The sequence below is a fragment of the Primulina tabacum genome, chromosome 18 (genome assembly GCF_025594145.1).
Source record: "Primulina tabacum isolate GXHZ01 chromosome 18, ASM2559414v2, whole genome shotgun sequence".
Taxonomy (NCBI): domain Eukaryota; kingdom Viridiplantae; phylum Streptophyta; class Magnoliopsida; order Lamiales; family Gesneriaceae; genus Primulina; species Primulina tabacum.
Genome location: NC_134567.1, coordinates 9900099 through 9972187, shown reverse-complemented (window position 1 = coordinate 9972187; position 72089 = coordinate 9900099).

Below are 72089 nucleotides of genomic sequence, written 5' to 3'. Positions count from 1 at the left end.
TAAAATTCATAACAATAGGTTTCATAGTCTATGAAACCAAATCAAAATAAGCATGCAGTAACAATGGATTCCATAATCTCTGAAATCACAATAAAATAAGCATGCAACTCAATTCAACTTATAACTTGACTCGACTCGACTCTAACTCTAGGGATCCCAGTGTGAATAAGACGTCACTGTCTGTCACCTACCCTCCCAATCGGGGTAACTGTACGTCTTATTCCTAGACTTCGGTCATGTCTGTATCGAATGTCTACAATCGGAGTGAATCTGATCCGAAGCGTCGATACCACCGAACATCTAGTTTGGCAAGTCTGCCAATGACTCTCCTTTTTCAATGCTTGAATATAAATCTATAAACAAGACATAATCATAATCAAAGATAAACAACAATTCTAGTATGTGATTTTGTTGGGAAACTCAAATTGAATCTCATTTGAGTTGTGTCTTCCCAAAACAAAACATGAATTATACCTTTGTCTTCCCGGTCTGACGAAGACGAAGTCTTGTATTCCAATCTGTCCATAACCAGTCTGGCAATGACAATTGCATAAATACAATATCAGTATATAATTCGATTCAAAACCTGTTCTGATCAATACTCAATTCAGTATATAATCTGATCCATATCTGAACAAGGTACAATCTAATTCATATAAGCGATATCACGATACACTCGAGATCATTGCTGAATCTGATCAATCTAAATCAACTGATATTTCAACGGCATAACAATGAAATCTCGATAATCCCGTCAATCCCAACATCACAAATATAGTACCAGAATTCATAATCAATACCAGTACAACTCATAATTTCAATATCGGTATATTCAAAATCAGTAACAACACTACTCTGATTTCAAATCTCAATCAATATCTTTCGAAAATCATAACAATTGCATAACCAATCTATTCTTTAATCTGACTTCAGTTATACCATGTCTACTGTAGCAGAAACATCATATCTGATTCATATTCAATTCTGACAATATCATAAATTCGAATCATGTCTAAACGTAACGAAACTTACGTCCAGTTGTTGCCTGCGTCGATAGGAACACCGTACTGAAATCGGATTACAATTCTAACGGGCTGATCTTTCACAATCACAAATCTACGAAGGCGTAAGGATTTTTCTCTAAAAGCTTCGACCCTTTTCTGAATTTTGTGAAGGAAAGGCGTGCAATTCTTATATATATACTGCATGCAACACCAGGAAACGTGGCTTATTTTTCATGTTGCACGTCGCACCGCGGGTGCGCTCATTCCATAACCGCGGGTGCGCTCAGTGTAATGATATACATCAACTTTTCCGAAAGCTTCGACCGCGGGTGCGCTCAGTCCTGTAACGCGAGTGCGCTGACCTCACTGTAGCAGCACCGCGGGTGCGCTGCCTCTGGAACCGCGGGTGCGGTGACCCTACTGTAAAATTGGCCAACTTTCTGTCCATGCACCGCGGGTGCGGTATCAAAAGGGGCGCGGGTGCGGTCTCTTTCTTCAAGCAACACTTCATCATTTCATTTAGCGCTTCTCATTACATGTCATGCATACTCATATCTTCCGAATATCACATCAATGAAGACTAATAAATCTCGAGTCTTACACATTCTATTGGGGCGAGGAGCAAGAGAAGTCTGTTAATATTATTAATCAAAAATTAATTAATGCTCCTTTACTGGTTTTGCCTGACTTTGCTAATAACTTTGAAATTGAATGTGATGCTTTAGGTGTAGGTGTTGGTGGAGTTCTGATGCAATGAGGATGTCTGATGGCATACTTTAGTTAGAAGCTTAATGGAGCAGCGCTGAATTACCCGACATATAACAAGGAGCTCTATGCACTTGTGAGGACTCTAGAGACGTGGCAGCACTACTTGAGGCCTAGGGAGTTTGTGATTCATATGGATCATGAGTCTCTAAAGCACCTTAAGGGGCAACAAAAGTTGAACAAGAGGCATGTCAAGTGGGTGGCATTTATAGAGACATTCTCCTACATAATCAAGTACAAACAAGGTAAGGAAAATGTAGTGGCCGACGCACTATCACGAAGGTAAACACTATTCTCTACTCTGGAATATAAGATTTTGGGGTTTGAGCAAGTCAAGGAGTTATATGTGCTAGATGAAGATTTTGAGGATGTGTTTGAAACATATATGCATGGTCCACATGAAAAATTCTATTTTCATAATAGTTCTTGTATAAAGAAGATATGTTGTGCATCCCTAAATCATCCATTCGTGAGTTACTTGTTAGGGAGGCACATGGGGGTGGTTTGATGGAACACTTTGGTGTGGCGAAAACTTTGAATGCTTTGCATGAACATTTTTATTGGCTACATATGAAGCGTGATGTTGAGCGTGTGTGTGATAAGTGCATGACTTGTAGACAAGCTAACTCTAGGACACGACCCCATGGATTGTATACCCCGCTTCCTGTTCCTAGTGCGCCTTGGATTGACATATCTATGGATTTGGTTTTGGGATTACCTTGGACTAAGAAAGGGAGGGATTCAATATTTGTTGTTGTTGATAGGTTTTCTAAAATGGCACATTGCATTGCTTGTCATAAAACTGATGATGCATCAAACATTGCAGATTTGTTCTTTAGAGAATTACTTGGTTGCATGGTATGCCTAGGACTATTGTGTCTGATCTTAATGTTAAGTTTTTAAGTTACTTTTGGAAAACTTTGTGGGCTAAACTTGGCAAAAAATTGTTGTTTTCTACTACGTGTCATCCTCAAACAGATGGACAAACTGAATTTGTTAATAGAACTTGCAAGGTCCAATGAATCCCTCAACTCTTTGTAAGTATGTTCGTCGTGCAAAAGAAAATATTTATGTTTTTGAGGTATGCTAATTATCTTGTTGCCAATTATGAACGGGTTTAGAAGCAGTGAACATGGCCGGGAACCTCTCTACCCCGGTAAAGCATGGCCGGGTTTAGGTCAGGATTGGAAAGCGGTAAAGCATTACAGGGAAAAATCTACCCGGTAAAGCATGACTATCGGGGATCTCATGTATGTGGTAGTGGACATTCTTGCTAGCCCAGTACTGTTGTTTAGTCTGATCAGATGCATTTATGTATGGGTCACTTGCTTTGAACATATCTTTACGCAAAAATGATGTTGATTATGTATGTTCATGTATGTATGTTGCAAGTACGTTTATGAAAATTTTTATGAAAAGTTTTACGATATGATGGCACGTCTATGTTTATGTAAGTACGTTCAAGTTTAAGTATGTATGCTCTACATTAAAATGTATGTGGTTTTATTAAGTATTATTTGTTATTCTCAGTTTATACAGGTTGAGTTTTTAGACTCATTAGACTTGATCGATTCAGGTGAGGATGAGTACGAGGAGATGAGAGGTGAGGATCGGTGAGTTGGCTCGGACTGCGCTAAGGCTAAACCCGAGGACCGCTTACGTTCTAAGAAACTTTTATAAATGTATCAAATACTCTGATTTTCACGGGATTTTTTACGATGTTTAAACAAGTGCTTTTGCAAACCTTGGTTGTAGTTGTTTTATTTCAAATATTTTAGACGATCAGATTATTTTTATCGCAATTTGAAAGTCTATTATTTATTTAAGAAAAATTATATTTTTTCAAAATACGATACGTTACAGTTGGTATCAGAGCGGTGTTCTTATAAAGGATTATGCCTACTGCCGGTTGCGAGAAGCTGAGGCATTTTATTGATGGGTTACGGCTAATCTTGCGCCGTGATGTGAGAGTTGTTGGTCCTACTACATATGTTGTTGCCGTGTCGAGAGCCCTAGCGGCAGAGCAGGACCAGAGGGATATTGAGAACGACAGGCAGGGCAAGAGTCCCTATCAGGCACCTCAGAAGCAGCGGCAGTAGCCTTAGTTTAAGAGGCCTTTCCAAGGACAGTAGGGGAAGAGGCCGTTTCAGGCACCATCAAAAGGCAAAGGTCCTATTCCTTAGCAGAAGGCTCCTCAGAGGCCTCGTGAGTACCCGGTGTGCCCGAAGTGCCACCGCTAGCATGTGGGACAGTGTTTATGGGGATCGGGCAAATGCTTCAAGTTTGGAGCCCGCGATCATTTGCTGAAGGACTGCCCGCAGTGGAGGCAGCCGACCCAGGGGAGAGTGTTCGCCATGCAGACAGAAGAGGTGAACCCAGACACGACGCTGTTGACTGGAAATATTTTCATAATGAGAGTAGCCACGAAGGCCTTGATATATTATGGGGCTACTCACTCTTTTATCTCGGAGACGTTCGCTAATCATCTGGATGTCAAGTACATTGGACTCGACGTGAACTACTCAGTGACAGTCCCATTAGGGGAGGAAGAGACATCAACCTTGAACTGCAGGGCCACTTAGTGTATATCGATCTGATTGTGTTGCCGATGCCAAAGTTTAATATTATTTTGGGAATGGACAGGCTAACGAAGAATAGAGTTATTATTGACTTTCAGAAAAGGTCAGTGTTGGTAAGACCGTTGGGCATGGAGCAGTTTCTTTTTGAGCCAGACCGATGGAAGAGTTTCCCTTGCATGATCTCTTGCATGCAGGCACAGAGACTTATTCACAAGGGGTGTCAGGCTTTCTTGGCCAGTATTATTTCCGCACTTGACGTACCTATTGCGTCGGTATCTGATGTACCAGTAGTTAGAGATTTTCTTGACGATGTCACAGGCTTTCCACCAGAGAGAGAGGTGGAGTTTTCCACTGACCTTGTGCCAGACACCGTACCAATCTCTAAGGCACCATACCGTTTAGCTCCAGCTGAGATGATTGAGCTCAAACATCAAATCCAGGAGCTCGTAGACAAAGAATTTATCCACTCTAGTTTCTTACCATGGGACGTACCAGTGCTCTTTGTAAAGAAGAAAGATGGGAGCATGAGGTTGTGCATGGATTACCGAGAACTAAACAAGGTAACGATCAAGATTAAATACCCACTACAAAGGATAGAGGACTTGTTCGATCATTTGCAAGGAGCTACAGTGTTCTCTACGATCTGGTATCGTCAATTGAAGGTCAAAGATGCAGATGTTCATAAGATAGTCTTCAAAACCAGATATGGGCACTACGAGTTCCTAGTGATGTCGATTGGACTGACAAATGCTCCAGCGATTTTTATGGACCTCATGAATCGGGTACTTCAGCCCTACCTAGATCGGTTCATCATAGTGCTTATTGACGATATTATTATCCACTCGAAGAGCCATGACGAGCACAGTCAGCATTTGGATACCGTTTTGCAGGTCTTACAGAGTCGCAACTTGTTTGCAAAATTCAGTAAGTGTGAATTATGGTTAGAGAAAGTAGCATTTTTGGGTCATATTATATCTAGCAGTTGCATTGAGGTAGATCCAGCTAAGATGGAAGTAGTAAAGGAACGAGTTGAGCCGAAGAATGCGTCAGAGATCCGCAATTTCTTAGGCTTGGCAGGATACTACAGGTAATTTATTCAGGGGTTTTCTTTGATTGCAGTTCCACTCACTTCATTGACTAAGAAGAATGCCAAATTTGTATAGAGTGATGATTTCCAGAAGAGCTTCGATACTTTGAAGCAAGCTCTTATCACAACGCCAATTTTAGCTATGCCATCAAGGCAAGGAATTTTATGTTATACACCGATGCTTCTAAGCTCGGTTTAGGCGCAGTATTGATGCAGCATGGTCGGGTTATAACTTATACCTCCAGAGAGTTGAAGGTGCATGAGAAGAACTACCCGACTCATGATCTCGAGTTAGCTGCCATTATCTTTCTGTTGAAGATATGGAGACATTATTTGTACGACGAGAAATACCAGATATATTCACTGATCACAAGATTCTCAAATATTTTTTCACGCAGAAAGAATTGAATATGAGAAAAAGACGGTGGTTGGAGTTAGTAAAAGACTATGATTGTGAAATTAGCTACTATCCAGGGAAAGCTAATGTTGTAGCAGATTCTTTGCACAGGAAAATAGCAGTCATAGCATAGCTATCAGTGCAGAGATATCTTCAGTCAGAGATTCAGAGGTTTGGCTTAGAAGTTTAACCTAAGGACAGAGCTCCCATGCTGTCTAATCTGATAATTCAGTCTTCTTTGCTAGACCGAATCCGTCGAGGTCAGCCTTCGGATGAGCAGTTACAGAAATGGAGACTGAAGGATGAGGCCAAGAGCACTGTACTCTACACCGTGTCCTATGGTATTGTGAAGTACAGAGGAAGGATGTGGGTGCCTAGTGTTGATTCGATCAGAGAGGATATTCTGACAGAGGCACATAAATTTCCGTATTCCATCCATCCAGGAGGTGCCAAGATGTACAAGGATTTGAAAATGCTGTATTGGTGGCCAGGTTTGAAGCAGGACATCCGTCGATGTTTATCTGAATGTGTAACTTGTCAGCAAGTGAAAGCAGAGCATCAGAGGCCAGCATGAATGCTTAAGCCACTTACTATTCCCGAGTGGAAATGGGAGAATATCACTATTGATTTCGTTGTTGGTTTGCCGAGGTCAATCAAAGGATCTAATGTCATTTGGGTTTAATGGATCTACTTACTAAATGGCTCACTTCTTACCGATGAAGACGATTTTCTCCATGACTCAGTATGCAGAGCTCTATATCCGAGATATAGTCCGATTGCACAAGATCTCAGTTTCTATTGTGTCTGACAGGGACCCGAGATTAGCATCGTTCTTTTGAAAAAGTTTGCATTCACCTATGAGGATGAAGCTACTATTCAGTACGACATTTCACCCTCAAATAGATGGCAAGTCTGAGAGATTGATTAAGATATTTGAAGATTTGTTGCGAGCTTGGGCGATCTATTTCCATGGGAATTGGGAATCGAAGCTACCTCTAGTGGAGTTTACCTATAACAACAGTTTCCAATCATCAATAGGTATGACTCCCTACGAAGCACTGTATGGGAGGAAGTGCAGATCACCGATTCATTAGGATGAAGTCGGTGAGAGATCAGAACTTGGTCCAGAGATTGTTCTGCAGACTGCAGATGTGGTGGTCAAGATTCTGAAAGGAGATCGATTTTGTTGCCCGGAAGTGCAACAAAATTTCAAAAACATATTTTAAACAAGAAAACCGAGCACCCCTTTAGTGTGTATCAAATACCAAAATAAACACAAACATAGGGTGTTTAGAAATTTACCTATCAATCACAAAGATTGATTATTTTTTCCAACTAAGTTGTAAACAACTTAGCTCTTGAAGGAAGACAATCTACAAGCCTCCCTTGAGCACTCCTTGCTCAAAATCAAGCCCACCATAAACTAGGAAGATACCCCTTAATTTTGCACTTGAAAAATGAGAGGATTTTTCTTTGAGAAGTGAATGCTCTCAACAAAAATAAAGAAGAAAAATTGGGATTGTATTGACGTTGAAATTTCGGCCACACTAGGTATTGAAGAGAGAAGGATGAGTTTTCTTGGTTTATGAAAAAGTAAAAAGTGCTTTTCAAAGGCATGCTTGCCTTTAACTCAAAAGTTGTCTTTCAACCCTTCACCTCCCCATGCATGCATTTTGTTTAGGCTTGTAACAATTACAAAGCCCATGGACTTTTATTTAAATTTCTCACACACATTTGAGACCAATTAACCTTACTTGATTTTACTCAATCCCACTAGTTGAATAATTATTTCCAATTAGGCTCTACAAAATCCAATGTTATTTAATTAATTCAACACTTGAATTAATTTAATTATTTGGACTGTACTAGGTCCACTAGTGTTTAATTAATTCAACACTTGAATTAATTTAATTTAGTCCATAATAATTTTTATGAAAATCATAATTTTTCAAATACATTATTTATTTGAGCCATCTTTTGATTTAGAAACATTTTCATAAACTAAAAGTTACATTCCCCATAGTTCTCTTATAGAAGTCATAATTCTATTTTTCTTTGCACTTATAAACTCCTTTATAATCCATTCAACACAATGAAGCTATTTTACTTCTCAACGGGATCTAGAAAGTTAGCACTTGTGTGGCCCTCAATAGTTCATTGATACAACTAGCAATGAGTTTACATCTCAATGTGATTCGGGACTAAACAGGTTCTTATATGAGCATACCCCAAATGCTCCATTCTTACTTATCGACTTCTTGATAATAAGAACGTCAAAACTCAAGTTGATAGTAACACAACCAATCATGTTAAACGCCTAGCAACATCGCTTACATTATTCCCTAGGTATCAAATGATAGTGCCTGCAAGAACCATTCTATTATGGTTAGCGTACAGTACGGTCCCTTCATCTCATATATCCTGACAGATTTGACAACTATTGTTATATTGAGAGCTGTCAAAGAATCGATAATATGTGTCATTTCGTAGTTGCATCGATGGTGTAATCTAAAAAACCCCTTTCTTATTTACCACCAACACTCTGATCAGAGATTTCAAACTAAATATACATGAGATCACAAAGGATATCTATACCTGAAGGTAAGCTGTGAATCACAAGCTACAATGCATTGACTCCTATATGTTTCGACAGAACACCCAACCTTGCCTCTTGATGACCCTATTAGAGTAGGTAAACAAGTCAAAGTGCAATGCTAGCATATAGAGTCTCAATGTTGTCCTGGGTCATAAGGACTAATGATGTACAACCATAAACTAGGAAGTTTCCACTCGATAAGTGAGAACCACTTGAGAAGTCTTTATGGAGAATTTTTCAGTGCACTCTACGAGGAGCACATATCTGCATGCTCGGACATCACAATGTCCCCTACCAATTAAACATGGTACTCACATCGCAGATACTAGTCTCAAACTCGAGCGGCTTTTATCCTTCTTAACGACGACTGAATCGACTAGGAACTGTTTAGAATATTTAGTATTTCAAATATGAGTTTCATGATACTCATCATATGAGCATCTCATATTCTTTCTACTATTTGTATATTCAAGGACTTTATCTCTGCAACTAGCATGGGTATACAGATAAAGTTGTTCCAAAACAATAATTTCAAATATAATTAAGATAAATATTGTTTATACATAGAGTTTCAACATGAACCATCGGCCAACACTTGTTTCGACGGGAACCTACTATAAAAATCTCCCACTTTCACTAGAGCCAACCACCCATATGCTGCAAACCCATCGATTCGCGATGATTCTCGAATAATGGTCCAGGAAAAGAATTAGTTAGTGGATCAGCAACATTATCTGCGGAGCCGACTTTGTCAATCGACACTTCTCCTCTTTCCAGAATATCAGAGGATGTGGTACTTTCTCAATACATGTTTGGATTTCTGATGAGACCTTGGCTCCTTCGCCTGAGCAATGGCTCCCATGTTGTCAAAAAACACCGGGACTAGAGCAACTCCATTAGGAATGACGCCCAACTCTTGGACGAAATTCCTTAACCAAACAGCCTCATTTGCTGCAGCTGATGCAGCAATGTATTCGGCCTCATCGGTGGAATCCGCAGTACTGTCTTGCTTGGAGCTCTTCCAACAGACAGCAGCACCATTGAGCATGTATACGAACCCAGAGGTTGACTTTGAGTCATCGATATCGCTTTGGAAGCTAGAGTCGGTATAGCCTTCCAATTTCATTTCTCCACCCCCATAGATCAAGAACAACTTATTGGTCCTTCTCAAATACTTGAGGATGTCTTTCACAGCTTTCCAGTGTGGAAGATCAGGGTTCGATTGATATCTACTCACTACACTTAGTGCAAAGCCACGTCAGGACGTGTAGATATCATCCCATACATGATAATACCAATTGCGGATGCATACGGAATGCGTGTCATTGTTCTATCTCTGCATCAGTCTTGGGAGACATAGACTTGGATAGGGACACGCAATGACACATTGGTAGATGTCCTCTCTTGGACTCATCCATCGAGAACCTCTTAACGATGGTATCAATGTATGTGGACTGGGTGAGACCAAGCAATCTTCTCGATCTATCTTTATAGATTTATATTCCCAATCAGAAAGATGCTTCACCCAAGTCCTACATTGAGAACTTACTCGCTAACCATATTTTAATTGATTGCAACATCCTTACATCATTCCCAATGAGTAGAATGTTATCAACATAAAGCATCAGGAATGTCACATCACTCCCACTGACCTTCTTATACACACAGGGTCCATCAGGATTCTTAGTAAAACCAAAATCTTTGATTGTACTATCGAATCTGAGGTTCCAACTCCTAGATGCCTGCTTTAGACCATAAATAGATCTCTGAAATTTGCATACCATATGCTCACTTCCGATAGATTAAATCCTTCAGGTTGAGACATTTAAATATCTTCCTTAATATCCCCATTAAGAAAGGCTGTCTTTACATACATATGACATATCTCATAGTCATACAATGCAGCTATGGCTAGCAATATCCTTATAGGCTTTAACATTGCAACTGGAGAAAAAGTTTCCTCAAAGTCAACTCCTTGTCTATGAGTATATCTTTTTGCTACCAATCACGCCTTGAAGGTCAATACATTCCCATCCGCCCTAAATTTTCTCTTGTAAATCCATTTACACCCTATGGAAACAGTTCCCTCATGTGGATCCACAAAGTTCCACACTTGGTTCGAATACATGGAATTCTTCTCATATTCCATTGCTTCAAGCCACTTGGATGAATCGAAATCATATAACGCTTCCTTGAAGGTTGTTGGATAACATCCATGGTTAGGCTCATCATGGCCCTCTTCAGGAAGAAGTTCATACCTCATAGGTGGTCTCCCGACTCTCTCAGATCTTCTAGGAGCTTGTATCTCCTCTCTTGGCTCTTCGGGTGTGGGTTATACTATTATGGGTGTCTCTCGAACTTCTTCGAGTTCTATCATCCCCACTTTTCTATCTATAGAAATTTCATTTTCAAAAAGGTTGCATTCCTAAAACAAATACCTTTGTTTCTTGAGGATGATAGAAATAATATCCAATTGAATTCCTTGAATATCCCACAAAGTAACATAAAATGGATTGACTATCAAATTTATCTCTCACTGCCTGCTTCACATAAGCAGGGCATCCTCATATTTTAAGATAAGAATATTTGGGAGGCTTATCCATCAATATCTCATATGGTGTCTTATCAACTGACTTTGAATGGACATTGTTCAACAACAGTGCCACTGTCTCAAGTGCATATCCCCAAAAAGATGGCGGCAACTCCGTGAACCCCATCATGGACCGAACAATGTCCATCAAAGTCGGGTTATGATGCTCCAAAACATCATTCAACTGCAGTGTAGCAGGCGGAGTCCACTGCAAGAGAATCACATTCTCCTTAAGATACTCTTGGAACTCGGCACTAAAGTATTCACCACCTCGATCCGATCGAAGTGACTTGATGCTTCGTCCCAACTGTTTCTCGACTTCATTTCTGAATTCTTTGAACCTTTCAAAGGTTTCAGATTTGTATTCATCAAATACACATACACATACCTCGAAAAGTAATCGGTAAAGGTGAAGAAGTAGGCATGTCCATGCTTAGTGGTGATGCTAAGCGGACCGCACACATCAGTATAGATCAAATCCAATAACCCTTTGCTCCACGTGGCCCTTAAAGGGAATTTTTGTCATCTTTTCTTTAAGACCGGATTCACAAGTCGTGAGATAATTAATATCAGACATATCAAACATGCCTACTCACACAAGCTTGTTCATCCTTCTTAGGAAAATATGTCCTAATCGAGCATGCCATAATTGTGTCAAATTTAGAGTATCTTGTTTTCTTTTGTTTGTTGTTGTTATTGCTTGGACATTGTCTAATGGAATATCTTTAAATTTTAAGTTATATAGATCGTTTTCAAGTTCTCCCGTACCAATCAAACATTCATTCTTGTAAATTTTGCAAACACCTTTGTTAAATAAACAAGAATATCCATATTTATCAAGCATAGAAATGGAAACAATTTTTTTAACCAAATCAGGTACAACCAAACATCTCTTAAAATTAACTTAAAATAATTATTCAAAAGCAAGTAAACATCTCCAATAGTCTTGGCAGCAACTCTTGCCCCATTTCCCATCCTCAAGAAGGTCTCACCTTTCTTAAGTCTCCTACTTCTTCCCATCACCTGCAAATCATTATAGAGATGTGAGCCATAACCAGTATCCAATACCCAAGAAGTAGAGTTAATTGAAATGTTTACTTCAATATCGAACATACCATTTCCAGAACCTTTTTGTGCAAGATATTCTCTGTAGTTACGCCTCCAATGTCCAGGATTCTTGTAGTGATTATAGATATCAGCAGTCTTGTCAGCCTTAACTAGTGTGGCTGCCACAACGGGATTCATAGCTTGAATCTTCAAGGGCACATTCTTCTTGGGACATTGGAAAGAACGCTTCTTCCCTTCCCATGTGGACCAGTCTTCGATACCAGATGAAGAACCCACATAAAGAACAGACTTCTCTTTCTTGATGGAGGACTCAAACGTAACAAGCATATTCACCAACTCCTCAAGGGTAGGCTCCAGCTTGTTTATGTTGAAATTCACCACAAAAGGATCAAATGAGCTCAACAGTGAGAAGAGAAACACGTCAATGGTCAACTCCGATGGCAACATGAGATCCATGCCAACAAGCTTATCCAAAAGAACAATCAACTTTAGGCCATGCTCATGGACTGAAGCCCCATCTCGCATTCGTAAAGTGATTACCTCCTTGACGGTATCATGCCTAAGAGACCGTGTTTGCTCACCAAAGAGCTCCTTGAGATGCAAATGAATGTCAGCAGCACTCTTTGCATCCTCAAAAAGCCTCTGCAGCTCATCATTCATAGAAGCCTGCATATAACACTTGGACTTCAAGTCATGGTCACACCATTCCTTGTAAGTTTACAATTCCTCAGGAGTGCAGCCAGTCGGAGCCTCAACAGGGGGCGACTCAGTTAGTGTATATGCTATCCTTTTCGAATTCAAGACGATTTTTAGGTCTCTTATCCAATTGAGGTAATTAGGTCCGATTAATATGTGTTTGTCGAGTATTGCAGATAGCGGATTGCGAATCGAAGACGTTGTCAAATTTGTACGGAAAAGTAAAACAGATAAATGTTAATGACTATTTTAAAATATTTAGTAAGATATAAAGTATGAACTTTTACTCATAAATGTTCGCTCTAACTGTTTTTGACATTTTTCACTACCCTATAGTGAAAACGGGAAACTCCTTTCCTCAGTAGGTACGTAAGGTCCAATTAGCAAATTACGATCCCGAATAATATCAGCGAATCATAATTTCTAAAAGGTAGTTTCCAATTGTATGTCCATGCAACTCTTTACGTAAACTTTTGTCTCACATTTGATTATGACTCAATAATATGACGTCTTTCATCTTTACATGTCAAGCCTTACCCATCGATATTGAACCTTAATGGATGGTTGCCATGAGTCCCTCAATAATATGAGCCGAAATCATTGGAGTTCCACGTAGTTCACATCACCATGTCAATGGATATCACAACTTTCTAGTGTCTAGGGCTCCCTCAAAAATATGAGCCGAGCCCCGAGCACGGGTAGCATCAAGTACCCATTGTCGATGGAAGACATGGAAATTACAAACACCTTTATAATTCTCCTTTTCGGGCTTGATATTAATTTTGAATCTTATTGAAAATGAGGGTTTTTAATTTTGAAAGGTTTCATCATTAATTTTATTTAAAAGCTCGCCATGTTTGATCGTATGTTTGCCGGATTCATGCAACTTTGTTATTATTATAATAATAACGCACATACTCATTATTTAAAATATATAATGGATATATTATAAACAGTAAACTAAACAAGGATGATCAATCGCCCCAATCACTAATGGCTCGTGTGAGCCAAACACGGTCCTAGGTCCAATACTAGGGAATGCATGGGATGCAAATGCATAATTACATAAGCCTCCAATATTTACATGTCTTCGATCTTCATAATCATCAAGGCCACCATCTTCAAATCTTAATTTTCCACTAAAATAATATTTACAAATAAATATCCATGGCAAATAGGGATATATCTCATGGGGTGGGAACGGGCCATAAACCAAGCATACTTAGAAATTGATAATTATTACAATCATTCAACACAAAATATCCTAGCATACACCTAGCAAATTGGGCTTGGGATTTTGATAATCCTTCATGCATAATATCACATATCGTACACCATCAATTAATTATCACAATAATCAATTGATTCAAAATTATATATCTTGATCCAATCATAACTGTCACGATTATAAACTAAATCAACAATGAAAACAAACTCCTTTGTTTTCTTTCTGATTAATTTATTTATAACCGAATTTCTTGTAAATTACAATTTACTATAAATAATTAAAGTCCAACTTCAATTATTTATTTTATGAGAAGATATATACAAATTTTGTAGATTTAAACTTAAGGGCCAAATAAGACATTTTTCACCAAAAACATTTTGGCCCATTTAAATTTCACAAATTATGTTGACCATCTAATGGCCCAAAAACTCAAGGCCCATGACACTTTGATATTCCAAAATAGTTTTGGAAACCCTAGTCGTCATCGTCGTTGCCCGAGCTCCGTCGCCGAATTCCGGCCAACATGCACCATTTTTTTTTAAATGGGGGGGTGGGGGGGCATTTCGGGGGCTGCCCGAAATTGGCAGCAACATGGGGCCGAAAAATAGCCCCCATTTGACCTTCGATTTGTTGCGACGATTATCTCATGCGGTTAGAAATTGACCTCAATATAATATCATATATTTGCTACACAAAAAAGTAACCATAACTCATGATACCACTTGAAAGGAGATCGATTATGGCGCCCGAAAGCGCAACGTAATTTCAAAAACATATTTTAAACAAGAAAACCGAGCACCCCTTTAGTGTGTAGCAAATACTAAAATAAACAGAAACATAAAGTGTTTATAAATTTACCTATCAATCACAATGATTGATTATTGGCTCTGAATATGCAATATCCCAACCTTTTAGCATTTTATTGTTTATAATATTATTTTTGGTTGGGTGTTTAGGAAATATTTTTATTGAAATGGTTATTATATAGTCATTGTTTATGGTTATTGTTTTGGTATTATGTTCATAGTTGGTGATGATTATGAAAATGAATGGATAGAATAGAAAGTTGATCTTGAGCCAAATAGGAAATGAAAGTGCAGAAACGATATGAAATATGTGGCAGTAGTTGTGATTTTTAGTATAATGTTTTTTATATTGATCCAATTGATATGAGGCTACTTCCATTAGAAAGAAAAGATATAAGACTATAACTTTCATGTTTTGAGTTTTGTTCAAATCATTAGGAAAGACGAGCCAAAAGTGGCCCGAAGTGTGTCGTGTGTTTCATTGTTCTTGCACTGACACATGTTGGGAGAATGAGCATAACTTTTTACTCAAATCTTCAAATGACATGAGGCCAATTGGAGATGCAAGAAAAGACATAGAGCTATAACTTTCATGTTTACACTTTGGCTAATTCGGAAGAAAAAGTATAGTTTTGGCCCTTGGACAGTGGGTACATGGACCCATACATGGGGTCCGGGTCTTGCCAAGCAAAATGTGTGATTTCCAGTGTGTACACGGAACCATACACGGAGGGGGGCGTGGGGTCCGTGTCTATGGCTTAGAAAACAAGTTTTTGGTGCATTGGAAGGCTTATAAGCATGTTTCTAGACTCTTATAACCATTCATCCTTCTTTCCTTCTCCTTGGATCGTTCCTAGCCTTCTCCCTCAAAGATTTTCTCTCCTTCAATTCTCCACTTCAAGGTCAAGGATTTAGTGAATTCCTTAGCTTTTCCTGCTAAGTTTTCTAAGCTCCAAGGTAAGGCTTCTTTATTTTTAGGAGTTGGAAGGGTTTGAAATATTAAGGGTTAAGTTGGGTTCATTGATTCATTGGATTATTGGTGATGATTTATGGTTATTATTGTGATTATTGTTGTAGGATTCATTCAAGATCATCATAGTGCTTGTGGGTTGTAAGTAGAAGCTTTCCATTTCAAATGCTCACATGATATATATGTATATAAGCAATGTTTATTGATGTCTAGCTCCTTCCATTGTTATATTATTGATGTATGTATTGTTATTTGTTCATTGATCCAAGAATATCATTGAATTCATTGATAAGGAGCTAGTACTCTATTGTTGCCTACCAAGTATTTGTTAAATTGCCTCAATGAAATTTCCTATAATTGAAGCCAAGAAATGATAGTTATTACATGCATTTCATTGGCCAATTTCATGATTATAAGTATCTCTCACAGTTTTGATATATTTATATATCAAATAAATACTATCCACAATTCACAAGTCACTGGTTACAGAACGATCATTTCCTTTCTTTTAATTCATGCCATGAAATACCATCTATATTGCTTTGTTATCTATTGTTCATTGAAGATTGTATTATTCATTGTTCATTGTCATTGCTTTAGCCATGTTTCAAGCCAAGCCATGTATATGTACTTGTTATGTATAGTTTTCTACTTACTGAGTTTTATCTAATTCCAGTTAATGTCATGTGATGCAGGTAATAAAAAAGAATGAAAATTGATTGTCCCGGAGGAAGAAGTCATATAGCAAGGAAAGAAAACTTTTGAACTTTTGTCATGAAACTTTTATTTTGTGATGCATTGAATTGTATGTTGGAAATGTTGATAATTTTGTATTTTGTAAATGAATGATGGGAAAAAAATTTATGTCGGTTTTTGGCTTTGTTTTGCTCGATTCATAGGTGAATGTTTATGTATACTAGTTTTGAAAATGTTTATGATGTTAAATGGTATATCGTTCGTTCCTTTTTAAATGATAAGGCTTCTACATATGTTATTAGTTTTAAAATGTTATTGCCATGGGATTGGGTTGTTTCAATTTGTATCAGAGCAAAAGTTCTTCGGACCATATATGACTTCTTCTACCTAGGACAATCCGGTATGTTTTCGATCCTGCATCTATTGATTTTAACATTGAGAATTGCTTCTATTTCATTGCCATTGATGTATCATTTCTTCCTATCTATGTTAAAGTGAGCATTTGTGTAGGATATGCCTCCCAAGAGAAAGGATATTGAAGGGGATGATAGGACCCCTCCTACTGATAAGACTGCCAAGATTGTTATCGAATTCAGTAAGTTATTGCAAGAACAAGCGAAGGTTCATAGTGAACAGATTCAACAGCTATTGAGCATGCACACCTTGACTCAGGGTCGTGGTCGTGGAAGAGGCCAAGGCACAACTGAAAGTTCTGATGATGGTGCATATGATCGTTTCAGACGTATGAACCCTCCTGATTTTATTGGTGGCCCTGATCCATTAGTGGCTCTTGAATGGATCAAATCGTTGGAGGCCATATTCGATTACTTGAAGTTTACCGACCAAGAAAAGGTAAGTTGTGTTGTGTTTATGTTGGTCAAAGCGGCTCGTATTTAGTTGGAAGCCACCAAGGTTACAGTTAATGTTCGAGAATTAAAGTGGGATGAGTTCAAGGAATTATTCTTCACCAAATATTTTTCAAGAGAGGTCAAGGCCAAGAAGGTGAAGGAATTTCTTGAATTGAAGCAGGATGCTATGTCTGTTGCTGAGTATATTTTGAAGTTCGAAGAAGGATGTGTTTTTGTTCCTTTTATTGCTGAAAACGACAAAGATAAGGGAGAACAATTCCTTCGTGGTTTGAAGTCAGAGATTCGAAGAGATTTTCATATGTCAAAGTGGATCACCTACCAAGACATTTTTGAGAGAGCCTTACTTGCCGAGCATGATGAACAAGAGATTGAGAAGGAACGGCAGTTGAGGAGGCAAGGTTTTCAAGATAGAGGGCAAGGGACAAGTACTATTGTGCGAGGTGGCCACAAAGGCAAAGGCAAAATGGTGCAACGCAATAAGCCTTTTTACCTTCTTCAGATACGGAGCGACCAGTGTGTCCTAAGTGTGGCAAGCCACACAAAGGTGAATGTTTGGTTTGTAGCGGTCGATGTTTTAGATGCAAGAAAATGGGGCACACCGCACAGAAGTGTCCTCTTTCTTCGAATCAAGGAAGACTTCAGGGAAGAATTTTTGCAATGACCAAAGAAATTGCTAATCCTGATTCTTCAGTTATATCAGGTTATATTGTAATTTTTGACAAGAAAGCACTTACATTAATTGATACTGGTGCGACACACTCTTTTGTGTCTGAAGTGTTCATGCATTCTTTATCTGTTGAACCTACTGTTATGCCATTACACTTCAATATTTTGTTGCCCTCTGGAGATGAAATTTGTCCTACTAGTATCCTTATGGCTTGTCCTGTTCAAATGAGGATGAGATTATTGTTTGCTGATCTTATTGTTATTCCGATGGTAGCATTTGATGTTATATTGGGTATGTATTGGTTATCTACTTATCATGCGGTGATTGACTGTGTGGGCAAGACAGTGAAATTTTTAGCCGATGACCATGATAATGATGTATTTGTTGGTCTTCGATGAGTATTCCTATTTTTTCTTGTCTACAAGCTACTAAATTGTTGCACAAAGTTTGTATTGGTTTTCTTGCTTCAATGTTGGATGTGCGAAAGGAAAGTAATATGCAATTGCAGGATATTGATGTAGTTCAAGATTATCCTGACGTATTTGCAGATGATGTGCCTGGATTACCACCTGATCGAGAGGTGGAGTTTGTTATTGATTTAATTCCAGGTACAGCTCCAATCTCTAAAGCTCCGTACAGAATAGCTCCGACTGAGATGAAAGAATCAAAGAATCAATTACAGGAGCTATTAGATAACGGCCTAGTTCATCGCCATGGGAAGCTCAGGTGTTATTTGTGAAAAATAAAGATGGATCTTTGAGGTTATGCATTGATTATCGAGAACTTAACAAGGTAACTATTAAGAATAAATATCCTTTGCCACGTATTGATGATCTTTTTGATCAATTGCAAGGAGCAGCAGTGTTTTCGAAAATCGATCTTCGATCCGCATATCATCAATTGAAGGTAAAAACGGAGGACATACCAAAGACTGCTTTTAGAACGAGGTATGACCATTATGAATTTATGTTGATGTCGTTTGGATTAACCAATGCTCCTTCAGTTTTCATGGAATTAATGAATCGTGTCTTTAAGCCGTATTTGGATAGTTTTGTCATTGTTTTTATTGATGACATCTTGATCTACTCAAAGACACGAGAACTTCATCGTGAGCATTTGAGGATTGTGTTGCAGCTGTTGAGGGATAAGCAATTGTATGTCAAGTTAAAGAAATGTGAGTTCTGGTTGGAGCAGGTGACATTTTTGGGCCATATTGTTTCGAAAGAAGGAAATCGGTGGATCCTTCTAAGATTGAAGCCATTAAGCAATGGTCCATTCCAAAGACAGTGTCAGAGGTAAGAAGTTTTCTTTGTTTGGCATGATATTACAGAAGATTCATAGCGGATGTTTCGAAGATCGCATTGCCATTGACGAGTTTGACACGAAAGGCTACAAAGTTTGAATCGACCATAGAATGCCAACAAGCATTTCAAACATTGAAAGATAAGTTGACTTCTGCCCCTGCATTAGTACTTCCTTGTGGTACTGAAGATTTTGCTGTATATACAGATGCTTCAAAGCAGGGGTTAGGTGCCGTATTGATGCAGCGTGGGAAGGTGATAGCATATGTTTCTCGTCAGTTGAAGGAATACGAGAAGAATTATCCTACTCATGACTTGGAGCTGGCCGCTGTGGTGTTTGCCTTAAATATTTGGCGGCATTATCTCTACGGTGAGAAATGTGAAATTTTTACATATCACAAATGTTTGAGTTATTTGTTTTCGTAGAAAAAATTGAATATGCGGCAGCGGAGATGGTTGGAACTTGTGAAGGACTATGATTGCACCATTAGCTGTCATCCTGGTAAAGCTAATGTGGTTGCGGATGCTTCGAGTCGCAAGTCGAGTTCTTTATTGGGATCTATGATTTCTAAACCTTTGTTGCTGGATTTGCAAAGGAATTAGATCACTTTGGTATCTCCAGGTACAGTGGCTCGATTATCTGCACTGGTTCTCCACTCAACCTTATTTGATCGAATTTTTAAGGAACAACAGCTGGACACTCAGTTATTAGAAATGAAGAGGAAAAGTGATCTAACAGGAGTTTCTGAATTTTGGTTGAATCGTGATGGTTTATTGGTCTTTCGAGGTAAGATATGTGTTCTTATGGGTGATGACATTCAAAAAGATGTACTTCTTGAAGCTTATACAGCGCCATATTCTGTACATCCCGGTAGTACAAAGATGTATATCAAGATCTTCGACGTCTTTACTAGTGGCCAGGTATGAAGAAAGATATCATGTTATTTGTTTATTAATGTCTAACCTGTCAGCAGGTTAAGATTGAGCACCAGAGACCGGCGGGATTGTTGCAATCCTTGCCTATACTACAATGGAAGTGGGAGCACATAACTATGGATTTTGTTGTTGGGTTGCCAAGGACGCAGAAGGGCTTCAATTCTATTTGGGTGATCGTGGATCGATTGACCAACTCATCTCATTTTCTTCCTGTCAAGACGACATATTCTATGAATCAATATGCTGAGGCGTATATCCAAGAGATTGTGAGACTTCATGGAATACCGGTATCGATAGTTTCAGATTGTGATCCAAGGTTTACATCTTAGTTCTGGAAGAGTTTACATCGAACCTTGGGAATGAAATTAGCTTTTAGTATCGCCTACCATCCTCAAAGTGAAGGTCAATCAGAACGGGTTATCCAAATTCTTGAAGATATGCTAAGGGCTTGTGCGATTGATTTCCCGGGAAGTTTGGATTCCAAGTTGCCTTTGGTGGAGTTCACGTATAATAACAGCTACCAGTCTTCTATAGGCATGGCACCTTTTGAAGCTTTATATGGAAGAAAGTGCCGATCTCCTTTGTTTTGGGAAGAGGTAGGTGAAAGGAAGTGAAAGGAAGATGTTGGGCCCGGAGTTGGTTAAACAAACAGCAGATGTTGTGGCATTGATCCAAGAAAGAATGAGGACTGCTCAGTCTCAACAGAAGAGTTATGCCGATGTTCAACGACGACCTTTAGCATTCGAGGTTGGTGATCATGTATTTATTAAGATAGCTCCTCTCAAGGGAGTTATGCGATTTGGCAAGAAAGGTAAGTTAAGTCCTTGATACATTGGGCCGGTTGAGATTCTTGATAAAATTGGAGACCGAACTTATCGTTTGCATTGCCACCGAACTTGGATCGAGTTCATAATGTCTTCCATATTTCTATGCTACGTAAGTACCATTCTAATCCATCTCATGTTCTTCAGTACGAGTCATTGGATCTTTTACCTAACCTAAGCTACGAGAAAATGCCGGTTCAATTCTTGATCGCAAAGTTAAAGTGTTGAGAAATAAGGAAATTGGACTTGTGAAAGTCCTATGGAGGAATCACATGATTGAAAAGGCCACGTGGGAATCGGAAGAGTAGATGAAACATCGTTATCCAAGTTTATTCGATGGTACGCAAATTTTGGGGACAAAATTTTTATAAGGAGGGGAGATTGTAATATCCCAACCTTTTAGCATTTTATTGTTTATTATATTATTTTTGGTTGGGTGTTTAGGAAATATTTTTATTGAAATGATTATTATATGGTCATTTTTTATGGTTATTGTTTTGGTATTATGTTCATAGTTGGTGATGATTATGAAAATGAATGGGTAGAATAGAAAGTTGATCTTGAGCCAAATAGGAAATGAAAGTTCAGAAACGGTATGAAAAATGTGGCAGTAGTTGTGGTTTTTAGTATAATGTTTTGTATATTGATCTAATTGATGTGATGCTACTTTCATTATAAAGATAAGATATAAAGCTAACTTTCATGTTTTGAGTTTTGTTAAAATCATTAGGAAAGACGAGCCGAAAGTGGCCCGAAGTGTGTCGTGTGTTTCGTTGTTTTTGCACTGACACATGTTGGGAGAATGAGCATAACGTTTTACTCAGACCTTCAAATGACATAAATCTAATTGGAGATGCAAGAAAAGACATAGAACTATAACTTTCATGTTTACCACTTTGGCTAATTCGGAAGAAACATTATAGTTTTGGCCTTTGGACAATGGGTACATGGACCCATACACGGGGTCTAGGTCTTGCCAAGAAAAATGTGTGATTTCCAGTGTGTACACAGACCCATACACGGAGGGGGCACGAGGTCCGTGTCTATGGCTTATAAAACACGTTTTTGGTGCATTGGAAGGCTTATAAGCATGTTTCTAGACTCTGCAAACCACTCCTCCTTCTTTCCTTTTCCTTGGATCGTTCCTAGCCTTCTCCCTCAAAGATTTTCTCTCCATCAATTCTCCACTACAAGGTCAAGGATTTAGTGAATTCCTTAGCTTTTCTTGCTAAGTTTTCTAAGCTCCAAGGTAAGGCTTCTTTATTTTTAGGAGTTGGAAGGGTTTGAAATATTAAGAGTTAAGTTGGGTTCATTGATTCATTGGATTATTGGTGATGATTTATGGTTATTATTGTGATTATTTTTGTAGGATTCATTCAAAATCATCATAACTATCATAGTGCTTGTGGGTTGTAAGTAGAAGCTTTCCCTTTCAAATGCTCACATGATATATATGTATATAGAACCGGTCGACCATTATTTTGAATATTTTTAAAAAAATGGTTCAGTCGACCAAGCAGTCCAAAAGGTATGTTGTGCAGATCAGCTACCTCCTCAAGCACAAAGGTTTGATGGATGATTCAGTTGAGAAATCATCCAAGTTCAAAGTCCTCACTGCGAAGAATGTACAGCCACCCAATACAAAGCTAGACATATCACCTGAGCAGTTCTTAAAAGTCAAGAAGGAGATTGGGACGCAGACAGCTCCCAAACAAATCAAGATGCCAAAGGGTTCGGCTAAGTAAAAAAGGGAAATCAAGAGGAAATTGATTGTAAGTGAATCTGAAATTGAATCGGAGAAAAATCCTTCTCCGAAAATCATGAAAAAGCCAAGGACCCAAAAAACCAAACAAGCTGCCGAAAGACTGAAGCCAACTGGAGTTCAACAGCTCATCAAAGCCATACCAATCAAGGCTTTTTCCAGTTGCTTCATCAACTGAATCTCCGCAACCTCCTCCAACTGTCCCCACCAATAAAATTATCACTGAATCTAGTGACAAACCAAAACAAGCAGGAGTAAGTGCACTACTTATCACTATCACCGGTTATACTGCACTACCTGCTCCAAGACCAAAACGTATAGTGATACGTGATAATGTGGATTCAACAGAATCAGGGTTGAGCCTTACTCATGCCCTCACTGACCCAAAAAGAAAGGGCAAGATGATTGAAGATCCCCGAACAACCAATGAGATTCAGACTTGACTTGATATGGGAACAAATAAATGAGTTTTCTGAATCTAAGCTGAAAGCCTACAATGAATGGGTCAGATTCAAGACTGAAGTGTTTTGCCAAGCGGTTGCAGAAGGCCAAAGTTTTGGATAAATTCACCGCTTTCGAAACAATAGTACTGAAGGTAGTTAAAGCTGCCACTATTGCTCAGGAGATGGAGAGGAAAACATATTTCTTTTATCAGACGCATGCCAAAAAGCTAGCTCAAGTCATTGCTCAGCTACGCACAAAATTTGATCCTACCAGTCCAACAGCCTTCAATGACAAAGCATTTTATGACCAGTTGGACTCGGATCTTCTCACATTTCAGATGAAGATTAAAGACTGCAAAATGGACCAACAATTAATTATTTCATCAAATTCCAGAGCTCATCCTCAGAAGAGCAGGCTGAACCTTCAACTCATCAGCCAGAGTCATCCAAGGAAACAGTTGCTGAAAAATCTGAGCAATCAACTGATCCTTCTTCCAAGGATGCTCAACCATCCTCTTCTGTTCCTCCATCTCCTCCAGCAGGTCTTCAACTCTATACAGATGCTGAGTTGTCCTTAGCAAATATCGATGAAGTTATACAATCAGTTGCAGCTAAAATTCAGCTGAATGTCTTAACTGCACAAGCAGTTGAAGACTAGAACAATAGCGAGCAAATAACATCTGAGGCTATGTTAGAAGAAATTGAAGAACCAGTTCAGTTTCTTGCCATGACTGAACAAATGGTCCAAACTGAAGCTGACATGGAACAGTTGCACTATGAACCAACTGAAGAAGTGCAAACTGAAAAGACAATTGAAGTGTCAGCAGATGAACCAGCTGAAGAGCCTACCAGCCCAACTACTGATCAGATTTCCGCTCCTCCTCAAGAACCTCAACATGAGGTAGCTGAAGAAATTGTTACACAAATGGTTGCGGCTGAGACTGAATCAAATAGGACCTTGGTTATTTTTAATCAAAAATACAAGGAGCAAGCACCAGAATCATCTGAAGCCATGTCTCCTCAGATACCAACGCTACAAAAACTATTATAGAAGACATTCAGTCCAACCTCAGCCATTTAGTGTCATCTATTTCTGACGTGAAGTCAACCCAATTGCTGCACACTTTGAAGATTGATTTTATAAAGGAAAATACAATGAAGAACCTACAACAGGTTATAAAGGATATCACGTCCTTATTTTTCCAAATAGATCAATTAAGGAAAGACCAAGTGACAGTTCAAGCACATTTCCAGACTCAAGACATTTCAAATATCGCATTGAGTTTTTAGATACAGTAGTGCCAAAGAAAATGGATCTGATGCAAGAAAAAATTATGGACGTGTTATCTAATGTCACCTCGGAAGTTCGTGCCTTATCCAGCAAAGTTGATGGGTTTGACAAAAATGGAAAATGAAAAAGAAAAACAGCAGGAGTTATCATCTAAGAAAAGGCCAAGTCATCCAACTGATCAAAGACCAGCTGATAAAATAGCAAAGAAATGAAGAAGTCCAGATCAATTAGAAGACAGTCTTAATATTCAGTTGAAAATCTTGGCAAATTTTCAATCGATTAAAATATTTTTTGATTCAGAAATTCTTTTGTTCTTTGTACGAACCTGTACATTGTACGAATTTGTACATCGAAAGAGTCATCAATAAATTATCTACAAGATTTTATTTTTATCAGTTCATATATTCCAGGTTTTGTCAAACACCTAAAAGGGAGAAATTGTTGGAAACCTAATTTCAGAGTTTGACAAACTGGACGTGAAAATATTAAACAACTTATCAAGGAAACTAAAGGTAACTGAACTAAAAGTTCATAATTGATAGTTGCTCGAACTGAAGATCAATATATAATCAAGGTCAACTGAACTGATATAAGCAAACCGAAGCTGTGTAGTCAACTAAAGGATCAGTTGGGAACTGATCAGTCACAAATTTATAAATTTATCATGTCGGCTAAAAAGAGTAAACTAAGTCATCAGCTTTACACGTCATCATGTGAAAAGGACGTAGCCCAACAATCGACAGATTGTACAAAGAGCAGCAGGAACGTCGCATTTTAGAAATGCTACAGTGTATGACTGTCAAAAGAATTTTGATGTGGCAAACAACGGATATAAAGATTCAAAATGCATTCATTGTTACCATTGGAAGCAAAGCCTATAAATAGTCAATCAGATCAGCTGAAAAAAAAAAACCGAATCAGTCACCAAGTTATCCATCTACTGGCTTAAAGAAACTCTACACAAATTCTTTCAAGCTCACTCTCAAAAAGCTCACGCATATTATATACATCAATAGCTTTCAAGCTATACATTTGAGCTAAAAGCACAAAACACTTACAGTTGTATTATTCGATCTTATCAAGATCAGTTTTGTGCAAAAAAATTACACATCAGTTGAATACTGATAAATTATATTGATACTAATAGTTTCAATCTTGGCAGTGCTAAGTCCAAAATGAAGTGAGTTTGTACAAATCTTGTGATACTCTTGTCCCACATCTTAAAAATGAAAGATTTAAAATGAGTTTATAATGGCTTACAATGGACTTCTATAGCAACTTGGATTAATCATTTTCGTAAAGCGAGGACGAATACGAAATAGTTGCTATAGGGCCTCATTGTGCAGTCACGCAGCCGCAAGCCTGAGCTCGGAGCATGACAGAATGGTATCAGAGCCGGTCACCGGCATGGAACACCGAGAAATAAGTGCTATGCGGGGCAAAGTGCTACGTGCATGGGAGCCACCTCTTGAACCTGCGGGGCAAAAATGCTACATGACGGGAGCCACCTCTTGAACCTGTAGGAGCCACCTCTAGATTCTCGGTCCTGGTGGATCGAGGGGTCAGGCCGCGACAAGGACGTCGCGTTCTGAAGGAGGGGTGATTGTGATACTCTTGTCCCACATCTTAAAAATGAAAGATTTAAAATGATTTTATAATGGCTTACAATGGACTTCTATAGCAACTTGGATTAATCATTTTCGTAAAGCGAGGATGAATATGAAATAGTTGCTATATGGGCTCATTGTGCAGTCACGCAGCCGCAAGCCTGAGCTCGGAGCATGACAAATCTTTGTATAGATCAAAGTCTTTTAGGGAATATCCAATCTTCGAGATAGAAGGGGTCACGTAAGAGCATTTGAAATCTTAGAACATCCACTAAATCATGTGTTCTTTCTTACCTATTATATTATATCTGTCTTTTGGTTATTTCCACACTTTTATTAAGTTAACTGATTGACATTGACAACAAGATTCGTGAACTCTTTTTTTCACTAAACTGATTCAAACTTAGAAGAAGTTGTGAAAATTTTAGAGTGTTTATTAAACCGCCCCCCCCCCCCCCCCCCCCCACACCACCACACACACACACACACCACCTTCTAAACACCCTTTTCTCACCTAACCGATCCTAACAGCTATAATCCATGATATGATCGAAACTTTTCTAGAAATATTTATGGATGACTTCTTATTTTTGGTGCAACATTTGATGATAGTTTGCAGAATCTTAACTTGGTGTTGATGAGGTGCGAGGAGACAAATTTGGTGCTGAATTGGGGAAGTGTCATTTCTTGGTACAAGAAAGGATTGTGCTAGGACATAAGATTTCGAACAAGGGATTGAGGTGGATAAGGAAAAATTGGAAGTCATCAAGAATCTACCACCACCGGCATCAATAAAGAGAGTTGGGAGTTTTCGAGGGCATGCCAGTTTTTACCGGCATTTCATTAGAGACTTTTCTAAAATTTCTAAACCCCTATCTTCTCCACTTATGAAAGATGTGCCATTTTATTTCAAGTCTGACTGTCTGTAGACGTATGAGAACTTAAAGGAGCATTTGTTGATAGCTCTTGTTTTGGTGGCACCTGATTGGGACTTGCCCTTTGAGGTAATGTGCGATGCTAGTGATATTGCAGTTGGTGATGTTCTATGCCAAAGGAGGAACAATGTATTTCACACCATATACTATGCAAGTAAAACTTTAGATGAAGCTCAATTGAATTATGCAACAACTGAAAAATAATTATTTGGTGGTATTTTCTTTTGATAAGTTTCATTAAAACCTTGTTTTGTCAAAAGTCATTGTTTTTACTGATAACTCTGCACTTAAGTACTTGCTTGCTAGGAAAGAGGTCAAACCACGATTGCTTAGGTAGATTTTACTTCTTCAAGAGTTTGACCTTGAGAAAAAAGATGAAAAGGGTGTAGAAAATGTGGTAGCTGATCATCTTTCTAGGCTTGAGCATATTAGCAAAGAATGTGCAAATGACGAGATAGATGATTGGTTTCCAGATGAACAGTTGTTAGTGATGCAAAATTGTCTATGGTATGCAGATTTCGCTAATTTTCTTCTTACAGGCTCACACCCCCAAATCTAACATTTAACCAAAGAAATAAATTTTTTTCGGACATGAAATATTATTTTTGAGAGGAACCATTCTTGTTCAAAATTTGTGCAGATGATATGATAAGGAGATGTGTGGCGGAGGAAGAGATGAGTCAGATTCTTAGTCACTGTCATGACCGCGAGGTGGGTGGTCATTTTGGACCGATACTAGCGACATCCAAGGTATTTGAATGTGGCTTTTATTGGCCAACTCTTTTCAAATATGCATCTTCATTTGTCCTTGCTTGTAATAGATGCCTAGCGCACATGTAACATTTCTAAATGCCAAGAGATACCTTTGAGTAATATTATTGAGTGCGAAGTTTTTGATGTTTAAGTGATAGATTTCATAGGACCATTTCCAACATCTTTCACAAAAAAATACATTTTGGTTGCAGTTGACTATGTCTCCAAATAGGTGGAAGCAGAATCATATGACACTAATGATGCTCAAGTGGTACTGATATTTTTGAAGAAAAATATTTTTAATAGATTTGGAATACCACGAGCAATCATTAGTGATGGTGGCACCCATTTTTGCATAAGCTTTTTGAAAAACATTTGGGTAAATCTGGTGTCAAATTGCAAGATCAAGAGAATTTTGGAGAAGGTTGTGGGAGTGAATCGAAAAGACTAGTCTTTGAGGTTAGACGACGTGCTTTAAGCATATATAACTGCATTTAAAACACCTATAGGCACTATGCCTTATAAGCTGCTTTTTGGTAAAACTTTTCATTTGCTTGTAGAGTTAGAGCATATGGCATATTGAGTAACTAAAGTGCTGAACTTTGATTTTTCTCTTGTAGGTGAACACAGGTTGCTGCAATTGGACCAATTAAACTAATTCAGAGGTCAAGCCTATGACCGGTCATTGACCTATAAAGAGCGTACAAAGCAAGCACAGGACAAGCGCATCATGCCGAGAGAATTCAAAGAGGGTGAAACGATATTGTTGTACAACTCCAAGTTGCATCTGTTTCCTAGAAAACTCCAATCAAGGTGGACTAGGACCATACATGATTACCAAGGCGTTCCTCTCGGGAGCCATAACTTTGAAAGATGGGAAGAATTGAACCTTTCACTGTCAATGCCCAAAGATTTAAACACTACTTGGGTGGCACACTGGAGCCACTAAATTGAAGTCACTAGATTCCAAGAAAATCATAACTGAAAGGGGCCTACAGGCTAGCTCTAGACAATAACTAGAGAACTAATTTATTTCCCTTCCTAATCGTATTTTTTATTTAATTAAAATTTTTTAAGAGAGAATTCTTTATTTTTTTATTACAATATATATATTATTTTCGTGTTCACGATCGAGCGGTGTAACTTTACCGCTCGAGCACCAACACCCATTCACGAACACAGTAACAGTTGCACCCGGATGGTATAATCTTACCGCTCGGGTGCGACTGCCTGTAAATAAGGTTCTTCCCCTTCCTTCTTCTCATTCTGCGCAAAATCCTTCCTCCAAACCCTCTTCTAATCTCGCCTCCCTCCCATTTTACAGGTGAAATCACTGCAATTCGGGCTGCAATCAATGTTGCCCTCACTACTTGGTAGGTTTGTCTTAGATTATACTCGGAAGTACACCATACTCCGGCGGGTAAATCATTCTCAGTCACTGTTGCGCCATCTCCGGTCAATTCTCGTGAATTTTTTGCAAGAATTAAGAATTCTCCACTCTCCGGTCACCATCTACATCAGCATTCGCCATGCCTCCAAATAAATTGAAAGGTACTCTCTGTTTTTCCCATCTTCGTCATTTGATTGAAATTGTTTTGTGAATGAGGCTACAAGAATTAGATATGATCATGCTAAACTCCATCGAAATCCGATAGCTAATAGGGGTTTTAGTTGTCCGATAGAGGATAAACATATAGGAACTTATTGTGGATTTGATTTGGAGGGCATGGGAGAACTTTGGAAAGCAACAAAATGCGGCTATTGTGTCTGTTGTGAGAGAATTTTATGCAAATGCGGCAGAAAGGACATATGGTAAAGCTTTCGTTCGGAGTAAACTCGTATCATTCGACTCTGTCACTATTAATACATTGTTAGAAACGCCTGAGATAGATGATTTCCCATTTGAGGCATTGGTAGCTACTCCCGATTATACTTTTATTCTCGAGACACTGTATCATCCGAGAGCGATATGGAAACCATTAGGGGGGCCATCGAGTTGCTTCGATAAAAAATATTTGAAGACCAACAATGCCTATGGTATCAATTTTTGTCAAGACGGATGATGTCAGTCTCGCATAAAAGCGAGGTACAAAAAGAGAGTGTAGGGACCCGAACCTAAATCGTCTTCTTAATCATTATTAGGATCATGTAATTAATCTAGGTCTAATTTTTTTTTTAAATACATGAGTGCGGAACATAATGAAATCATTCTGATAGAAATATCAACAGTAAAGTACAAGTCCTGTACAAGTAAATTTATTTCAAACTAATGTTCAGTCACCACATCAAGTACTGAAAACCCATCTACTCTAAGTCCGGATCTCCACGCTAATCTTGAATCTCTCATCCTCTTCGTGACCCTGATCCCGTCCCACCTGTTGTCATGCACACATACAAACACAACAACCGCCGGATAACTCTGGTGAGAATATAATCCCAGTATAAACAATGTAACATGCAATCATATAAAGAGATATAAAAGTATGAAACATATATCAATAACATGTATCAAATCTGAAAAACATGAATCGATATAAAGCAGTAAATAAACTCTGGACTCGTCATCTCATACTCGACTCATCTCTAATCTAGGGATCCCAGTTCCTGGATATTGGCACATATATCGAATCTCAGCGATAGGAATGAATCAACTCCTAAGCAACATCGATATAAATCACACATCCAGTGTCTTGGTGAGTCAGCCGAAGACTTGGCACATCAGCCAAAGACTAGGGACATCAGCCCATGATTCTTTCTCAATATCTATCATCTATTCTCTGCTTTTCTATAAATCAATAAAATAAGCATACTCAATCAATGAATTCAAAGGTATCAAAACAATACAATTAAGTATGTGGTTTAGGGAAACTCCAGATAAATCTAACTCGAGTCATATCTCCCGTTTCAACATTGATTTATACCTTTCTTTTGTTGGGGTTCGGCTCTGATCTATCTTTCAAATCTTCAATATCAATCTGGCATAACATAATCGAGGAGCACAATATCAACATATACCCCAATCAATACCAGATATAATCAGAACTCAATCAAATTCTGTTTCAACGGCATAACGGCACAACTCAATATACCCAGCAATACAATATAAATCAGATATAAATCCCAACATCTCATAATCAATAACAACACTATTATGATATCAAATCTGTATAATCTCAATCAAATTCAATCTAAAAATGATAACAAATTCATACGGTATCTAGTTCTTCGATCTGATTTCAATTATACGATGTCTAATATCTCAAGAACACCATATATTAGTCATATCAAGATTTCTTCCATATCATAATTTCAAATCATATCGAAACATAAGAAAACTTACATCTAGTTGAAGCTCTCGTCGATAGAAATCCGGGTACTGAAGTCGGATTGAAAATCAAACGGACGGATTGTTCACAAAATCAAAATGCTAATATCAAAAGACTTGAAGCTTTTCCTGGGAGCTTCCTCGGTTCTTTTCTTGTTTCCAGCTGAAGGAATGACAAATTCAATACATATACAATGCATGTTTAAGCTATGTGGTTCATCCTTCACGCTGCACGTCTCGCGCATATGTGCGACCTTCATCGGCGCATATGCGCGAGGCATACTGGTCTCGGCATTTTTTCCTTCCACAGCTCGCGCATATGCGCACCCTCTCCCGGCGCATATGCGTGAGGTTCTCTGCCATACCCGAGCATATGCGCGTGTCCTGGTCGCGCATATGCACGAGGTTCTCTGCCTACTCCATGCATATACGCCCGACTTGGTCGCGCATATGCGCGAGGCTCATTCCTCGCACATAATTCAAATCTTCTTTTCATCTTTCCCGGTCTGATCCGTTCCGTCTATAGTCACATCAATCTATCAATAAATCATTTCAAATTATAATAATCAAAATCTCGGGCATTACATTTCTCTACCCTCTAAGATCTGATTTCGTCCTCGAAATCGCAAGCAATCAAATCAGATAGTAAATCAGATACAATAAGTAATGTACAACAGAAGCTAAATAGGAAACTCACATCAGTGAAATAACTCTGGGAATCTCTGTCTCATATCTAATTCTGTCTCCCAGGTAGCTTCTTCGATGCCATGACGACTCCACTGAACTTTCACAAGCGGAATAGTCTTCGTTCTAAGCTGCTTTTCTTTACGATCGAAAATCTGAATCGGCTTCTCGATGTAACTCAGTGTCTCATCAAGTTCTGCCTCGTCTGGCTGAATAATATGAGATGCATCAGGGAGATACTTCCGCAATAAAGATACATGAAAAACATCATGTATTCCAGATAGAGAAGGCGGTAAGGCGAGTCGATATGCACGATCTCCTATCTTCTCGAGAATCTCATAAGGACCGATATATCGGGAAGACAACTTCCCTTTCTTGCCAAATCTGACAACGCCTCTGAAAGGAGAAATCTTCAGAAATACTCGGTCTCCTGCTTCAAATACCAATGGTCGACGACGAACATTGGCATATTTGGCCTGTCTGTCTTGAGCTGTTCTCATTCTCTCACGAATCAGCTTCACTTTCTCAGTCATATCTCTAATCATGTCAGGCCCAGTCTCAGGTACCTCAGAGATATCATGCCAATAAAGAGGGAATCTGCACTTCTTACCATACAACGCTTCAAACGGTGCCATCTCAATACTCGTCTGATAGCTGTTGTTGTACGAATTCTCATGAAGTGGCAAAGAATCTTGCCAACTAGTGGCAAGATATAGCACTACAGCTCTCAGCATATTTTCCAATGTCTGGATAGTCCGCTCTGACTGTCCGTCGATCTGTGGATGATATTCGGTACTCAGATGTAACTTCGTACCTAGATCCTGCTGCAAACTGTGCCAAAAGTGTGAAGTAAACCGAGCATCACGGTCTGATACAATCGACTTCGGCACTCCGTGCAATCTGACCACTTCTCTGACATAGATCTCTGCCATCTGGTCATGTCGGTACGTCATTTTGTACGGAATAAACATGCTGATTTGGTCCATCTGTCAATCACCACCCAAATCGCATCACAACCTCGGGAGGAACGCGGTAGCTTCGTCACGAAATCAATGGAAATGTGATCCCATTTCCATTTAGGAATGGACAAACTCTGTAATAGACCTCTTGATTTCTTTCTTTCAGCTTTTACCTGTTGGCAATTTAGACACTTGTATACAAATTCAGCAATATCAGCTTTCATCTGTTTCCACAAAACTGTCTTTTCAAATCAGTTATACATTTTTCTGCCACCAGGATGAATACTGAATCGACTGCTATGTGCTTCTGGCAATATCTGTCGTTTCAAATCTGAAACATCTGGCACAACAAGACGATTATTCACATACAGTACACTGTCACGTACCTGATATTCTGATCGATGCCCTGCTCTGAATATCGAAACCGAGTTCTGAACATTCTGATCAACTTTTTGAGCTGCTTTAATCCTCAAAATCAGCTCTGGTTCGACTTGAACAACATATAATCTCAGAGGTTTATAGTCTATCTCAAATACTAATCCAGACAAACTAGAAATCTTCGATCAAATTTGAAACACCAATCGTCGATAAGGATAAAGAACATACCTTTCGACTTAGTGCATCAGCTGCTGCATTAGATTTCCCCGGATAGTATTTGATTTCACAATCAAAATCTTTCAGTAAATCAAGCCATCTTCGTTGCCTCATATTCAATTCGAACTCTGAAAACAAATATTTCAGACTCTTGTGATCAGAATAAATCTCAAACTTCTCACCGTAGAGGTAATGTCGCCATATCTTCAATGCAAAAACAATGGCTGCCAATTCAAGATCATGAATTTGATAGCGAGTCACATGTGGCTTCAACTGTCTTGAGGCATAAGCAATCACATGTCCCTGCATCATCAAAACGCAACCCAATCCTCTGTGGGAAGCATCGCAATAAACTACAAAATCACCAGTACCTGACGAAATAGTCAACACCGAGCACTGGTCAATCTCTTCTTCAATTCGAGAAAACTGGACTCACATTCTTCTGACCGTACAAACGGAGCGTTCTTTTGAGTCACTTGAGTAATCGGTTTAGCAATACTCGAGAAATCTTTAATAAATCGACGATAATACCTTGCTAAACCCATTAACTGCGTATCTCTTGCACAGATGTCGGTCTAGGCCAACTGATCACTACCTCAACCTTGCTAGGATCAACAGAAATACCATCTCCAGATATAATATGACCCAAAAACACAACCTGTCTCAGCCAGAATTCACATTTCGACAGTTTAGCATACAATTTCTCAGCTCTCAGAATTATCAATACGGTTCTCAAATTCTTAGCATGATCAATCATATTCTTTGAATAAATCAAGATATCATCGATAAAAATAATCACAAAATCATCCAGATATCTCTGGAATACACGGTTCATCAATCCCATAAACACAGCTGAAGCATTTGTCAAACCAAACGGCATGACTATAAACTCATAATGGCCGTACCTGGTTCTGAACGCTGTCTTCGAGATATCAGAATCTCTGACTCTCATCTGATGATATCCAGATCTCAGATCGATCTTGAAATAAACAGAAGAACCCTGCAACTAATCAAATAAATCATCTATACGAGGCAAAGGATATTTGTTCTTTATCGTAGCCTTGTTCAGTTGTCGGTAGTCAATGCAGAGTCTCATTGAACCGTTCTTCTTCCTCACAAACAGTACTGGAGCACCCCAAGGAGAAACACTCGGTCTGATGTAACCCTTGGCCAGTAGATCTTCCAACTGCTCTTTCAATTCTTTCAATTCAATCGGTGCCATTCTGTACGGAGCTCTAGAAATCAGAACTGTACCTGGTACCAATTCAATGCTGAAGTCTATCTTTCGAATCGGAGGCAAACCCGGAATCTCATCTGGGAAGACATCAGCAAACTCACAAACCACTGGCAAATCAACCAATGATGGGCTCGATTTCAGTAAATCAACTGAATACAAAAGGAATCCCTCCTCTCCTTTCTGTAATAATCGAGTCATAGACATAGCACATATCAAAAGAATTCTAGCTTTAGAACCCTTACCGTAAAATTTCCATTCATCAGCCATATAAGGTTTGAATCTTACAATCTTCTGAAAACAATCTACGGTAGCTCTGTACTTGGTCAGCATATCAATACCTATATTACAGTCAAAATCAGAAAACCCAAGTACGATACAATCTAACTCAATCTCGTGCTCGTCATAGTGTAGCATACAATGTCTAATAGAATTCACTGATATCAAACCTTTCCCCAAAGGAGAAGAGACAGATACTACAGATGATAATGACTCAACAGGCAAGGCATGAATCAATGCAAATCGCTCAGAAATAAATGTATGAGAAGCACATGTATCAATCAATACATAGGCAGGATAACCACATAAAGAACAGTTACCTGCAACAACATCATCTGGTGCTTCCTGGGCCTGTTCTTCAGTCAAAGCAAATACTCTGGCCTGCTATCTCGGAGGCTGGCTAACAGATTGGCTTCCTCCTGGCCTCTGCTGTGACTGAGGAGTAGACAGGTGGTGGCTGGAAGGAGTGAAGAGCTGATGATCGTCTATCAGTCTGAGCCACTGATCCAGATGATTCTGCTCCCTGGGATTTTTGAGAACTTCTCTGTGGACATACTCTCGCAAAATGTCCCTGCTGTCTGCAGATGTGGCAACTACCAAATACTCCTTGGCATTGCTCTGTGGGATGTCTCCCTCCGCAAGTTCTGCAATAAGCTCTTGTATAACTCTGGCTCTGTCGTGAACCACTGGAGCTAGATGAACTACTACCAGGCCTCTTAAACTGTTTTCCTCGGGCTTTCAAGAAATCTTTCTTTCCACTGCTGCTACTGCCACTCTCAAATCTGGGAGGTGGTTGTTGGAACTGAGTGGAAGGTTTCTGTTTCTGTACTAGAGGAACATACGAAGCTCCTTTCTGCCTAATTAGGCCAGCTTCAGCTCCTTTTGCTCTGTTCAAAGCATCATCAAAGTTATTCAGTCGTCCGATGTTCACCAATGTAAAGATATCAGGATTCAATCCATTAATGCACTGATTAGCAACAGCTTCGTCATTCTCAGTAACATGTGGAGCAAAACATAGCAATGTAGAGAACTTGGTCACATACTCTTCAATGTTCAACTGACCCTATCTCAGATTGGCAAACTCTGCCCCTTTGTCTTTCCTGTACAATACTGAGAAAAATCTTTGATAGAATTCAGTCTTAAAGATTTTCCAAGTAATAACTGTACCTCGATGCTCTAAAGCCCTCTTCGTCGTGATCCACCAATTTTTCGCAACATCATACAACTGGTGCCCAATCAGTCGGACTCTACACTCATCGGTGTAATCCAAGGAATCAAACAGCATCTCTATATCATCTAACCAACTCTCGCACTCAACAGAATTCTCTGTACCATTCAAAGTCGGCGGTTTGAACGACTGAAATCTCTTCAGTAATGTTTCCATCGGTGTTGCTGTAACATCCATCGGATTGATCGAGGTACTACCCTGTTCTGGGACTCTTCGAGGAGGCATATCTAATTATCAAAAGGGTTAATAACCAAATACAACAAATCTGTTTCAGTCCTCTTCTGATCATCTTACTGCTGATCAAGAATCGGTTCTAATTCATTCTCAATAACACATATTTCCCATCAACTCAGATATTCAGGTAAACATGTATTTCAAAGAAGTAAAACATGATAGCAATCAAAAGCAAGAAAGAAAACTCATTCTACTCCGCTCACTAGCTTCTATCAATCTAAGGAACCTACTGCTCTGATACCACCTGCTGTGGGGACCCGAACTTAAATCGTCTTCTTAATCATTATTAGTATCATGTAATTAATCTGGGTCTAAATTTTTTTTTTAAAATACATGAATGCGGAACATAATGAAATCAGTCTGATAGAAATATCAACAGTAAAGTACAAGTCCTGTACAAGTACATTTATTTCAAACTAATGTTCAGTCACTACATCAAATACTGAAAACCCATCTACTCTAAGTCTGATCTCCACGCTAATCTTGAATCTCTCATCCTCTTCGTGACCCTGATCCTGTCCCACCTGTTGTCATGCACACATACAAACACAACAACAGCCAGATAACTCCGGTGAAAATATAATCCAAGTATGAACAACGTAACATGCAATCATATAAACAGATATAAAAGCATGAAAAAGATATCAATAACATGTATCAAATCTGAAAAACATGAATCGATATAAAGCAGTAAATAAACTCGGGACTCGTCATCTCAGACTCGACTCATCTCTAATCTAGGGATCCCGGTTCCTGGACAATGGCACATATATCGAATCTCAGCGATAGGAATGAATCAACTCCTAAGCAACATCGATATAAATCACACATCCAGTGTCTTGGCGACTCAGCCGAAGACTTGGCACATCAGCCAAAGACTAGGCACATCAGCCCATGATTCTTTCTCAATATCTATCATCTATTCTCTCCTTTTCTATAAATCAATAGAATAAACATACTCAATCAATGAATTCAAAGGTATCAAAACAATACAATTAAGTATGTGGTTTAGGGAAACTCCAGTTAAATCTAACTCGAGTAATATCTCCCGGTTCAACATTGATTTATACATTTCTTTTGTTGGGGTTCGGCTCTGATCTATCTTTCAAATCTTCAAAATCAATCTGGCATAACATAATCGAGGAGAACAATATCAACATATACCCCAATCAATACCAAATATAATCAGAACTCAATCTAATTCTGTTTCAACGGCATAACGGCACGAATCAATATACCCAGCAATACAATATAAATCAAATATCAATACCAACATCTCATAATCAATAACTGTAACGCCCCGAAAATTTAAAGGTCCACGCGAACCACATGCATACGATTTATTAAATTCTCTTGTATTTTAATTAATTGTTTTAATTGCATTAAATTAATTATGTGGTGCATATTGATATGTTTAAATTATATTTTTCTACATGGTTGCATTAAAATGTATTTTTAAAGGATATTCGAGTTGCGATCGAAGAACAGAGACCGATGGCTAAAAAAATAGAAAATATTTTTATGGAATAATTGTTTTAAAATTATTTAAAATATGGGTGATGTTTTTTCTTATTTTTTTAAAATAAGGGGTTTTGAGATGGATTTATACGCCGGGACGTAATTTTTATCGGTGTTGTTTTTTCAACAAAAATACGAACGTTTTGGCAATCCGGCTAATAAATTCACAAAGTTTATTAATCAAAATTATTTTTAATAATTTAATTAAGCACTAATGGGCCTAAATTACCTATTTAGTGGGCTTAAGCCCTAAACCCATAAAATCCCACGCCCCACACCCCACAAATCTTCAAACTCTTTTCTATCCCTTCAAGTCACGGCATACACCTCCAGTTCAAGAAAAAGTTTGGGAAAACAACAAAGAAAGCATCGATAATTGCTAGGAAAATTCAAGCCGTCGTTTCCTCGTCGTCGTTCCTCAATCGTCAATGAAAAATCGTGCGTTTAAAACGCAGAGGCACGCCATATTCTCCTTTTACTCATCTTTCACACCATATTATGTGTTTGATACATGATTGCATGAAAAACATGGTACAACTTTTATATTTTCGTTTCTATGGTTAACATGCACAAAACAAGAGTTTTTCTTTTTTAAAACTCTTCATAATGATGCACAAAGAGGCTGCCATGGTAGGGGTACTTGAAGGGATGTTTTTCCATATGTTTAAGGGTCCCTAGATGTATGTTTAAAGGCTGAAAAAAATAGGGAATGAATAAAAACGAAAATAGACTCCTTAAGGGAAAGGACTCTTCGACTAGGAGTCTTTGAGGGTCACGGCTGCTATATGCGGTTAGAGAGGGTCCACTAGACTTAATTGGGCTGCATAGGAGGGATGGGTAGAGGCTGGACATGGTGGTTAAGGGCTAGAGGCGAAGCTAGCCTAGGTTCGAATCATATTAGGACTAGGACTCTTGTGCAGAAAAATTCAGTAGCTTTCTAAGCATATTCAAGGGACTTAATGGGCTGGAATTTGGTCGGATATGGGTTAGTTAGGTGTTATTAAGCTTTGGTTCAAGTTTGGTAAAGTTTGGTTAAGTTTCGAGTTCATACGAGTCAAAACTATGAAGTACGTCTAAGTTTAAAAACGAATAGGAAAATACCTAGATTTAAGCTTAATAAAATTATGAAAAATTATATTTGAGTTTAATAATTATTAGAAGTCTAAGTTTTTAATTTGAGTATTTTATATTAAGGTTTGGTTTAATTCGGGATTAAAACGCATTAATACGTCACATTTAAAGATTAAATTAAAAGTCATCGATTTATGCCAAATAAAAATATGAGAAAATTAATTTAGGCTTAAATAATTATTTGGGACATGTTAGAGTCAATGAATTCAAGAAAATATCAAAAACTAGAAATTATACGTTCAGGGGTAAAACGGTCTTTTTACACCTAGGAATTAGTAAACGTCATGGCAGTGTCCTGAATGCTGTTTTATGTGATAATATGATTATTTTCAATGGTTATGTATGTTTATGAATTTTTATATGTGTAAATATGATTTTGAAATGTTCATGAATTATAAAGATTAAATTGGACATGTAAAAGATATGTTGCATGCTTGGTTTCAAAATAAAATGATATTATATGCATGTTTTTATTAAGTGATGATAACATGTTGAAGGACGTGAAGGGATTGTGACTACTACATGTTGGAAATATCGTGAGGGTTATGGTCCCAGTGGGAGCCCGACGATCGTGTTTCCTTGGATACAGATACGAATACGAATATGTGATACGAATACGAATATGTTAATACGTAGGCCAAGGCCCAGTTGACCGGTGAGAGTGTTGTTGGTGTCCCCGCCGCCCAGTACTGTGGTTTTCTTTAGATGGATCCATCGCCCAATACGTTTAAGAATACGAGTCACAATCACGATCTGAATTCAACAAACACGAATATGAATATGATGATATGAATATGTTGATATGAATATGGATACGAATATGAATATGTTTATGTTTATATGAAAATGTTTATGCATAAGATTATGAAAATGTTTTTATTTAAAGGATTTATGCATCATGAAAATGTTTACGAAAATATTTATGTTTATGTATCTTCATGAAAACGATATTTTAAGTATAAGTATTTTTCACTGTTATATGTTAACTGTATTACGTATTACTCGTTATCAAGAATATGACGTGTTGAGTCTTTAGACTCACTAGGTGTGATTGATGCAGGTTATATTGATTATGAATATGATAATGGAGGTCTTGATGGTTGACTTTGCTGGACTGAAGGTGCATATAACCCGAGGACCGACGCTAGTTTTTCGCACTAGTTATGATTTATGATTTTAAGTAATGTTAAAGATATTTTATGACTTTTTTTTATTTATGTTTTCAGAGGTTTTTGAGAGATTATAGTATGGGCTGTATTTCTCAAGTATATAGTTGGTTGTTTTATTTTAAAATGATGTCCAAAATATTTTATGTAATTTTTGGTGGTTCAGCCAATGCTAGGGAGGTTTTAAAAAAAAAATTTCTAGCACGTTTTAAGAAAACGAATAGCTGACATTTCAATAACAACACCATTCTGATATCAAATCTGTATAATCTCAATCAAATTCAATCCAAAAATGATAACAAATTCATACGGTATCCGTTCTTCGATCTGATTTCAATTATAGGATGTCTAATATCTCAAGAACACCATATATCAGTCATATCAAGATTTCTTCCATATCATAATTTCAAATCATATCGAAACATAAGAAAACTTACGTCCAGTTGAAGTTCTCGTCGATAGAAACCCGGTACTGAAGTCGGATTGAAAATCAGACGGACGGATCGTTCACAAAATCAAAATGCTAATATCAAAAGACTTGAAGCTTTTCCTGGGAGCTTCCTCGGTTCTTTTCTTGTTTCCAGCTGAAGGAATGACAAATTCAATATATATACAATGCTTGTTTAAGCCATGTGGCTCATCCTTAACGCTGCACGTCTCGCGCATATGCGCGACCTTCATCGGCGCATATGCGCGAGGCATACTGGTCTCGGCATTTTTTCTTTCCACAGCTCGCGCATATGCGCACCCTCTCCCAGCGCATATGCGCGAGGTTCTCTGACATACTCGCGCATATGCGCGGGTCCTAGTCGCGCATATACCCGCGCATATGCGCGAGGTTCTCTGCCTACTCCGCGCATATGCGCGAGGCTCATTCCTCGCACATAATTCAAATCTTCTTTTCGTCTTTCCCGGTCTGATCCGTTCCGTCTATAGTCACATCAATTTATCAATAAAGCATTTCAGATTACAATAATCAAAATCTCGGGCATTACAGAGAAGGTGGTGGTGATATTCCTTTAACCGAGGGTTGCGGCATAAATGTGTTGAAACTTATCAACTCTCAAATTCAAGTGAGTATTCACAACAGTCACATTGATTTATTTTTTCCACTAATACCTCTGAATTTTGTGCAAGATCGGGAGTTGTCTTCCGAGATGATGAGAAATGGATACAGTCGATGAAAGCCATTTGTGTGGAGGACTTACAATTGAAGAATGCAAAGTGGCAATTCTCCCACTCGGGAGGGGGATGAAGGTGGATCGAGCACCGCTGCACAGCGACGACTGCAGCCACAACCCCGAATGTGGTCTCAAAATGATAAGATGGATGAATCTCATGCTTTCATGGCACATCAGGACCGCGTCAATGCGAACTTCAATGACCATTTTGCCTTTGTGGAGTCTCTGATTCGCACCATGCTCATCCAAGGGGGTGCAGACCCAGTGGCCACACCACCAACACCATCGTTCATTCACCCGTTCTAGTTCCAATATGACTATCAGCAGCACAGGAATGAATCTGGGGTACCACCGCCAGAAAATGAGGAGGATGAGCTTTGATCAGAGGAGTTTACTGTTTCCCCTTATTTTTTGTTCTTTTTTGTTTCATTATGTTTTTTTCATCCTTGTTTTATTATGTCATATGCACTGTATCAGTCTCTGTGTTATGCATATGTATTTAGTTTGTGTTTGTTTAAGACATTTGTTGCAATGGGGACATTGCACACACTTAGTATGAGGGGGTCGGAGGTCAGTCAGTTGTGTATTGCATGTTGTCAATTTATGGTGAAGCAAGTATGTTTGTAACCGATGATGATTTGGATTGACGACTTGCAGACTTGTTGGTATTGTTACTCGTTATTGATACCCCATTTGGTAAAAGAAATAATTTTGGTTTGAATATTGAATTTCGTTACGCACATACTCATACTATGGGTTCCAGTAGTTATATAATGATTGTTGAGTTTAAAAATTTGTGGGAAAAACTTGAGAGACATAAGATGTGAGTAGAACTCGAATGAATGTCTGTGGAAATGAGTGACTAACCAGTAGCATGCACTCGAGTAGAAAGACTTTGTGAACCTGAAATTGGATTGGCCTTGTTCTTAAATGTGCATAGAACTTGAAAAATATTCTCTGGGCCGAATGAAATTACATGCCATATATTTAGAGCCTAGGGAGTACACATGGAAAAATTATGTGCTTATTAAAAAAACAGAAGAGAAAGGCAAAAACAGGGAGCCAAAAGGGGAATGAAATTCCATCCTTAGACTGGAAAGGTAGAGATGTACAGATTTGAGGAATGTCGGATAAAAATTCTGACAAGCCTATAATGAAAATGATCGGTGTACTCCCAATATTTTTGGATCACTTGAAGGCCTTTTGACAATGCCCTTCTAAACATCATTGTGCAACCTGAAATTCTATTGCATCGTGTTTACGGGTTGGTCACGAACGAAAATAGACTCAGGAGACTGCAAACTGGCATTGAAATATTGATTTGGTGAGACACGTGATTTGAAAATGAATATATCTGAAGTACAAGCTATTAGGACCCACAGCCCACATACACTCACATATTTATTTCCAATTAAAAATGTTATGTGGTGAGGGTGTTAATGAATGTTGTGATTTGAATGATGAAATGTATATCAAAGACCCACAGAGGCATGAGACGCAAGCTTGTTGTTTTACCATCGAGTTGGTTGTTTTAGTATCTTTACTTCATTTGGTGTCTTTTTTTCGTGTCGTTGTGATGTTCCATAACCTATTTTGCTTGAGGGCAACCAAAAGGTCAGTATGAGGGGTTGATATGTGTCTTTTTGACATGTTTTATTGCATTGGTTTTGTATGTGTTAGCATTGTGTGTGTGTGCATTTCATTTACAGTTTTGCTTATTTTAGCAATATCATGTGCATATGATCGTGGCTCACTCGTATTTGATGAATTTGCAGGCAAAATGGCTTGGAAAGGGAACTAGGTTGAAAAGTATCAAAGAACGAAGAAAAGGAGGAGAACTTGAGGCAGACCAGTTAGTGCTCGAGCGGTAGAATCTTACCGCTCGGGCGCGAAGAGTGATTTCCCCAGCATGGAGGCAGAATGGTTGGTGCTCGGATGGTATAATGATAATGCTCGGGCGCGATTTATGTTCTATGACGGAAGAGAGACATAGTGGTTGGTGCTCGGGCGGTAGAATCTTACCTCTCCAGCGGGATTCATTTTTGAAAAATTTTGTGCGCGTGATTTCTTTCCATCCGGGCGAGGCTTACCAATTTTGGCCAGGAAAGTGGCATATGAGAGAGACTAGGGCAAGGAAAAAGGACTTTTTGAGCAGGCCATTGAAGTTTGGAGGAGAAGGCTTGCTTGGAGTTGAAGAATTTTAAGATTTCCGAGCACCATTTTCTCGTTTTTGCCAAGTCTAGTATTTCTAGTTTAAACATTGTTTTGCATACTTTATCATAAATTCTAAGAGCTAACTTTTCATATTTGTTGGGATTTAAGGGGATCCTACATCGGAACCGTGTTTAGTAATTTATCTCTCGATTTTTGATTTATTAAATTATGCTATTATTTTTCATTGCATTATTAAAGAGTAGCTAACTTTAATAATAATATCATAGTGCGAGTGAATTCGAGAGAATAACTTGTGATAGGAAAAAGTAGCATAGTCCGTAAATTTAAAATTTGAATAAAGATATGAAATCGGATATAAGTAGATAATCATAGTCTAATAGGTCGAAAGCTTGTGGATTTCATAGAGCGACATTTAATTCACCTTTGATAAATAATTAAAGAGATTTAATTACTTCATTATGTTGAATTAGTTTGGCATAGCTCGAGAGAGTGTATTCAATTGGTTAGGAAATTGTGTCAAAAGCGTGGATCATTGTCGAATCGAATTAAATTAACGACGGGTAGGTGAACCGATATTCTCAACAAATTCATTTGTCATTGAATCCTTAATTAATCATCTTAGTTTGTTCATCTATCATCGAATCCTCGAAGCATTTAGTAATTGTTTATTTAATCATTCTATTAATCAGTAATCACTCAAATCATCGTTGCTAAAGATTTAATAATTGAAAATAGTAATTGTGAAATACAGTCTCTGGAGGAACGATACCGTACTCTTGTAGAGTATATTATTACTTAACATCGTGCACTTGCGATTATATCGAACTTGAATTTTATTGACTTGTTAGCGATGATTCCATAGTGCAAGTTTTGCTCAATTAAATACTTCATTGAACTCTTTCAATTGCTTGAAAATGTTTGTTTCATCATTTTCAATCACTTTCAAACTTGTACGATCGAGACAATAATGCTTCTTGAATCCCCTTCTAAAATTTAGTAAGTCGTGCTCAGTCAGATTCATATTAGATAAGATTAGCCGGTGAATGATGTATATGTCTTAATTGATGATTCAGATGTTCTAATAAATTGATCAAGTCAGTCGTGGATTATGTATATGTATTATAGATAGATCCTTTTGTTCCAGGTTAATATATGTTTTAAAAAAAGAGAGAGACATGCTATTTTTTAGGTCGAATTGTGTACTGGTTATTCTCTTTCAAAAACAAAATCTGAAGTATTTATTTTGATGATCATGAGCCATTTGATTTTCTAGGGTTTGAGATATCTAAGGTTAGTCTAAATTCAATCGATATATTGCTCGTTTGTCACATGATATAAAATAATAGGGGAAATTTTTATAATGTCAATATTAATTTATTAATTAATAATGTAGTATTTTTTTATTTAACTAGACGATTGAATCCCCGGAACCCTAAAAATTATATTTTGAAATTACAATTTATAAAGGAATATAAGAGGATAATATTTTCAATATATAAATAAAATTTTGAATTGAATTTTTTTAATATTTATGGAGTGTAAATAACACTCTTCATGCCACAAAAGATTTATTGAGTTTAGTAGCGGTCACACAATTGTCCATTTAGCAGTGGTTTCCACAAAATTGTTGCCGAAATTATTTACCAGGACCAATTTTCAGAAGGTTCCTAAAAGTAGAGCAATAAATACGATTTATAGAAATGCTGAAAATTTTCAAATGGAATGATTACAAACTGCTATTAAAATTTAAGACAAAAACTTATATTAGACGGTCTCACGGGTCGTATTTTGTGAGACAGATATCTTATTTGGATCATCCATGAAAAATTATTATTTTTTATACTATAGTATTACTTTTTATTGTGAATATCGGTAGGATTGACTCGTCTCACAGATAAAAATTCGTGAGACCGTCTCACAAGAGACCTACTCAAAATTTAAAGAATGGAATCGGTTTCATGGCGGTGCTTTACAAAATTCGGTGCTAAAATATTCAATAGGAGAATTTTTTTAAAAGTAACGTCTGCGAATAATTAAAAAAGTTATTATGGACTTATTTTTTACAAAGTTCAGAATCATTTTTTTTAAACATTTGCAAGCACTACCTTAGTTATAACCGCTTCTGTTGCTATAACTTTAATTGCAATTTTAAATTTACTCCTCAAATTATGAAATAATCCTAAAATCCACCACGAAGTCTTACATCATAAGGTACAAAATTAAAATCTCCATTTTTTTTCATGTTTGAGTTGTTTTTTATATTACTAATGTGGTCGCTGTTGTTTTTATCAGTATTGTTATTGTTTTTACTTTTAGAGAAAACGTTATTATTACATTTTAATATAAAAATTAATGTGACTATTAACGTGCAAAGTATTGAATGGAATGGAACTTTTCAAAAAAAAAAAGTATTCAATGGAATGTACTAGATATAAAATTTTATTGGGACAATCTTTTTAACTAATAAGAATCAGAATATGATTAAAAAAATTAGGTATTATTAACTCCTTTTTGGAAATTTAGAAAATAAATAAAGAATGTTTTTTTTTGGTCTTTCTGAACATATTTGTTAAAAATATCACACGACTTATTTTTCAATGGTCTCCTAGTGTTTGACTGTGCCTGAATCTAACGTTACACAGCACAGAAACAACGCGTAAAGAGGTCTGGAGATTCCTTGGAATGTCTTAAAATCTTTTAGTCCACTGTTCACCACAATCTATACTCGTAGTAGACTTGTCAAATTGGGTTAGGCCCGTCTGGTTAGCCCGCCCCGCTATAAAAATTGAACGGATTGGGTTGATAAAATAGCAGCCCATTTAGAGGCGGGCCAAATGAGCTGAGCCCGTTTGGGTTGTGGGCCAAGACGGATCGGGCCCAAACTGGGCGGCTGGCCCGCCAAATTAGGATAAAATTTTATATTTTTAAGTTTTATATAAAAATTGGAATAAGTTTCATGCGCTTCCATGTCTCAGAACAAATATATTGATAATTTACTCTCAGAACAAATTTATTGATAATTTACTCTTACAACAAATTTATTGATAATTTACTCTTACAACAAATATACATAAATAAAATAAAAAAAGAGAAATTTAGAGATATACATAAAGAAAACAAAATGAAAAAAATTCCTATAAATTTTATTATGAATCTTAAAATAAATTTTAAGTATAGCAGTTGTTTGTGAACCAAAGAGTGGTTTCGTTTGAAGTACGACGAGTTGCAGTGAAATTTTGTGGACCCGATGGAGGTTTGCTAATTATGTGTATTGTTGAAGACATAATATTTTTTAAAATTTACAACCGTATCTTTCCTCGACTTTATATTCTCTTCCATGTCTCAATCTTAATGTTTGGTTTAAACACTTTACTTTTTATGGATTATGTTGTATGCTTTTTGAATTTCTTATTTCGATGTTTTTAATTATTTTATGGAATTATTTGACTGAAATATGTTTAGCATTTTTTCTTAAAAAATAAGCGGGTCAGGACTGCCTAACTCGCGGCCCAAGGTGGGTTGGGTTGAGTTGACTATTTAGAGGCCCGCCAAAATGACGGGCCCGCCCCGCCTAATGGCGGGTTGCGCAGGTGGCGGGCTGGCCCCCCCGCCTACCTATTTTGACATGTATAACTCGTAGCGTGGGCTAAATATTTTGATATTCGATAGTCTTGGTAGGGCGTAGTCAGAAAAATTTCTCATATCGAGTTGACTGACCCGATAAAAATATTAAATATTTAAAAATAAAAAAATAATAATAAATGTTAATTACAAATATTACATAATGACACGAAAAATATAAACTATGCAAGATGTAATTTTTCAAGTGATCTGACTCTGAAAAAATTCTGTTAGTTGTGAAAATATGAGTTTCGCATATGTAATATATTTAATTTTCTCATTCAATCGATATTCTTACAATGTATTTAAAAGGAAAAATATGATAATTCAAGTAATAGAGCATATCATGAAAGAATTTAAATTTGAACTACTAAAAAAACACTTCATTTCTTTTAGAAATGAAGTAACATAAAATGCAAAAAATTTCATTTCCATTTTCTAAATTAAACCAACAAAATTTATAAACCTTACAAGTTAACCACTTGAAAACGTCATTTCATTTTCCAATGAAGCAAACGCAAAAATGGCATAGAAAATCATAGAAATTAAACGAAATCCTTTCAAACAAAACATCAGAAAGTATACTTCACAATTGTTTATAAGAAATCCACAATTGCAGACATCAATAAAATCAAGCAGTTCAAGCCATAAAATCTAGATAAAAATTGAACTTCTGAAGTGAGAAAGGAAGAAACCTGAATGGGAAAATAATGTGAAGAAGGGAAATTATTTCTCTATTTTCGCTTTTTTTTAAAACAATTTTATAAATCAAACAACGGAAATCCTACAAATATAATTTAGAAAATGAGCTCGACAAAGTCTACATAAATATATTAAGAAAGCGGGTTTTTTTAAGTTTTGTGCTAATTAAAAAATTTTCTATGAGATGAGATTACATATATATTATAACTAATAAAAAAATAAAAATTAAGCTTGGGCTGGAGGCTCACTCCAACCTTTGGAGTGGACTCCGTCCTCGATCTTAAACACTTTTTGATGCGAAAGATATTATTTTACCTCTTTGTTATAATCAGTGTATGCCTTGAGTTTAAGATAGCTAAAGGAAAAATAGTTACATGAACCTTGTATTTCATTTTAATATTCTCGTATGATGCGGTCCGGGTAAATATGGTGAGCAAAGTCAGGGCAATCCACCAGATCTAATTTGTGTTTTGTTTAAGGAAATGGGCGTGGAGATGAATCTGTGAGCTATAGCTTCCACGGTGACCTGCAGACAAGGAGATGAACTCGTGAATGGGCGCCGGAGAAGTGTTCGGCGTGGCCACTCGGATTCTTAAGTCAGCAGGTGAAGATGATAAACAGTGTAGCTTTTAGAGAAATAAAGACTACTGGTGTAAATATGTGTGTTAACATATGTGTAAGGGTGAATTCTCCAGAAAACCAGAGAGGGATCCAGAATCGTCCCTTTAAACGAGAAGTATATCTGCTATTTATAGGAGAAAATGTGGTAGGTATCTTGTTTTCAGTGTCTACTTGCCACTTGATCATTCTAAATGTTGACTTCCTGTCACGCCACCCTACTCTTCCATCATGTCACATCAATAGGATTCTGTCAGGTACGCTTCTCGAGACACGATCTTATCTTCTGAATCACTCGAGTGCGGTACTATTATCCAGGTAGCCAGGGTAGAAATCATTCAGGAATTGTCATGAGAGCCCGGGCTTCTGATTGCCCGGAGTAGAGCTCAGGCTCGCACCTGCCTGGCTGCAGAAGAATTCAACCTGCAGATTGACCCTGATTTGGGAATCCTTTTAACATTTAGGTTCATCAATGACCCGGGCTCTTATGAGGGTATCACCACCCATCCCTCAAATAGTCGGGCTAGAGTCATACTCGCTGTCCCGATCAGTCATGCTTGGATTCCCAAAGAAAAATAATCGATATTTATTCAGAAAAGTATCGGGGGCTTCAAATATCCCGGAGATGGGATGAGGTACCGGGAGCTTCAATCTCTCAGGCTTAAGATAATATGTCAGGGCCTCATGTCTCACGGGCTTAAGATAATATGTCGGGGCCTCATGTCTTAAAATAATATGTCGGGGCCTCATGTCTCCCGGGCTTAAGATAATATGCCGGAGCCTCATGTCTCCCAGGCTTTGAATAATCTTGTCGTTTAATACTCTCAGTCAGTTGGGATGAAGTCATGATGACGTGTACCATAGTATTTGAATGGTCCAGAACGCTTCGTATTCTGAGATAATGATGAGTCTGACTCTTTGATATTTGTGCACGTCTTTTCACATACCTACACAATTTCCAAAATGCATATTGATCGTCCGATTTTCCTTTAGATCAATGGTGAAGATCAATTCCCTCTACCTATATACAATAACTTTCCCTTTTCATTTATATGCTTCCACAATTTTTCTAAGTGCTGTAAAATAGTTGCTGACTTCAAATAAGAAATCGGAATGTTGAGCTCTGAGCTGGATAAAAATCTATGTACTTAGTAAATGATCAAGCTGTGGTGCCTCGAGCCAGAGTTAGAGCCCTAGGCTAAGTAGATGACCGGGGTACGGGTCCCCGGGCCAGGGTACGGGTCCCTGGACTTAGTAATGGTCAAGATGCGGAGCCCCGAGCCAGGGTTAGAGCCCTGGGCTTAGTAGATGACCGGGGAACGGGTCCCCGGGCCAGGGTACGGATCCATGGACATAGTAATGGTCAAGATGCAGAGCCCCGAGCCAGGGTTAGAGCCCTGGGCCTAGTAAATCACCGGGGTACGGGTCACCGGCCCTAGGGTACGGGTCCCTGAACTTAGTAATGATCAAGGTGCGAAGCCCCGAGCCAGGGTTAAAGCCCTGAGCTTAGTAGATGACTGGGGTACGGGTCCCTGAGCTTAGTAATGGTCGAGGTGCGGAGCCCCGAGCCAGGGTTAGAGCCCTGGGCTTGTCAATAACTAGGGTGCGGAGCCTTGGACCAGGGAGCATGTCTCGGGACTTGGGAATGGTCAAGGTGTGGTGCCTCGAGCCAGGGTTAGAGCCCTTGGCTTATCAATAACCAAGGTGCGGAGCCTTGGGTCGGGGAGCATGTCCCGGGACTTGGGAATGGTCGAGGTGTGGTGCCCCGAGCCTTGGTTAAGCCCTGGGCTTATCTATAACCAAGGTATGGAGCCTTGGATCGGGGAGCATGTCCCGTGACTTGGGAATGGTCGAGATGTGGTCCCCCGAGCCAGGGTTAGAGCCATGGGCTTATCAATATCCAAGGTGTGGAGCCTTGGGCCGGGGAGCATGTCCCGGGACTTGGGAATGGTCGAGGTGCGGTGCCCCGAGCCAGAGTTAGAGCCCTGGGCTTATCAATAACCAAGGTGCGGAGCCTCGGGCCGGGGAGCATGTCCCCAGACTTGGAAATGGTCGAGGTGTGGTGCCCCGAGCCATGGTTAGAGCCCTGGGCTTATCGATAACTAATGTGCGGAGCCTTGGGTCAGGGAGCATGTCCCGGGACTTGGGAATGGTTGAGCTATATTGCCCCGAGCTAGGGTTAGAGCCCTGGGCTTAGATAATGGTCGAGGTACGGAGCCCCGAGCCAGGGTACGGATCTCTGGACTTAGAGAATAGCTTGGGCCTCATGTCTCCCGGACTTAATATATGGTGATGGGGCCTCATATCTCCCGGACTTAAAAGATTTTTGCTTCTCCTGTTGTATTAGTTTTATTAAAAATCAAATAACTAACCTGAAAATACTGAATCCTAATTCATTTTCGATAAAATGGAACTTATTTGGTTGAGCTAAATTAGGTGACTAATATAGCTATATGCTACTAAGTGCATAGCAAATGCTCTTCCATGCCAATCCGGAATAGCTGTCGAACTTCGAGCCCATATCAAACTCCCTTCATAAAATCTGAGTACCGAGCTGGTCGGACTTATTCTGAATGGAAACCATATCTACGTCTTGAGCTCCTGTTTCCCACTGACGGCACCAATGATGCGATCCGGGTGAATCGGGTGAGCGGAGTCGGGGCAATCCACCGGATCTAATTTGTGTTTTGTTTAAGGAAATGAGCGAGGAGATGAATCTGTGAGCTATAGCTTCCACTGTGACATGTTGACAAGGAGATGAACTCATGAATGGGCGCCAGAAGGGTGTCCGACGTGGCCACTCCGATGCTTAAGTCAGCAGGTGAAGATGATAAACAGTGTAGCTTTTGGAGAAATAAAGACTACTAGTGTAAATATGTGTGTTAACATATGTGTGAGGGAAAAATTCTCCAAAAAATCAGAGAGGGATCCAGAATCCTCCCTTTAAATGAGAAGTATACCTGCTATTTATAGGAGAAAATGGGGTAGGTATCTTGTTTTTATTGCTTACTTGCCACTTGATCATTCTAAATATTGACTTCCTGTCACGCCACCCTACTCTTCCATCATGTCACATCAATAGGATTCTGTCAGGTACGCTTCTCGAGAGAAGATCTTATCTTCTGAATCACTCGAGTGCGGTACTGTTATTGAGGTATCTGGGTAGAAATCATCCGAGAAATGTCATGAGAGCCCGGGCTTCTGATTGCCCGGGGAGTAGAGCCCGGGCTCGGAGTAGAGCCGGGGCTCGCACCTGCCCGACTGCAGAAGAATTCAACCTGCAGATTGACCCTGATTTGGGAATCCATTTAACATTTTGGGTCATCAATGACCCGGGCTCTTATGAGGGTATCATCGTATTGTTGTTCTCTCCTCGTCAATCTCACGAGTCAAAATTTGTTTATTTATACTATTTTTCGACACATGAGTGTAAATTCATGGAAACGAGTCTAGCCTCTTGCCTTAATATGTGTATATAGCCACTAACCAAAACCCCATTAGTTTAAAATATCATATGTTGATGATTGGTTTTATCGTGTTCAAAACACAGTGTAAGTTTTAGAATTTTTGATTTGACGTTCAAATTACGTCTTGGGACACTATGATTTAAACAAAATTAAGCATTCATAGGATGTTTATGAATATACTTTTTGTGAATGAGTCACTTGGCACCAACTATTCCGAGATTAGTGGAGATATATCTTGAAGTACTCCCTACAAACAATCTGTAACGATCATGGGCCATTATCCTGAACTAACATGGGCATCGGCCCATACCCATGCACCACTATTGGTCATGGGTCGTTAGGATGGTCCATCTGAAAGAGGATCGATTTTAGGTGTTCAAATGCGCAATGGAAGTTCAAAAATTTTAAGGGCATGAAAAAACCGAAATTTTAAGGGAAAAATTCTTGAACACCTCATGTACTAATGTGTAACATATACAAAACACAAACTATGACATTCATAGGGTGTTATGAAATTTACCTATCAATCACAATGGATTGATGATGGCTCCAACTAAGGTGTAAACACCTTAGCTCTTGATGGGATGAGTTGATCTACAAGCTTCCTCTTTTCCTTCAAAATTAGGCCCACCACTTGCTAACTAGAACCCTTTTTATTTTGCACTAGAAAAATAAGAAGATTTTTCAAAGAAAAGTGTGTGCTATCCTCAACTATTGAAGAAGCAAAAATGAGGGAATATCCTTTTAGGAAATTTCGGCCATCTCAATTGTGTAGGAGGGAAGGGAAGACTTTTCTTGGGTGTTGAAAAAGTAGTGACAACCCTTTTGCATGCCATGCAATTTTTTAATAAAAAGTATTCCCCAACTCTTCACCTCCCAAGCATGTAATGTGACTTGGGCTTGTAACTATTACAAGGCCCATAGACTTTATTTAAATGTCTTAAACACATTTGAGTCCATTTAAAGTTTACTTGATTTTACTCAAGCTCACTAATTTAATAATTATTTCTAGTCATTTAATTAATTCAACACTTGAATTAATTTAATTATTTGGACTCTCCTAGGTCCACTAGTAATTAATTAATTCAACACTTGAATTAATTTAAATTTAGTCCATAATAATGTTTATGAAAATCACAATTTCCAAATACATTATTTATTTTGCCAACTTTTAATTTAGGAACACATTCATAAATTAAAATTACATTTCCCTCATAGAAGTCATACTTCTATTTTTCCTTACGCTTATAAACTCATTTATAAGCCGTCAACACATTGAACTATTTTAACTTCTGAATAGGATCTAGAAAGCTAGTACTTGTGTGGCCCTCAATGGTTCATTGATACAACTAGCCGTGGGTTCACATCTCCATGTGATTCGGACTAAACATGTCCTTATACGAGCATACCCCAATTGCTCCATTCTTACTTATCAACTCCTTGATAACAAGAATGTCAGAACTCAAGTCTGATAGTACCCAACCAATCATGTTAAATGCCTAGCAGCATCGCTTACACGATTCCCTAGGTATCAAATGATAGTGCCTGCAAGAACCATTCAATTATGGCTAGCGTACAGTACGGTCCCTTCAACTCATTTATCCCGATCGATTCAACAAGCATTGGTATATCGAGAGTTGTCAATGAATCGATACTATGTGTCATGTCGTAGTTGCATCGATGGTGTAATCTATGAAACCCCTTTCATAATTGCCACCATACTCTGATCAGAGATTTCATACTACACACACATGAGAACACATAGGATATCCATACCCGAAGGTAAGCAGTGAATCCCCGACTACAATGCATCGACTCCTATATGTTTCGACAAAACACCCAACCTTGCCACCTGATGACCCCATGAGAGTCGGTAACAAGTCAAAGTGTAATGCTAGCACATAGAGTCTCAATGTTGTCCAGGGTCATAAGGACTAATGGTGTACAACCATAAACTAGGACGTTTCCACTCGATAAGTGAGAACCACTTGGAAAGTCCTTTATAGAAAGTTGTTCAGTGCCCTCTACCAGGAGCATCCTATCTGCATGCTCGGACATCACAATGTCCCCTACCAATGAAACATGGTACTCACATCGCAGATACTAGTCTCGAACTCGAGCGGCCTATATCCTCCTTAGCGGCGGCTGAATCGACTAGGAACTGTTTAGAATATACAGGTATTCCAAATATGAGTTTCATGATACTCATCATTATGAGCATCTCATATTCTTTTTACTATTTGTATATTCAAGGGCTTTATCTATGCAACTAGCATGGGTATACAGATAAAGATCTGCCAAAATAATAATTTCAAATATTATTAAAATAAAGATTGTTTATACATAGAGTTTCATTGTGAACACTCGGGCAACACTTAGCTCGACGGGTACCTACTCTAACAATCTCCCACTTGCACTAGAGCCAACTACCCATATGCTTCAAACCCATCGATTCGCGATGCTTCTCGAATAATGGTCCAGGTAAAGGCTTAGTTAGTGGATCAGCAACATTATCTGCGGAGCCGACTTTGTCAATCGAGACTTCTCCTCTTTCCACAATCTCTAGGAGGATGTGGTACTTTCTCAATACATGTTTGGACTTCTGATGAGACCTTGGCTCCTTTGCTTGAGCTATAGCTCCCGTGTTGTCACATAACACCGGGACAGGAGCAACTCCATAGGAACGACGTCAAACTCTTGGACGAAATTCCTTATCCAAACAGCCTCTGCTGCATCTGATGCAGCAATGTATTCGGCCTCAGTGGTGGAATCCGCTGTATTGTCTAGCTTGGAACTCTTCCAAGAGACAGCAGCACCATTGAGCATGAATACGAACCCAGAGGTTGACTTCCAGTCATCGATATCACTTTGGAAGCTAGAGTCGGTATAGCCTTCCAATTTGAGTTCTCCACCCCCATAGACCAAGAACAATTTATTGGTCCTTCTCAAATACTTGAGGATGTCTTTCACAGCTTTCCAATGTGGAAGACCGGGGTTCGATTGATATCTACTCACTACACTTAGTGCGAAAGCCACGTCAGGACGTGTAGATATCATCCCATAAAAGATGCTACCAATCGCAGATGCATACGGAATGCGTGTCATCGCCTCTATCTCTGCATCGGTCTTGGGAGACATAGACTTGGATAGGGACACGCCATGACACATTGGTAGATGTCCTCTCTTGGACTCATCCATCGAGAACCGCTTCACGATGGTATCAATGTATGTGGACTGGGTGAGACCAAGCAATATTTTTGATCTATCTCTATAGATCTGTATTCCCAATACAAAAGATGCTTCACCCAAGTCCTGCATCGAGAACTTACTTGCTAACCATATCTTAGTTGATTGCAACATTCCTACATCATTCCAAATGAGTATAATGTCATCAACATACAGCACCAGGAATGTCACAGCACTCCCACTGACCTTCTTATACACACAGGGTTCCTCGGGATTCTTAATAAAATAAAACTCTTTGATTGTACTATCGAATCTAAGGTTCCAACTCCTAGATGTCTGCTTTAGACCATAAATAGATCTTTGAAGTTTGAATACCATATGCTCACTTCCGACAGATGTAAACCCTTCGGGTTGAGACACGTAAATCTCTTCCTTTATATCCCCAATAAGAAAGGCTGTCTTGACATCCATCTGTCATATCTCATAGTCATACCATGCAGTTCTGGCTAGCAATATCCTTATGGACTTGAACATTGCAACTGGAGAAAAGGTTTCCTCAAAGTCAACTCCTTGTCTTTGAGTATATTCTTTTGCCACCAATCGCGCTTTGAAGGTCAATACCTTCCCATCCGCCCCAAGTTTCCTCTTGTAAATCCATTTACACCCTATGGAAACAATTCCCTCAGGTGGATCCACGAGATTCCACACTTGGTTCGAATGCATGGAATTCATCTCAGATTCCATTGCTTCAAGCCACTTGGATGAATCGACATCAGATAATGCTTCTTTGAAGGTCCTTGGATCACATCCACGGTTAGGCTCATCATGGCCTTCTTCAATAAGCAGACCATACCTCATAGGTGGTCTCGAGACTCTCTCGGATCTTCTAGGAGCTTGTATCTCCTCTCTTGGCTCTTCGGGTGTGGGTTCTATAATTGTGGGTATCTCTCGAACCTCTTCGAGTTCTATCATCTCCCCTTTTCTATCCAATAGAAATGCCTTTTCCAAAAAGGTTGCATTCCTAGAAACAAACACTTTTGTTTCTTGGGTATGATATAAATAGTATCCAACTAAATTCCTTGGATATCCCACAAAATAACATAAAATGGATCGACTATCCAATTTATCTCCCACAGGCTTCACATAAGCAGGGCACCCCCATATTCAAAGATAAGAATATTTGGGAGGCTTACCCATCCATATCTCATATGGTTTCTGCCTTTGAATGGACATTTAGTGGAATATCTTTCAATTTTAAGTTATAGAGATCGTTTTCAAGTTCACCAGTACCAATCAAACATTCATTCTTGTAAATATTGAAAACACCTTTGCTAAAGAAACAAGAATATCCATCTTTATCAACATAGAAATGGAAACAATGTTTTTTTCATCAAATCAGGTACAAAAAAAACATCTCTTAAAAATTAACTTAAAATTATTGTTCAACAATAAGTAAACATCTTCAACACCCTTGGCAGCAACTCTTGCCCCATTGCCCATCCTCAAGAAGGTCTCACCTCCCCTTAGTCTCCTACTTCTTCCCATCACCTACAAATCATTACAGAGATGTGAGCCACAGCCGGTATCCAATACCCAAGAAGTAGAGTTAATTGAAATGTTTACTTCAATGTAGAACATACCATTTTCAGAACTTTTCTGAGCAAGATATTCTTTGCAATTACGCCTTCAATGTCCAGGCTTCTTGCAGTGATGACAAACATCACTAGTCTTGTCAGCCTTAACTGGTGTGGCTGCCACGACGGGATTCGGAGATTGCCTCAACAACGGCACGTTCTTCTTGGGACGTTGGAAAGAACGCTACTTTCCCTTCCCATGTGGATCAATCTTCGTACCAGATGAAGAACCAACATAAAGAACCAACTTCTCTTTCTTGATGGTGGATTCAAACGTAACAAGCATGTTAACCAACTCCTCAAGGGTCGGTTCTAGCTTGTTCATGTTGAAATTCACCACAAAAGGATCAAATGAGCTAGGCAGCGATAAGAGCAACACGTCGGTGGTCAACTCCGAAGGCAACATCAGATCCATGCCAACGATCTTGTCCACGAGCCCAATCAACTTCAGGCCATGCTCATGGACCGAGGCCCCATATCGCATGCGCAAAGTGATCAGTTCCTTGATGGTAGCATGCCTAAGAGGCCGTGTTTGCTCACCAAAGAGCTCCTTGAGATGCAAATGAATGTCAGCAGCACTCTTTACATCCTCAAAACGCCTCTGCAGCTCATCATTCATAGAAGCCTGCATATAACACCTGGCTTTCAAGTCATGGTCACACCATTCCTTGTAAGTCTGCAATTCCTCGGAGTGCAGTCAGTCGGAACCTCAACAGGGGGCGACTCAGTCAGTGTATATGCTATCCTTTCCGAATTCAAGACAATTTTTAGGTTTCTTAGCCAATTGAGGTAGTTAGGTCCGGTTAATACGTGTTTGTCGAGTATTGCAGATAGCTGATTGCGAATCGAAGACATTGGTACTGAAAAGTATAACAGATAAATGTTAATGACTATTTTAAAATATTTAGTAAGATATAAAGTATGGACTTTTACTTTATAAATGTTTACTCCCACTGTTTTGACATCTTTCACTACCCTCTAGTGAAAACGGGAAACTCCTTTCCTCAGTAGGTACGCAAGGTCCAATTAGCGAATCATGATCCCGAATAATATCAGCCAATCACAATTCCTATAAGGTAGTCTCCAATTGCATCTCAATGCAACCCTCTACGTAAACTTTTGTCTCAAGTTTGATTAGGACCCAATAATATGACGTCGTTCATCTTTACGTGTCAAGCCTTACCCATCGATGTTAAACCTTAATGGATGGTCGCCATGAGTTCCCTCAATAATATGAGCCGAAATCATGGGAGTTCCACGTAGTTCACATCACCATGTCAATGGATGTCACAGCTTTCCGGCACCCAGGGCCCCCCCAATAATATGAGCCGAGCCCCGAGCACGGGTAGCGTTCATCATGCACCCATTGTCGATGGAAGACATTGAAATTATAAACAAATTTATAATTCTCCTTTTCGGGCTTGATATTAATTTTGAATCTTATTCAAAATGAGGGTTTTTAATTTTGAAATGTCTCATCATTAATTTTATTTAAAAGCTTGCCATGTTTGATCGAATGTTTGCCGGATTCATGCAACTTTGTTATTATCATAATAATAACGCACATACTCATTATTTATTACATATCATGTATATATTATGTAAGGCCCGAGAATTTTATCCTATTAATCTGAAATGATTTGGGGATAATTGATATGATTATAGACGGAAAGGATCGGACCGGGAAAGACGAGATAATGCATGAAAATGTGCGAGGAACGGTAGCCTCGCGCATATGCGCGGCACAGATGCGCGCATATGCGCGACATGGGCAGAGGACCTCGCGCATATGCGCGAAGTGAGTCGCGCATATGCGCGAGACTGTACAAGCGAAGTCCAAAGGACCTCGCGCATATGCGCGGAGATGAGTCGCGCATATGCGCGAGCTGCCAAGAAGCCGAGCACCGAGACCAGTAGGTCTCGCGCATATGCGCCGATGATGTCGCGCATATGCGCGAGACGTGTAATAGGCGGAATGAGCCACTCGTCCTCTTGCATGTACGTGGATGTATATATATATAAACGAATACTACATTCTTCAGAAGAAAAGAAACGAGAGGGAAATCAAGAAATGGTTTCTGAAAAAGGGTTGAAAATCCTTACGCCTTTTGTGAGAAATCCGCCCGTCCGATTTTGAATCCGACTTCGGTATTGAGTTCCTATCGACGTAGGCTACAACTGGACGTAAGTTTTACTACGTTTTGATATGATTTGAAATTATGGCATTGTCAGAATCTGATACGATTCTTATATGATGTTCTGGTCATGTTAGACATCGTATAATCAAAACCGGACTGAAGAATAAATACCATATGGAATTGTTATGATTTTCGGAGTTGTTTTGGAATCGATTTGATATCAGAATTGAATTGTACCGATTATGAGATGTTAGAATTGATATCTGACTGAGATGATATTGCTGGGTATATTGAGACTATGACGTTGTGCTGTTAAAATAGAATTTGATTTAATTCTGATTTTATCCAGTATTGTTTGAGTGGTGTATTGATACCGTACCCTCGATAATATTATTGTCAGATTGAGCATTGACAGGCTTTGAGTTCGAGACTTCGACAGAGTCAGAGTATCAGAAAGAAATGTATAAATTAATGTTGAGTTGGGATTGCACAACTCGAGTGAGGTTTGACTCGAGTCTCCTTAAATCACATACTTAGTTATTACATTGATATTTGTAATTGATGAGATTGATGTTTGTAGTCTATTGATTTATAGCCACTGCATGTATTGACTACTGATATGCTAGTCATCGGCTGATTCGCCTAGTTACTATATGCATGTATTGACTGCTGATTCTCTAGTCATTGGCTGATTTGCCAAGTCACCGGCTGATTCGTCTGGTTATTGGCTGATTCGTCTAGTTATCGACTGATTCGTCTAAACTTTGGCTGATTCGCTTAATTCTTGACTGATTCGTCTAATTATTGGCTGATTCGCTTAATTCTTGACTGATTCGTCAATTCTGCGGCTGTTTCGCCCAGACACTGGATATATGAATTATATCGATGCCGTTTAGGGTTGATTCATTCCTATCGACTGAGATTCGATATAATTATCAATATCCAGACATTGGGATCCCTAGGTTAGAGTTGAGTCGAGTCTGAGACGACACGTTTTTTGAGTCGAGTCTGTGATGACTAGTTGATTTACAGATTTATATCATTCATGTTTGTTGATTGGCTGCATGTGAATGATATTTGTTATATGCTTTTGTATATGTTTTTATATGATTGCATGTTTACATTGTTTATACTGGGATTTATTCTCACCGGAGTTATCCGGCTGTTGTCTTGTTTTGTATGTGTGCATGACAACAGGTGGGACAGGTTCAGGGTCGAGGAGATGAGGAAAGATCGTGATTAGAGTGGAGGCTCCGGACTTGGATTAGAGATAGGGTTGGACACTTGATATTAGTTGTTAAACCTTAGTTGAATAAATGTATGCAGTACAGGACTTGTACTTTTAAACTGAGATGTATATATGTTTTATTTCACTACGTTCCGCATTTTAAAAAGAAAAATTTTTAGACCCTATTTATCTTAATTGATAATTAAATCCCAAAGATGATTAAGATGATGATTAGCGTCCGGGTCCCCACATATTATAAACAGTAAACAAAACAAGGATGATCAATCGCCCCAATACTAATGGCCCGTGTGAGCTAAACACGGGTCTAGGTCCAATCCTAGGGAAATGCATGGGATGCAAATGCAACTATTGCATTAACTTCCAATATTTACATGTCTTCGATCTTCATAATCATCATGGCCACCATCTTCCAATCTTGATCATCCACTATACTAATATTTACAAATAAATATCCATGACAAATAGGGATACATCTCATGGGGGTGGGAACGGGCCATAAACCAAGCCCACTTTATAAATTGATAATTATTACAATCATTCAACACAAATTATCCTAGCATACACCTAGCAAATTGGGCTTGGGCTTTTGATCATCCTTCATGCATAATATCACATATCATACACCATCAATTAATTATCACAATAACTAATTGATCCAATATTATATATCTTGAACCAATCACTAACCACCACGATTATAAACTAAATTAACAAATTATACAAACACCTTTGTCTACTTTCTAATTAATTTATTTATAACCGAATTTCTTGCAAATCACAATTTACTATAAATAATTAAAGTCCAACTTCAATTATTTAGTTTATGAGAAAATATTTGCAACTTTTGTAAATTTAAATTTAAGGGCCCAAAAAATCATTTTTCACCAAAAACATTTTGGCCCATTTAAATTTCACAAATATGTTAGCCATCCAATGGCCCAACAACTCAAGGCCCATGACACTTTGATATTTCAAAACACTTTTTGAAAACCCTAGTCGTCATCGCCGTCGCCGGATTCCAGCCAACATGCCAAAATTTTTTTTTTTAATTTTAAATGGGGGGGGGGGGGGGGAGTTCGGGCAGCCCCTCGGGCTGCCCTTGCTGCCCGAAATAACCCCTCACAAGGCCTTGTATTTTGTTGCAAAAAATCATCTCATGCGGTTAGAAATCGACCTCAATATAATATTATGTATATGCTACAAAAACTAGCACCCTTAGCTCTTATACCACTTGAAAGAGGATCGATTTTAGGTGTTCAAATGCGCAACGGAAGTTCAAAAATTTTAAGGGCATGAAGAAAACAGAAATTTTAAGGGAAAAATTTCTTGAACACCTCATGTACTAGTGAGTAACATATACAAAATACAAACTATGACATTCATAGGGTGTTTTGAAATTTACCTATCAATCACAATGGCTTGATGATGGCTCCAACTAAGGTGTAAACACCTTAGCTCTTGATGGGATGAGTTGATCCACAAGCTTCCTCTTTTACTTCAAAATTACGCCCACCACTTGCTAACTAGAACCTTTCTTACTTTGCACTAGAAAAATAAGAAGATTTTTCAAAGAAAAGTGTGTGCTATCCTCAACTATTGAAGAAGCAAAAATGAGGGAATAATTCTTTTAGGAAATTTCGGCCATCTCAATTGTGTAGGAGGGAAGGGAAGACTTTTCTTGGGTGTTGAAAAAGTAGTGACAACCCTTTTGCATGCCATGCAATTTTTTAATAAAAAATATTCCCCAACTCTTCACCTCCCAAGCATGCAATGTGACTTGGGCTTGTAACTATTACAAGGCCCACGGATTTTATTTAAATGTCTCAAACACATTTGAGTCCATTTAAAGTTTACTTGATTTTACTCAAGCCCACTAGTTAATAATTATTTCTAATTGGGCTCTACAAGGCCCAATGTCATTTAATTAATTCAACACTTGAATTAATTTAATTATTTGGACTCTCCTAGGTCCACTAGTTTTTAATTAATTCAACACTTGAATTAATTTAAATTTAGTCCATAATAATGTTTATGAAAATAACAATTTCAAAATACATTATTTATTTGGCCAACTTTTAATTTAGGAACACATTTATAAATTAAAATTACATTTCCCTCATAGAAGTCATACTTCTATTTTTCCTTATGCTTATAAACTCATTTATAAGCCGTTCAACACATTGAACTATTTTAACTTCTCAACAGGATCTAGAGAGCTAGTACTTGTGTGGCCCTCAATGGTTCATTGATACAACTAGCTGTGGGTTCACATCTCCATGTGATTCGGACTAAACATGTCCTTATACGAGCATACCCCAATTGCTCCATTCTTACTTATCAACTCCTTGATAACAAGAATATCAGAACTCAAGTCTGATATTACCCAACCAATCATGTTAAACGCCTAGCAGCATCGCTTACATGATTCCCTAGGTATCAAATGATAGTGCCTGCAAGAACCATTCAATTATGGTTAGCGTACAATACAGTCCTTTCAACTCATATATCTCGACCGATTCGACAACCATTGGTATATCGAGAGTAGTCAATGAATCGATACTATGTGTCATGTCGTAGTTGCATCGATGGTGTAATCTATGAAACCCCTTTCATAATTACCACCATACTCTAATCAGAGATTTCATACTACACATACATGAGAACACATAGGATATCCATACCTGAAGGTAAGCGGTGAATCCCCGTGTAGAACCCGTAAATCAGTCTACGTATAAGCCATGCATAATTCTAGATTTTTAAATTTAATTGACTTCATTGCATGATTATTTTAAATGCATTTCTTTGAAGTTAATTATTCATTATTTCAGTTCAGTAGTTTGATTTTTAGCATTTCAGTTATTTCAGTGAGGCCGGACTGGAGTTGGAGTTTTGAAATAGAATTTAAGATCCAGAAAATACTTCCAGAAGTTAATTTACCTAGCAAGTAAGTTCAATTAAGTTAGAAAGGGAGGTTTGAGGATTTAATTTAATTATTTGAGGTGATTAAGAAATGAGCTCATTTAAGTTACTTAATTAAGGGGTTAGCTCACTAAATTATTTAAAGGATTAGTAAGGCTTTCAAAGATTATTAGTTGACTAGATAACAATATTTCCCCTTCATTTTATTGCAATTTTCGGCCCCCATAGTTGCTAGACAATTTAATTGCCAACTCATCAACCTTTTGACCATTTCTTTGCACGTAAGTTGTAGGATAATTCTAGGATTTTTGAGAGCACAATTTAATTAAATTAATGGAAATATCTTAGACTAGAAAACAAGCAAAAATCGGCCACTACCTCCTAGAAGTATCCACCAACTCATTTGATATCAAACCATAATTCAAAATTCAAATTTAGGAGACTTAGTCTTGATATCTTTCCTTATATCTTGCACATATCCCCCTCACTCACATAACCACTTATCTCCCCTCCCTCACCACCAAAATACCTCATCATTCAGATCCATTTTCAGTGTAGAAAAGTCTTGAGTTCATAGCCTAAAAGAAGAGAGAAAAATCGAGAGCAAGGTAAGGTAGAAAAGGAAGCCACTCCGTCTCCTCCGCGCCGTCTCGTCTCTTCTTTTCGTTTTCATTTCAAACGATAACCAGGCATGTCTAGATTCTTTCAAACCTCAATCAAGTCATATTATTATTTATTTTTCAGTACATGATCATGTTTATTCAAGCAGAAACCGAGATACATGTCAAAACATTTTGAAACAACACATGCAGAATTTTTGATATTCCTTGGCAAGCTTCACGTTTTTCTTGGTTTGTGAGTTTTAGGTGATTGGTTCGACTCCAGGCTCCCAAGGCGACTTATATACATGTAATAGATGCATTAGGACCACATTTGTCCATCGGTTTCAGCCCATGCTTGCTGGAAAGCAAGAAATGACAGCAACACCATTTGTGTCCCTTTTTGAGTTCGAAAATTCAGTTTGGTTGTCAAGGAGGAAGGATCTGATCTTGGCTGCCCTAGGGGCCTATAGCCATGGTTAGTTCACTCCCCTAGCATGTCTAAGACGTGACTAAGTCGCCCTTTTGGTGGCTTGGTCCATGGCTCATCGGTTTTTAAATAATCAACAAGAACAACCCCTATATCCCTTCGGCCCCTTCCATTTTTCAGCATATACGGTTTCGGTTTTGGTTGCTTGGTTTGGATCTTGATTGGCCTATGGCCTTTAGCCACGGTTCATACCATGCCCCTAGATGTCTAGATCTTGCCATGGTTAATCAAATGGCCACTGGAACGAAACGAGACATCAATCGAAGCAACACACTACACACGCATACAAAAGCATTCTCGGTATGAGTTTTCGGTTGTTGCTGGAATGGTGCGAATTATGGCTGGCCAAAAGCCCTTAGCCATGGTTCAAATCATTCCTTAGGATGTTGGTAAGGGTCTCTGGTGGGTGGTTCACGCCCCAATGGCCGATAGACTCGAAACCAACACATGACGCACGGGTGCGCAGCTGCTGGAAATTTACAGCAAGTTGCTGTGTCATTTAGAAGGCTCGTTTGAGTTCTTGGTTGGCTTTTAGCCCATAGCCTTAGGACTGGACAGTGCCTCATTGAGTTAGGAAGGTCATGTTTTCAACCGTTTGTCATTCGGATCATTTTTGAGGTCGTACGAGAATTTACGGTGCGATGTGCCAAATTGACTCTCGAAAGAGCGTTTCGTGTTTTGGCCTCCATTTCACCTAGATTTCGACCCTATCATTTTAGGAGCATTATTTTATGATTTTTCAGCGTATTTTAATCATGACTATACGTCGGTTCGGTGTAAGTTCAGGTTGGCTCGGAGTCATGATTAAATGCGAAGTCACTAGGCGTCATAGTCGCATCTTTTGAACGTAAATTACATAATTGGTCAAGTTTAAGCTATTGCATATTTTTCATAGCACAGTTAGGTTGCAGCGAGCCTGGGGACGATCCAATCCAATCCAGTTGGTAAAATTACAGGATTTTTCATTACGTCAGTTAATTATATTACCTGCATGAAAACAGAAAATTATTATTTTTTAGATTTATGCGATATGGCTTGTGGTTCATTCACTATGTGGGAGTGTTATTTTATACGGTCGCCAGTGACCGATCAGTTCAGTATGGTACCACCCGGTCGCCAGTGACCGGCCAGCTCAGTTCAGTTTCAGCCTCCCCGGTAGCCAGTTACCGATTAGTTCAGCTTAGTGCAGGGGCCACAGGCGTAAAACATTAATCATAACAGAAAATTTTATCAGTTATTTCAGTACAGGCTCCAAGGAGCAAACAATTTTTTTTTACTGTGATTATCAGTTCAGTTATGCACGTATTATAATTGCTCAGTACAGATTATTTTTAGCATGCCTCAGGACAGGATATGTTAACTCATGCATATTTTAAATTCATATTTTTACTCGTTACCTGCGATATATGCATGCTGAGTCTTCAGGCTCACTAGACTTGATTGTTGTAGGTACTGATGAGGCCAGGGCCGAGGGCGGGGACCAGTTAGCCAGCTTGGGTCGGCAGTAGTGGCACCCGAGGACCTCAGAGCAGCAGTTGTTATTTTATTCCGCAAACATTTTATCAGTCGTTGGATATTTTTAAATTGTGATTTTTGGCAAACTTTATTTCCTTCCGCTGCTATATATTGAAATATTGAACTTGATTCACCAGTGATTTTATGAATGAGGTCATTTAAGTTTTTTTAAAAAGAAAATTTTTAATTTTCCGCAAATTTTCAAGCAAGAAGTTTTAGGGCCTTTACAGTTGGTATCAGAGCGGTGGTTCTGTATAGGGTTTCACTACTACAGACCGCGAGAAGCTCACGAAGCCGCGTCTTCGGTCTGTAAGTTTTTCAGTTTAGCATTTTGTTCAGCATTTCAGTTAAAGCATGAATTATTTTGTCAGCATGCTTCCAGATTTTCAGTATTTCAGTGTTCATTTAAAATAAATTATGGAATTATGCATGTTAGTTACGTATGGGTTATGTTGGAACAGTATGCCCCCTAGACGCATTTTAGAGCGCAACAGAGAGGAGGAGCCTCGCCGAGAGGACAGAGAGGAGCGTAGACCGGAGGGAGACCTACCACCTCCTCCACCACCCCCACCGGACATGAGTGCCCAGATGTTAGCTGGGATGGCACAGTTCTTCGCACAGTTTGCGGGGAACAATGCCGCAGCCGTAGCCGCAGCCACAGCCAGGCCGATAGGGCCCGAGGCTGTTTATGAGCGATTCATGAAGATGCGCCCGAAGGAATTCTCTGGGACATCTGACCCCATGGTTGCCGAGGGATGGATCAAATCCTCGAGGTCATCTTTGAGTTTATGGAGCTGGGGGACGCAAACCGAGTTCGATGTGCCACCTACCTGTTCACTGGAGACGCCCGCTTATGGTGGGAAGGAGCTTCGATAGCCTTGGCTTTGGCTACACTTTCATGGACCCGCTTTACGGAAGTTTTCTACTCCAAGTATTTTGCTGAGGAGGTTCGCACCAGGCTGACCACCGAGTTCATGAGTCTGAGACAGGGGGATATGACGGTTACGGAGTTTATCCGTAAGTTCGAGAGGGGCTGTCACTTTGTGCCCCTGACCGCAAATGATGCCAGAGCCAAGCTGATGCACTTCCTGGTGGGTTTACGGCCGATCTTACGCCGGGATGTTAGGGTATCTGACCCTGCTACTTATGAGATTGCTGTCTCCAAAGCCCTAGCCGCAGAGCAGGATCTGCGGGATATCGAGAGGGATCGCCAGGGCAAGCGCCCAGTCTAGGCACCGCACCGCCCTCCTCCTCATCAGCATCAGCAACAGAATAAGAGGCCTTTTCATGGACCGCCCAGGAACCGAGGCCAGCAGCAGCAGCAACAGCAGCAGCAGGGACGCCCAGCCCCGAGGACTCATGAGCACCCAGTCTGTCCCAGGTGCTCACGTCGCCATCCTGGAGCATGTATGGCTGGCTCAGGAAAGTGTTTTAAGTGTGGCAGTCCAGACCACATGTTGCTGCAATGTCCTCAGAGGAATCTGCCTACCCAAGGCTGAGTTTTTGCTCTCCATGCCGCGGAAACCAACCAGGAGACTATGTTGTTGACAGGTACCTTTAAACTTTAAGTTATTATTTGAATTTCCGTGTTTTGGGAATCGGGATTTAGATGTGAACTTAGAACTGTTATAGGATTGCATGCTCTACTCAGATTTATTTTGGGGGAAATTAAGCTAGAAGAACCTTGACCTTTGCATGTCTATAAGTTTAGTTCTTGTAACTACTGGATTCAACTTAGAGCTCCGCTCTTTCAGGGAGAATTTTTATATCTGGTTCCGCTACCAAGGCCTTGATAGATTCAGGGGCCACTCACTCGTTTATTTCGGAGGTCTTTGCAAACTTTCTCAAGATCCAGACCATTGGGCTAGATACAGCCTTTTCAGTAGTGTTGCCGTCAGGCGAGGAGATGGCAGCCACCAATGTTATCCGAGATATAGACCTTGAGCTGCACGGTAATCTTGTTTATGCGGACCTGATTGTGCTACCGATGCCGGAATTTGACATCATCCTAGGGATGGACTAGCTATTGAGGAACAGAGTGTTGATAGACTTCCAGCGGAGATCCGTTCTTGTCCGACCGCCTGGAATGGAGCAGTTCTTATTTGAGCCAGACAGGTACTTTCCTTTACCGCGCATTATTCCGTATGTTCAGGCTGGGAAACTCATGCATAGAGGGTGTCAGGCATTTCTAGCGACCTTTTTATCTGTCCCCGAGGAACCCAGCCAGTCAGCCTCAGATGTTCCGATTGTCAGAGATTTCTTAGACGTTTTTCCCGAAGACGTCTCTGGTATGCCACCCGAGAGAGAGGTGGAGTTTTCCATTGAGCTTATGCCAGGTACGGCTCCGATATCCAAAGCGCCTTACTGACTAGCACCGACAGAGATGGCAGAGCTTAAGAAGCAGATTCAGGAACTTCTCGACAAGGAGTTCATTCGCCCGAGCTTTTCTCCATGGGGCGCGCCAGTCTTATTTGTGAAGAAGAAGGATGGCTCGATGAGGCTTTGCATTGACTACCGGGAGTTGAACAGGGTTACAGTGAAGAATAAATACCCACTACCGAGGATTGAGGATCTGTTTGACCAGTTGCAGGGAGCTTCGATTTTCTCCAAGATAGATCTGCGTTCCGATTATCAACAGTTGAGGGTGAGAGATGCTGATGTTTCGAAGACAGCTTTCAGGACTCGTTATGGTTACTACGAGTTCCTTGTGATGCCGTTCGATCTGACGAATGCGCCAGTGATCTTCATGGATCTAATGAATCGCGTATTTCAGCCGTACCTCGACCAGTTTGGGATAGTATTCATAGATGACATTCTCGTCTACTCCAAGAGTCGGGAGGAGCACAGCAGACATCTGACCACAGTGTTGCAGACATTTCAGAAGCACAAACTATTCGCAAAGTTCAGTAAGTGCGAATTCTGGTTAGAGAAGGTGGCGTTCTTGGGCCACATTGTTTCTAGCAGTGGCATTGAGGTAGACCCGGCGAAAGTCGCTGCAGTCAGAGATTGGGTTGTGCCTCAGAATGCATCCGAGATCCGCAGTTTTCTTGGGCTAGCAGGATATTACAGGAAGTTCATTCAGGGATTCTCATCCATTGCCGTTCAACTCACAGCACTGACCAAGAAAAATGTGAAGTTTGTGTGGAGCGAGGAGTGTCAGAAGAGCTTCGATACCTTGAAGCAAGCTCTTATCTCAGCACCCGTTTTGGCTGTACCGTCAGGATCCGGTGAGTTTGTTCTGTATACCGATGCTTCGAAGCTTGGTTTAGGTGCAGTTCTGATGCAGCATGGGAGAGTGATAGCGTATGCTTCTCGACAGCTGAAAATCCATGAGAAGAATTACCATACCCATGATCTGGAGTTAGCGGCCGTAGTTTTTGCTTTGAAGATTTGGAGGCACTATCTGTATGGAGAGAAATGCCAGATCTTTACCGACCACAAGAGCCTCAAGTATTTCTTTACGCAGAAGGAGCTGAACATGCGTCAGAGGCATTGGTTGGAGCTTGTGAAAGACTACGATTGTGACATTAGCTACCACCCGGGTAAAGCTAATGTAGTTGCGGATGCTTTGAGCAGGAAAGTCGCAGTGATGGCTCATTTGACGATTCAGAAACCTCTTCAGATTGAGATGCAGAGGTTTGATCTTGAGACTTATCCTCGAGGTAGAGTTCCTCGTCTATCTACCTTGACCATTCAGTCTTCCCTTCTTGACCGTATTCGCAGTGGTCAGTCAGCAGATGAGCAGTTGGCACAGTGGAAGAAGAGAGATGAAGCCAAGGGCAGTGTCTTGTATACAGTCAGCGACGGTATTGTGAGATATCGATATAGGATATGGGTTCCTAGCAGTGATTCTATCCAAGCAGATATCTTATCAGAGGCCCATACGTCCCCGTACTCCATTCACCCTGGGAGTACGAAGATGTACAAAGATCTGCAGCTATTGTATTGGTGGCAAGGGATGAAGAAGGACATCATACGGTTTGTGTCCGAGTGTCTGACCTGTCAGTTAGTGAAGGCCGAGCATCAGAGACCAGCAGGTTTGCTCAAGCCTCTTCCTATTCCTGAGTGGAAGTGGGAGAACATTACCATGGATTTTGTGACCGGATTGCCGAAGTCAGCCAGAGGATCGAATGCCATCTGGGTGATTGTAGATCGTCTTACCAAATCAGCGCACTTCTTGCCTATTAAGACGACTTTCACCATGGTTCAGTATGTAGAGCTGTATATCCGAGAGATAGTCCGACTCCATGGTATTCCAGTTTCTATCGTATCCGACAGAGATCCCAGATTCACTTCCTCATTTTGGTAGAGTTTGCATTCGACTTTGGGTACGAAGTTGCTGTTTAGCACAGCTTTCCATCCGCAGACAGATGGACAGTCGGAGCGAGTTATTCAGATTTTGGAGGATCTTCTTCGCGCTTTGCGTCATCGATTTCTCAGGGAGTTGGGAGTCGAACTTGCCACTGGTTGAGTTCACCTACAACAACAGCTTCCAGTCTTCTATTGGTATGGCTCCGTATGAAGCACTGTATGGCCGCAAGTGTAGATCTCCTGTTCATTGGGATGAAGTAGGAGAGAGAGCAGAGTTGGGTCCAGAGATTGTCCAGCAGGCAGCAGAGGTAGTAGTCAAGATCCGTGATAGGATGAGGACTGCTCAGAGCCGACAGAAGAGTTATGCGATCAGCGGAGGAGAGAGTTAGAGTTTGCAGTGGGCGATCATGTCTTTGTGAAAGTGGCACCTATGAAGGGTGTCATGAGGTTTGGCAAGAAAGGGAAGCTCAGTCCGAGATTCATTGGACCGTTTGAGATCCTTGACAAAGTTGGGACGCTTGCTTATCGTGTGGCTCTTCCGCCGAATCTGGCCGGAGTACACAATGTCTTTCACGTCTCCATGCTGAGAAAGTACATGGCGAATCCTTCGCATGTCCTGAACTTTGAGCCGTTGCAGCTTACTCCGAACTTATCTTATGAGGAGATACCCGTGCAGATCCTTGACCGGCAGGAGAAGAAACTTCGGAACAAGTTGGTTAAGCGAGTCAAAGTACATGGCTCAACCATTCAGAGGAAGAAGCTACGTGGGAGTCTGAGCCGGAGATGAGAGAGCGTTACCCCGAATTATTCGGTGAGTTCTAATTTCGAGGACGAAATTTCTTTTAAGGGGGGAAGGATTGTAGAACCCGTAAATCAGTCTACGTATAAGCCATGCATAATTCTAGATTTTAAATTTAATTGACTTCATTGCATGATTATTTTAAATGCATTTCTTTGAAGTTAATTATTCATTATTTCAGTTCAGTAGTTTGATTTTTAGCATTTCAGTTATTTCAGTGAGGCCGGACTGGAGTTGGAGTTTTGAAATAGAATTTAAGATCCAGAAAATATTTCCAGAAGTTAATTTAGCTAGCAAGTAAGTTCATTTAAGTTAGAAAGAAAGGTTTGAGGATTTAATTTAATTATTTGAGGTGATTAAGAAATGAGCTCATTTAAGTTACTTAATTAAGGGGTTAGCTCACTAAATTATTTAAAGGATTAGTAAGGCTTTCAAGGATTATTAGTTGACTAGATAACAATATTTCCCCTTCATTTTATTGCAATTTTCGGCCCCCATAGTTGCTAGACAATTTAATTGCCAACTCATCAACCTTTTGACCATTTCTTTGCATGTAAGTTGTAGGATAATTCTAGGATTTTTGAGAGCACAATTTAATTAAATTAATGGACATATCCTAGACTAGAAAACAAGCAAAAATCGGCCACTACCTCCTAGAAGCATCCACCAACTCATTTGATATCAAACCATAATTCAAAATTCAAATTTAGGAGACTTAGTCTTGATATCTTTCCTTATATCTTGCACCTATCCCCCTCACTCCCATAACCACTTATCTCCCCTCCCTCACCACCGAAATACCTCATCATTCAGATCCATTTTCAGTGTAGAAAAGTCGTGAGTTCATAGCCTAAAAGAAGATAGAAAAATCGAGATCAAGGTAAGGTAGGTAGAAAAGGAAGCCACTCCGTCTCCTCCGCGCCGTCTCGTCTCTTCTTTTCGTTTTCATTTCAAACGATAACCAGGCATGTCTAGATTCTTTCAAACCTCAATCAAGTCATATTATTATTTATTTCTCAGTACATGATCATGTTTATTCAAGCAGAAACCGAGATACATGTCAAAACATTCTGAAACAACACATGCAGAATTTTTGATATTCCTTGGCAAGCTTCACGTTTTTCTTGGTTTGTGAGTTTTAGTTGATTGGTTCGACTCCAAGCTCCCAAGGCGACTTATATACATGTAATAGGATGCATTAGGACCACATTTGTCCATCTGTTTCAGCCCATGCTTGCTGGAAAGCAAGAAATGACAGGAACA